The 71,994-nt window shown below is 43.9% G+C and overlaps 1 protein-coding gene across 2 annotated transcripts; it reads right to left on the bottom strand.

The window, feature by feature from the left end:
- Nucleotides 1-36,001: 36,001 nt before the first annotated feature.
- On the bottom strand, nucleotides 36,002-56,477 carry TNFRSF11B (TNF receptor superfamily member 11b). Of its 2 annotated transcripts, none has more exons than XM_073590261.1 (5): nucleotides 56,395-56,477; nucleotides 45,562-45,919; nucleotides 40,454-40,639; nucleotides 37,431-37,646; nucleotides 36,002-36,771 (listed from the first exon to the last, which is right to left on the bottom strand). In XM_073590261.1, the coding sequence occupies exons 1-5, from the start codon at nucleotides 56,425-56,427 to the stop codon at nucleotides 36,395-36,397; spliced, it is 1,170 nt and encodes a 389-aa protein (XP_073446362.1). In that variant the 5' UTR covers nucleotides 56,428-56,477; the 3' UTR covers nucleotides 36,002-36,394. The 2 variants fall into 2 exon arrangements, with proteins under 2 accessions (XP_073446362.1, XP_073446363.1); XM_073590262.1 differs by having other exon boundaries at nucleotides 45,649-45,919.
- Nucleotides 56,478-71,994: the final 15,517 nt, after the last annotated feature.

Raw genomic sequence — 71,994 nt, 5'->3', positions numbered from 1 at the left:
GGGTTTGGGGGGGGGGAGGTTACAGATGTTTTTATTTGATTCAATTGTGATTTTCTTTTTAACAAGTTGCAACGTTTTTGAGCGAATGTTTTCCAGTTTCCCCCAGAAGTGTTTTTATGAATTTTTTTTATTGAATTATGTAAAAAAATTTTAAGCAGAACGTGAAATCTTTCACTCTAAAAAGATGCAAAAAATAAAAACGAAAGAGAAAAATAAAGAGCGGCGCTCCACCTGTTAACCAGTTAAATGCCACTGTTAATCTGTGACAGCAGCATCTACACTGCGCCGGGCAGGGGGACGCGTCATTCCAGGTGTCCATCGAAGTCCCCCCAAGACGTGATCAAGGGGTGGCGATGGGGCGCCATGAAGGTAAAGGGTCCTCTGAAGACCCCATGACGGTCTCCTGTGAACGCCGGCTTCTGTTCATAGGAGACTGTGATATTTGCTATATACAGCAAAACTAATAGCACTGCTGCGAACAGAACAAGGGATCAGGCGATTACAAGTTCCAGTCCCCAAAGGGGACTTATTAAGTGCGGTGAAAAGTTAAAAAAATAAAAAAAAGTTGCAATCTTTCTTTTTTCCCACTTAAAAATAACAATAATAAAAAAACATATTTGTTATTGGTTCATTTGTAAAAGTGCGATCAAAATATAAAATTAATGAACCCGATCGGTAAACGGCGTAATGAGAAAAAAAATAAATAAATCCAGAATTATGTTTTTTTTGGTCGCCGCAACATTGAAATAAAATGCAATAACGGGCGATCAAGGCATTGCATCTACCCCAACATGTTTGGTGTCTGCATGAGCAGCATGGTGGCTCAGTGGTTAGCACTGCAGCCTTGCAATGCTGGGGTTCTGGGTTCAAACCCCACCAAGGACAACATCTGCAAGGAGTTTGTATGTTCTCCCCGTGTTTGTGCGGGTGATCTCCGGTTTCCTCCCACATTCCAAAGACATACGGATATTAGATTGTGAGCCCCAATGGGGACAGTGATGATAATATGTGCAAACTGTAGAATATGTTAGCGCTATATAAAGATTATTTATTTATCAGCTCAGTTTTATCATATAGTGAACATGAGAAATAAAAACAAACAAAAAAAAAAACTATGTCTTGCAATTTTGCCGCATTTAGAATTTTTTTTCCATCACATGATAAAATGAAGATTGTCTTTCACAAGTAGAACTCATCCCGAAAAGACAAGACCTCGTACGGCGACAGGGACGGAAAAAAGAAAAAAAAGTTACGGCCCTGGGAAGAAGGGGAGGAAACGACGAAAACGGAAAAAGCAGAAAATAACTGCGGAGTGAAGGGTTAAAAGCATTCATGGTAAGAAAAACAGGTAGTAAAGTCTCGAACCACCGCGATAAATCCTCCGGGAAGAGACAATACATATAATCAATAATTGTGTGAACCGAAAACTGACGCAATATGACAAAAAAAGAAATAAAAAAATAAAAATAAATAAAACACTTTCCCCCCATTGTAAAACACTTTATTACTTTATTATCCTCCGCAGCCTCATAAGTCTAATGACCATGTGACCGCTGCATGGAAAACTCTGCTCTGCTGCATGGCAAACTCAGCCCTGCTGCATGGCAAACTCTGCTCTGCTGCATGGAAAACTCAGCCCTGCTGCATGGAAAACTCAGCCCTGCTGCATGGCAAACTCAGCCCTGCTGCATGGCAAACTCAGCTCTGCTGCATGGAAAACTCTGCTCTGCTGCATGGCAAACTCTGCTCTGCTGCATGGCAAACTCAGCTCTGCTGCATGGAAAACTCTGCTCTGCTGCATGGAAAACTCTGCTCTGCTGCATGGCAGACTCAGCTCTGCTGCATGGCAGACTCAGCCCTGCTGCATGGCAAACTCTGCTCTGCTGCATGGCAAACTCAGCCCTGCTGCATGGCAAACTCAGCTCTGCTGCATGGAAAACTCTGCTCTGCTGCATGGAAAACTCTGCTCTGCTGCATGGAAAACTCTGCTCTGCTGCATGGCAAACTCAGCCCTGCTGCATGGAAAACTCAGCTCTGCTGCATGGAAAACTCTGCTCTGCTGCATGGGAAACTCAGCAATGCTGCATGGGAAACTCAGCAATGCTGCATGGCAAACTCTGCTCTGCTGCATGGAAAACTCTGCTCTGCTGCATGGAAAACTCTGCTCTGCTGCATGGAAAACTCAGCCCTGCTGCATGGAAAACTCTGCTCTGCTGCATGGGAAACTCAGCAATGCTGCATGGGAAACTCAGCAATGCTGCATGGCAAACTCTGCTCTGCTGCATGGAAAACTCTGCTCTGCTGCATGGCAAACTGCTCTGCTGCATGGGAAACTCTGCTCTGCTGCATGGAAAACTCTGCTCTGCTGCATGGCAAACTCTGCTCTGCTGCATGGGAAACTCTGCTCTGCTGCATGGGAAACTCTGCTCTGCTGCATGGGAAACTCTGCTCTGCTGCATGGCAAACTCAGCTCTGCTGCATGGAAAACTCAGCAATGCTGCATGGCAAACTCAGCTCTGCTGCATGGGAAACTGCTGCATGGAAAACTCTGCTCTGCTGCATGGAAAACTCTGCTCTGCTGCATGGAAAACTCTGCTCTGCTGCATGGAAAACTCAGCAATGCTGCATGGAAAACTCAGCAATGCTGCATGGGAAACTCAGCTCTGCTGCATGGAAAACTCTGCTCTGCTGCATGGAAAACTCAGCACTGCTACAACCGCTCAGTCACTTTATACATGTGCCAAACAGCAAACTCAGGCCTGCGGCGTCTACACACACTGTGACATCCGGCTCCAGCGCTCGCTCACACAACTTTATTTACACAATGTTTCTGCACCCCATCGGGAGCGGGAGAAGGAGCCCTGGCACCAGGAAGAGGAGCGCATGCGTACACTACTCACATGGGCATGACGCCATGGAAGGTCCTGCAGTACATGTTGTAAATATTATCTTCCAATTCGTCCTCCCACCACCAGGTGTCGCTGTATATCTCTCTATGCGACGCTCTGTCCACTGTTGGTATAAGGAGCGATGTGAAGGCTGTGGCACTGGCACCATTTTGATCACACGTGCGGTGCAGGGAGGACTCAGAGGAGGGAAGCTGAGCTGTGAGGGCAGGAAACCTGGCTGTGACGCCATTACACAGAAAAGCCAGGAAAGACTGCACTCCTTGCTTTAACCCTTAATGACCAGGGATGTTTTTGGTTTTGCATTTTCGTTTTTCGCTCCCCTTCTTCCCAGAGCCATAACTTTTTTATTTTTCCGTCTATATGGCCATGTGAGGGCTTATTTTTTGCGGGAGAAGTTGTACTTTTAAGTGACAACATTGGTTTTACCATGTCGTGTACTCGAAAATGGGAAAAAAATTCCAAGTGCAGTGAAATTGCAAAAAAATGTGCAATCCCACACTTGTTTTTTGCTTGGCTTTTTTGTTAGGTTCACTAGATGCTAAATCTGACCTGCCATTATGATTCTCCAGGTCATTACAAGTTCATAGACACCAAACAGGTCTATGTCCCCTTTTATCTAAGTGGTGGAAAAAAAATTCCAAAGTTTGCAAAAAAAAATAAAAATTTGCCCAATTTTCCGAGACCCGTAGCGTCTCCATTTTAAATGATCTGGGGACGGGTGAGGGCTTATTTTTTCTGTGCCGAGTTGTCGTTTTTAATGATACCACTTTTGTGCAGATACGTTCTTTTGATCGCCCGTTATTGCATTTTAATGCAATGTCTTGGCGACCAATAAAACGTAATTCTGGCGTTTTTAATTTTTTTTTCTCGCTACGCCGTTTAGCCATCGGGTTAATGCTTTGTTTTTATTGATTGGGCGATTCTGAACGCGGCGATACCAAATATGTGTATGTGGGAATTTTTTTTACCGTTTTATTTTGATTGGGGCGAAAGGGGGGTGATTTGAACTTTTAGGGTTTTTTTACATTTTTTTTATTTTTAAACTTTTTTCTTTTTTTACACTTTTGGCATGCTTCAATAGCCTCCATAGGAGGCTAGAAGCATGCGCAACCCGATCAGCTCTGCTACATATGGGCGATGAGCAGATCGCCCATATGTAGCAGATTTACTGCTGTGCTTTCAGCGCCGACCACCGGGTGGCGCTGAAAGCCATATGCCTGAAACAACCATATGTTTGTCCAGGCAACAGCGCCGGAGCCCTCATCAAAGCAGGGGAGATGTCTGATGACATACTGTGCACGTCATTGGACATTAAGGGGTTAGTGGGAATATGGTTTAGGGTGTTAGTGATGCCATGAGGTAAAATTACCTCACAAAAGATGGCTCCTGTGAAGAAAGTCAGTGAGAGCAGTGTCTGAAATCTATATACAGACACTTAAGCATGTCAGGAAGTGTGTGTTAGGCGTCAAGTTCCCGCCATTTCATAGGAGGAATCTCAAGCCATGTCTGCAGTCTCCCATTCTTCTGCGGCCGCAGAGGATCCTGCTCAGCAGAGACGTCGGTCCCAGCGTTTTGCCCAGACTACTGCTACGCGTCTGGTTGCTGCGATCAGGAAGGTCCCAGAAGGCTGCGGTTATAAAAGGATCGCACGGACGCGCGCTAGTATAGACCATGTGGAGTGAGTGTTGTATGAATGTCTCTGGTGACTGACTCATGATCCCCTACCCTTGGTACGCATGTGTTGCTCAGCCTTGCCAGGTAATGCCTAGGCTGATAGTGCAGGTAGGAGGCAGAGTCAGGGCCTAGCTTCAGCGCCAAGTAGTGGCTTTGCCTAGACGCCACTGTGTACTTGGTTAGCACTCCACAGTAGCCAGCGTCTATTAGGGGCGTTTGCAGGTGGGTCTAGAGAGGCTCTTACCCCGTGTTCTTGGGGCAGAGGCTTGTGACCGTACGCTAGCGCCGACTTAGCTGTACCCTAACGGTACGGTGACAGTTAACGGTACGGCATCTGTGTTATGCGGTACCGTGGCTCTGTGAAGCAACAGCCAGTCGCTACTACATACTGGGTGGTGTTTAACCCACGTGTGTCCAGTGCGAGACCGCCATCTAGTGTCCAACATTACCGAGCAGCAGTTAACCTCTCTGCACAGTGGACCCCAGGCTGCGAACGCATCTTACACCATCTTTATAATATTTGGTGCGTTCCGCCAGCACTAATAGTCTGTAGTGTTAGTGTAGGACTCCATAATAGCAGAAAAGCAAAGAATCCGAATTTTCCAAGATTTCCTCTAAGAAATATCAAATGTGCAGTTATAAATCAGGAAACAGCGGAGATTAGGGGGGAAAATGCCGCAGAGGACAAAGTAAACAATATCGACATCAAATGACGGCATGAAAGTGACAACATTGAAATAATGAGTAAATGATACAGAGATCGTCCAAGAGCAAAGGAGGCGATGAGAGAAAACACCGGAGCGCAAAAGATAGAAAATAGGCAAAAATCAGCGAATTATGTGTAAATTTCATCATAAAATACTGAAATAAAGCAACAAAAATTTTAAACTAAGTATAAATAAGTTTATAAATGACAAAAATAATGGGGACACGAGAGAACAAGCGGCACTCCATAAAGTATGTGAAAATCACATTCATACTAACATAGTTATTAAGGGTGAAGGAAGACTTTAAGTCCATCTAGTTCAACCCATATCCTATCCTAACATGTTGATCCAGAGGAAGGCAAAACAAAACCATGTGACAATCGGTAAGCTTCACATTGGGGAAAAAAATTCCTTCCCGACTCCACATACGGCAATCAGGCTAGCTCCCTGGATCAACGCAATATTAAGGAAACTAGTGTATATACCCTGTAATATTATACTTTTCAAGAAAGGCACCCAGTCCCTTCTTTAATTTTAGTAGGGAATCACTCATTACAACATCATATGGCAGAGAGTTCCATAGTCTTACTGCTCTTACAGTAAGGAATCCGTGTCTGTGAGTATGCTTAAACCTTCTTTCCTCCAGACGTAGAGGATGCCCCCTTGTCCCCGTCACAGGTCTAAGCATAAGGTTCAGCATAAATACTATCTAATTAAGAAACAGAGGAGTCAGAAAAATGATCTTATAGCGCCGTAATACAAAACATAAACTAAGAAAAACAATGTAATACTGACGGCAGGAAGAGGAGGAAAAAATTCACATTTTTAGTTTCAATAAATTTTTATTTAGAAACTTATTAAACAAAGTACAAGTTATGAACTCCCATGCAAGGGAGTGCAAACTAACAATTTAACATACATTCAATAAGCTTCAAATAATATAAGGGAAGACAGGACATAGACAGGGGTAGGGAAAGGCATAGGATTTAATTACCCGATATCCAATAATCTGTAATGGTATCATTAATAACCAATCCAGGGCGTTTAAAGCGGTTATGCAACCCACTATATAGGATCATATATGAATCCCGTCCCAGGCCGTGACCAACCCATTATTATAGGATCATATATGAATCCCGTCCCAGGCCGTGACCAACCCATTATTATAGGATCATATATGAATCCCGTCCCAGGCCGTGACCAACCCATTATTATAGGATCATATATGAATCCCGTCCCAGGCCGTGACCAACCCATTATTATAGGATCATATATGAATCCCGTCCCAGGCCGTGACCAACCCATTATTATAGGATCATATATGAATCCCGTCCCAGGCCGTGACCAGTGCTCAATTCGCTATGGAGAGAGCGTTAGTGCCTGATCCAGTCGAGTATCTGAGTGAAGCTCCATCCATGGATGCCAAACCCTGAAGAAAGAATCCCACGTGTCGGTTCTAGTTGCTTCTATTCTTTCATATAACATAATGTCGTTCATCTACTCTCACCATAGATATTGACAGTGAGGGCGACTTCCACTTTGCCGCAATGTGGATTTTAGTGGACATACATAAGTAGTTTACTAGCTTCTGAAAGCTTTTTGGAAGCTGGAAAGTCCTGGTTCCCAGTAAAATTGTAGAAGGTTCCTGAACAACCGGTCCACCATACATCTGTCCTATCAGACGCTTCACCTCCTAAAGCCCAGAAACCACCGTACAAGACCACCAAATATGCTTCATGTCACCAGATAATCCGCAGCCCCTAAAACAGTCTCCCGAGAAATTAGGAAAAATGCTATGAATTTTTTGCGCTACATAATAGACTCTGTGCAATAGTTTTAAGGAGGTCTCCACAAGAGAAGTCTGGTGACTACCTTTCTATAGCGTGGTCACAGCTACGATACCATTCATCAATTGACTGTTCAAACCCCAGATCCTCCTCCCATTGTAACATATACTTCAATTTTTTATCATCTTGTGGAGAATTTATAGCATAGTAGATCAATGAGATCGTTCTCCTGCCCAAAGGGTCATTTAGAAATTTGTTTTCAAAACTCGTTGCCCTGAGAGTAGTATCGCTCAGGAGGATCTGCTTTGCAAAGTGGAAGATCTGGTTTAATTGCATTACCTCCCTAACTGGAGGTTCAAATTTTTGAACAAATTCCTGTCTGTCAAGTAAGATATTAAATGGGGAACACAAATGTTTAAGTATACGAATACCTTTCAGCTCAAGACCTGGCGGGAACATGGGGTTTTGTAATATAGCTGTCTGGGGAGAAGGGCTTGATTGTAAGTTATATTTAAACCAGACTTTACTCCTAAGAAGCAACGAGTGGACTGTAAAATGAGCCACTTAACCCCCCCCCCGTGGAAGTCGGTCTGTGGTCCACATTAGGCCTGATAAAGAGAATGGTTTAGAGAGAAATGATTCCAGAATAACGCATCTCGGTCTATTGGGATATGAACACGCACTTATTGATTGAGCAATCTGTGTCGACTTGTAATAAAGTGTAAAATTAGGTAGGGATAAAACCCCCTTCTTTTCTGTGACGGAACATAAGTTTTTGCACAATTCTGGGTTGTTTTCCTAGCCAAAGAAACTTAGACATCATAGAGTGTAAATGAGTGAACGTTCTGGCTGGTACCATAATTGGGAGGGACCTAAATAGATATAAAAAGCGAGTCGGTGAGACCATTTTTAAAGCATGTATTCTGCCGAGCAAGGATAACTTTAAGGAAGCCCATCTATCCATGTCCCTCTGGAAGTTTTGGATCAGTGGAGTGTAATTCCACCTAAACAGAGTTGACCTGTTGGCTGTCAAGTTGATACCCAGATATGTTAGATGTCAGGCTCCTGTTGCTGCACAGCAGGAATCCCAAGCCTTGCATCTGGCAGTCTCCCATTCCTCTTTGGCCACAGAGGAACCTGCTCAGCAGACTTGTTGATCCTGGCACTCTGCTCAAGCCAGCTCTGTGGGTTTGGTTGCTGCTGCCACCTCTGGCCCAGCTATAGCAACGCATGCTGGTCAGCAGCGAGCTACTCCAGGGACTAAGTCTTCCTTTCGGTCCACTGAGCATGCCCGTGGGACGATTTCTCATTGGAGATCGGAGGTCACATGCTCAGGTCCTTCTCCAGCTTGGATTGGAGGTCAGGAAGGTTCCGGAAGGATGCGGCTATAAAAGGTTTGCATGGCCGCTCGGCCTTGCGCTAGTATAGACTGCATTATCAGACTATGAGGAGAGAGTGTCATATGCATGTATGAATGTCTCTGGTGAATGACTCATTAAGAAACCCCTACCCTTGGTACGCATGTGTTGTGCAGCCTAGCCTGTTAAGCATCCAGGCTTAGGTATAGGTAGGACAGAGTCTGAGACAGGCATCAGTGTCCACTGTGCACGTGCTCGACACTCCATAGTCAGCGTCTATAGTGGCACCCGCAGGTGCGACGCCGCGTGCTCAGAAGGTCTAGAGGGACTCTGACCCTGTGTCCTTGGGGCAGAGTTCTGTGACCGCTTTCTGTGCGCTCTGTGGCCAGGCTCTGTGAGCTAAACAGGCACCGGCATTTATGTTCTGCGGTTGCGTGGCTCTGTGAGTTAACAGAGTTCGCTTCTGTTCACACTGGGAGACGTTAACCCACATGTGACCTTTTGTACACCGCTTTATACCTCCGCCATTACTAAGCAGCAGTTTACCACCCCTGCACGGTGGAGCCTGGGCTGCAAACGCACTTTACTATTTTATTATTTGATCCGCTAGCCCTAACATTATACTAGCGCCAGGGTCTGGCTAGTAATGGTGGATGAACAGCGACTGCTGCAGTACATCCGGCAGCTGCAGGGCAGGTTGGCGGCTCTCGAGCGTTCACCCTCAGCTGCGGATGTTACTGCGGTCGCTGTTCAGGCAGCCACAGAGGCTGTCTCCCGTGTGACCACTGCCATCCCTGCCCCAACTTTGTCCCGCCTCCCGCCGCCCGAGAAGTTCTCGGGCGATGGTGCTTCTTGTAGGGTTTTCGTGAGCCAGTGCTCTATACAGCTGGCAGCACGATTTCCCTCCGAGCGGGCTAAGGTGGGATTTATTATTTCCCTCTTGTCGGGCAGGGCTTTGGAGTGGGCCACACCGCTGTGGGAGCGTGGTGATCATGTGGTGCAGAGTGCCTCGCAGTTTTTGTGCACTCTGAAGCAGGTCTTCCTGGGACCGCGAGTCACTGATAAAACCGCTCTCTGGCTGCTGGCATTGTCACGGGACTCGTCCATGGTCAGCCACTTTGCCATCCAGTTCCGGACGCTGGCCTCGGAGATAGAGTGGCCAGATAAGGTCCTCATCCCGGCATTCTGGAGAGGTTTGGCTGACCATGTGAAGGACACTCTGGCCACCCGTGAAATGCTAAATTTAAACGGATCCATCAAAAAACAGATGCAGAGGACAACCATCAGTCAAAATCCGCCACTACTGCAATTCTATGGGGAAAAAAAACGGATCCACAAAAAAAGGGGCGGATCCGTTTTTTTCTAAAACTGGCGGATTTTGACTGACATAAAAAAACGGAAGTGTAAAAAAGGCCTTAGCTGGGAGTTCACAAGCTGGGCTGAGGAAGCAGGAGCCCGCGTGAAGCGCGGCCTAGCGTGAGAACGGGACCCGTCAAGGCCTTCACCTCAGCATTGCAGTCAGACCCTGACAGAGCCAGGAGACTCACTGGAGAGCGGGCGGCATTCTGGAAGCGTCCAGCGGAGGCGACGACGGCCTGGGACCTTTAGAGGATACCCGCGGTGAGCTGCTGAACGCCCTTCCCCCCTTTCCTGACAGCAACGCGAGTGTCACACGCAGCGGCGCCTGCAGCGCCGAACCCGGCTCACTACTTGCTTCGGGGGGGGGGTGCAGTGAGCGAGGAGCGGTACCCAGAGTGAGGGTGAAGGAGGGAGAAGACCGGAGGTGATGGGCTGTCTTACAGGGGTATGGGCAGTTTAAGGCGTGGAGACTGGCATAAATAGGCCGAAGCCACTGACCTAAGTTCACAACTGTGTTGGGGTGAGGAGGAGACGAACTGAGCCTGGGGGAAATAGGGAGGTACAGCCACAAACAGTGCTGTGGACAGACCAGTACCCTGTTAAGAGATAACGATCATCCCCTACACGCACCAATGTCCTGAAGGCCTCAGAAGAACAGGATTAATACAGGGGAGAACCCCAAAGTGTTTAGAATCCCTGTGTGTAGTTGATCTGCTTGAAAGGAGGCTTTCACACTATTCCTATCTTGCTCACCATATGAAAAATTCAAGTATTGAGCCATCTGTAACTACATATTACATAAAGAAGCTCTACAGAGAATCTAAAGAGTACATATCCTCCTTATACATAAAATGATGTAAAAAGATATTCAACACCCATTAGGGGAAGATGTTTATCACAACCACAGAGCATTGAAGTTTGCAAAGATCCCCAAAATAAGCCACAAAATTGAGATCCGGAACCCGGTAATTTATGATATCAACAATTGATAAGATAATGAAGAGGACTGTGGATAGAAAATCCTACACAGATTAATAAATGCTAGTATCTGATCTGTTGGAACTTTAAAAGAAAATACAGCCTGCTGGAGACATCTAGTGGTGAGGAGACGTATTTCAATAAGGATCTCCCTGCAATAAGAGGGTCTAATTCAGGGGTCTCAAACTTGGCAGAGTAAATGGGTCGCACGTAAAAAAAAATTTAAGCTAGTGAGCCGCATTCCTACCAAACTTAATACAGTACAAAATTATTGTTAATTGTTTATTTGAACTACTATAACAATTACTGTACTATAATACTGCTAGGTTTAGGCTGGGTTCACACGTGGCGTTTTTTTCGCGTTTCCGCGGCGGTTTTTACCGTGCGATTTTGCTGTGAAAACACGAAAAATAAGCATCCCATGCATTCCTATGGGATTCCGCAATGCTGTGCTATGAATCACTTCGCGGTAAAAACGCAGCATGCTCATTAGTTTAGCGGAATCGCAGCGATCCTGCACCCATAGGAATGCATTGTGCTGCTTACTTTCCGCATGTGGCTGCGCACACCATGCGAAAAGTAAGCAGAACATTTGTGGATGGTACCCACGGTCCGGAGGAGAGGAGACTGTCCTCCGGGCTTTGGGTACCATAACTCTGTAAAAAATAGAATTTAAAATAAAAAATATTGTTATTCTCACCTTCCGACGTCCCGCGCAGCCTTCCTGCCTCTCTCCTCGCTCCTGGTCCCAGTAAGCCTTTGCGAGCGATGACGTCCGTTCTCGCGGGATTGCGAAGTCTCGCGGTCATTCGTGCGACGTCATTGTGAATGACCGCGAGACGTCGAGATCCCGCGAGAACAGACGTCATCGCGGTAATTGTCGCAAAGGATTACTGGGACCGGGAGCGTGGAGAGAGGCGAGAAGGCTGCGCGGGACGTCGGAAGGTAAGAATAACAATATTTTTTTTAAATTATTATTTACATTCTATCTTTTACTATTGATACCGCATAGGCGGCCTCAATAGTAAAAAGTTGGTCACGCTCATCAAACACTATGTTTGACGAGTGTGACCAACCTGTCAATCAGTTCTCCAAGCGATGCTACAGATCGCTTGGAAAACGCTAGCAATTCTGCAAGCTAATTACGCTTGCAAAATGCTAGTTTTTCCACGGGAAAATCGCAGGAATTTAAAATGCGATTTTCCCGCGGAATGGAATTCCGGAATTCTCGCGGTAATTTCCGCGAGAGTTCCGCTACGTGTGAGCCCAGCCTTAAACTTAACGGAAATTTGCAGGCTTACTCCACATGCTTATTTTAACAATCCAGTTTTCCAGTTCAAGTGTTGCAAAATTCAGTCTGGCTGCTCAGTTGGCAGCGCTTGCCAGATACGAGAATGTCAAGATTGGGCTTGAAAGAGCATTGGCCAATCGCAATGTTGCACGAAGATGTTCATCTGTAAGTCTTCACCGTAGTGTTGATTTGTTAAGGTTCATTGAAGAGAAAAACTGTTCGCATACGTATTTACTTCCAAACATGGCCATGATCCTGGCAGTGGCTTTAAGAAGTTTTGGAAATTTTTCTCGTGCGACAACCCTATAGAAATCTTTAACACCAATGTCCATATACTTCTGCATAAGAACAGTGTCGCATTGCAAGTCCACAATCTCCATCTGCAGATCTTCTGAAACACAAGCAATGTCTACCGCAAACGGGGTGGCGAAGAGTGCAAATTCAGTTTCAAGCTCCTGAAACTCATGAAAACGTCTATCAAACTCTTATAGTAACTGAAAAATTATATTGGATAGTAGTTCAAGCGTTCTGGTTCAGCTCGTACCAGCGACTGCATAGATGAGAAATGAGCCAGATTGCCAGACTGCAGCTGCTGGACCCACAAAGACAGCTTACAACTTTTATACTATCAAACATCACTGTCATCATCTGCTTTGGGCCCTGGAGCTTCAAGTTGAGTGCGTCGAGGTGTTCTGTGACATCTCTTAGAAACGCTAAGTCAGATAGAAAAGTTAGGTCAGAAAGTTGGAAAGCGTCATTATCTTTCAGTACCATAAAAAGCGCTATCTCCTGTCTCAAAGCAAAAAATCTTTTCAACACTCTTCTCCGACTCAACCATCTGACCTCGGCATGATGCAACAAGTCTCCATATTCACTGTCCATATCAGACAAGAAAGAAGTGAACTGCCTATGGTTAAGACCTCTTGCCCGTATAACGTTAACAGTCTTAACCACAAAGTCCATAACTTCTTTCATTTGTACACTTTTTCCGCACGGCGCTTCCTGATGCAGAATGCAGTGTATTGCACTAAAAGGACTTGACAATGAAAGCTGGTTTCGTTTTGCTTTTAATAATCCCACAACACCAATGTTTTCAGAACACATTGCTGGTGCACCGTCCATGACCACAGACACCGGTTTATCCCATGGCAGTCCTGCTGCGTTAATGCAGCCTTCAATTTCTTTAAAAATGTCACGACCGGTCGTTGTGCCTTTCATTGGTAATAAATCCAATAATTCCTCGGTTATGTTTAGGTTTTCATCAACCCCACGGATGAACGCAGCACAGTATGAAGTATCTGTTACCCCAATGCTCTCGTCAAGCGCTATGGAAAATGCTCCAAAACTTTGCGCTCCTGTAATCAGTTGCTGATGAACGTCACTAGAAGATTCATACTGTTCTCCGTGCTGCGTCATGTAAGGTCGATGCAGATTGTAGTCCTTAAGCACTGAGACAAACTGAAAACAAATAAGACACTGGGCTCTCTCTCCAACCTCCGTGACAAAATATAAGTTTTCCCATTTTTCCTGAAATATTCGTTTTTCATCAGCAATCTTGCGCTTTTTTGATGACGTTGCTAATTATGATTTTAAACAGGTCCTCTGTGTATTGAAAAATATGTCTGTTAGCAACTCCGTCCTGCTCCTATAGAAATGCATCATAGTCTGCGGGTGTATGCGCTTACAGGGCCATGGACTATAATGGGTCCGGCAGAGCGAACATGTACAAATACCGATCGTGGCCGTTAAAATAAGTTGTCAGCTGCATTGTACAGCTTACATCAGCGGATGATAGTGTCGTCTCTGCATGTAAGCCGGCGCTATCATCTCGCTGTACAAGCATAGCCACAGTCACCTGCAAAATCCAGCAATGGGGGGAAAGTCACGCCTCCGCTCTCTGTGCGCGGGCGTGATGTCATTACACAGCGCCAGAGGGATGTCATCACGCAGGGCCACAGCCACTACGGTGCGGCGCACTCCTCTCTTCTAGCGTGAGACATGTGGTGCACCGCGGGCCGCAGATGCCTGCCTCAGGGGCCGCCTGTTTGAGACCTCTGATCTAGAGTAATTAGATCAGCTCTACTAGATCTTTAGAAATAATGATCTAGAGTAATGTAAACTGTATTATGAACATTTCTTCTTGACCTACAGATAAGGATTTAGAATAATATGGAGGAATGGGATCAAAATAATATGGACAGATCTTCCAGATCTATAAAAATAGTTTTTCAACATTTACAAATAAGAATCTAAAGCCATATGAGATAATACGATCTAGAGTAACATGGAGCAATAGGATCAACAATAATATGAAGTCATAGGATCTGGAGTCATATGACACAATGGGATCAAGCGTAATATGAAGCTATAGGATCTAGAGTCACATGAAGTCCGTAAGATCTAGAGAAATATGGAGTAATTGGTTTGGAACACTATAGGCAGGTGCACACTGATTCCATAAGAACCAGAGAGTGCCGGCGCCGCCCCCCTATGCACACAGCCAGGAAGTATGCAGAGAGCAGGCATGAGGCAAGAGGCATAAAGCATAGAGTCGGCAGCAGACAAAACTCACAGCATGGCACGGAGTAGTGAGTAAGGTAGGTGGTGGATGGGACGCCATGTACTGATGCCGGCAGGGTTGTTACACTATGTTTCACTGTGGGGATGGTGTTCTTGGAGGTGAGGAGCTGTGTTGGTTTGGTGCCAGACATAGTGTTTACCTTGGTGGCAAAAAAAAAGTTAAATTTTAGCCTCCTCTGGCCACAGCATCATCCTCCACACATTTGGGGAGTCTCCCACATGAATTTTGACACGAGATTTACAATTTTTGTGTGTAAGTAAAGTCTTTTTGTGCCCACTCATCCATAAAGGCCACCTCTATGGAGTCTTGTTGTGGTCATATGGACAGATACTCCAGTCCCTTGGTCTCTGTGCTGCCTCTCTGATTAATGCCCTTCTTGACCGGGCTGAGAGTTTTGGTGGGCGTCCCTCTCTTGGCAGGTTTGTTGTGGTATCATGCTCTTTCCATTTGATGATAATGGATTTGATGGTGCTCCGGGGGATCATCAGAGATTGGGATATTTTTTTTTTATAACCCAACCCTAACTTATGCTTCTCAACAACTTTGTCCCTGACTTGTCTGGAGATCTCCTCGGTCTTCATGGTGGTGTTTGGAGATCTCCTTGGTCTTCGTGATGTTTGGTTAGTGGTGCCTCTTTTTAATGGTGTTGCAGCCTTTGTGGCCTTTCAGAAAAAGTTAAGTGTATATACTGACAGACGTCTGACACTTAGATTGCACACAGGGGGACGTCCAGTCACTAGGCTTCATAGTAAAAGGGGTGAATACATATGCACCTGCTAATTTTTAGTTATTTGATTCCATAAATGTAATTTCTGCCTATATTTTTCTCACTTCACCAACTTAGACTTTTTAGTGCTGATGTATCGCACATAAATCGGATTACAAAAATATTTACACCCAGGTTGTAATGTAATAAAATAGGTAAAAAGCCAAGGGGCTGAATACTTTCACAACCCACTGCAATGAATCCAGACCATCCAGCCTTAGAAACACAAGAAAAAAAGCCCCAGAGACTGGTTAGTGTGAAAAAGGCCTTAGCTGGGAGTTCACAAGCTGGGCTGAGGAAGCAGGTGCCCTCGAGAAGCGCGGCCTAGCGCGATAACGGGACCCAGCGAGGCCTGCACCTCAGCATTGCAGTCAGACCCTGACAGAGCTAAGAGACTCACTGTAGAGTTGTCGGCATACCGGATGGGTCCAGCGGAGGCGACGACAGCCCGGGACCTCGAGAGGATACCCGTGGTGAGCAGCTGAGTGCCCTTCCCCCTTTCCTGACAGCCATGCGAGTGTCACACGCAGCGGCGCATGCAGCGCCGAACTCGGCTCATCACTTGCTTCAGAGGGGGTGTGTGCGGGGAGCAGTTCCCAGAGTGAGGATGAAGGAGGGAGAAGACCTGAGGTGCCCCGTCATACTCACCAGACCGCGGCTTCCCGGTGCTTCCCCGTCCGTTCTCCTGCCCTGACAGCGGCGCTTGCTTCCTCCCGGGCGTGCGCTCTCTGCAGGCCTCTCTGCGCACACGCACTTCCTCCCTTGTGAGCCGGCTGCTCCTCCCGGTCCTCTCTATGATCAGGAGGACCCTGACCTGGAAGCCCCTCCTCACTCTCCCATATCAGGCCGCCTCTCCCTATTGACGCTGCCTGATCGTCACTTGCATTCCAAGTGATTCCGGCCCCACACTTGCTGGCTTCCTCCGCTTCCTTCAGCCCCGTATTACCCCCCATCCGTGTTACCTTCACCATCCAGTCTGTGTTTCTGTGTTCCAGCCGTGCCATCCTGTGTTACCATCCTGCCTGTGTTACTGCCTTGTCAGCCTGTGCCTTTGCCCTGCCTGTGCTCCTGTGTTCCTGCTGTGCCCTCCAGTGTCTCTGTCCTGCCTGTGCTCCTGTGTTCCAGCCGTGCCATCCTGTGTCTCCATCCTGCCTGTGTTCCTGCCATGCCAGTCTGTGCCCTTGCCCTGCCTGTGCTCCTGTGTTCCTGCCGTGCCATCCAGTGTCTCTGTCCAGCCTGTACTCCTGTGTTCCCGCCGTGCCTGCCCGTATCTCCGCATTTCCTGATTCTTGTCTCACCGCTCTATCCGGCTGCCTTGCCTACCACCAGTTTGGTCTCCCCCCGTCTGTCCTGGGTACCAGCTGCCGCGGTAATAGCTTCCCCTGGCCTGTCCCTAACACTCACTGTATAGGGGGTGGTCCACCTGGCCCGCTCGCCCAGGGGAGGTTTGTTGTCTCACCGCTCTATCCGGCTGCCTTGCCTACCACCAGTTTGGTCTCCCCCCGTCTGCCCTGGGTACCAGCTGCCGCGGTAATAGCTTCCCCTGGGCCTGTCCCTAACACTCACTGTATAGGGGGTGGTCCACCTGGCCCGCTCGCCCAGGGGAGGTTCGTTGCCGTGGTCCAGTGGGTTCACCCTTGGGGGATCCTCACAGTATGATCAGGCCATGGACCCTGCTGGTACTTCAGCAACCACCCAAAACGAACTAGCGATCCTACGGGAGAATCAGGCCCGGATCATGGCCTTCCTAAAGACCATGGAATCCCGGCTATCAGCACTGCAGGCCTCTGACCCCGGAAGTGCGTCCCAGCTGGCCAGTCTCCAGCAGGAGCTCGCCCAGCAACAAGATACTCAGGCCCATATTTTAAATTATATTGCTTTGGTGGATAACCGACTCCTCTCTCTCCAGTCTGCCACCGCTGCCCCTGTTCAGGCTGCGGCTCCACAGCCACCGCCCCGTTTAGCTAAGCCTCCGCGGTATGGCGGAGACCCCAGATTGTGCCGGGGGTTCCTTAATCAGTGCCAATTGCACTTTGAATTGCTGCCTCAGCAATACCCTACTGACCGTGCCAAGGTGGCCTTTATGGTATCCCACTTGGAGGGCAAAGCGTTGGCCTGGGTAAACCCCCTCTGGGAGCGAGACGATCCGTTGGTCTCCCAGCTCTCCACGTTCCTAGAGACCTTTCGCAAGGTTTTTGATGAACCGGGACGCCTGGCCTCTACCACTGAGTCCCTTTTTAATCTCCGCCAGGGTACTCTTTCAGTGGGCCAATATGCCATTCAGTTTCGCACCATGTCCTCTGAGCTTGGGTGGAACAATGAGGCCTTGGTGGGAGCATTTTGGCAGGGTTTGTCCGCTCGTATCAAGGACGAGCTGGCGGGTCGTGATACACCAACGTCCCTGGAGGATCTCATTTCTCTGGCGACTCGCATTGATTTGCACTTCCAGGAGCGCTCCCGCGAGTCCGCCAGGGAGAGAAGACTCTCCCGCGTTTCTCTAGCAACACGCAGTCCCTCCAGCTCGCGATTCAGCTCTACCTCCGCTGCCCCGGCTTCTGAACCTATGCAGGTAGATCGTCTCAAACCGGCAGAGCAGCGCTGCCAGGAGAGGCTCGACAAGGGTCTCTGTCTTTACTGCGGCAGTTCCTCCCATTTTCTGCGCTCGTGTCCGGTGAGGCCGGGAAATGCCTCCGCCTAGGACAGGTATGAGAGGCCTCCCTAGGTGTTAGCGATACCTCTCTACCCTTGACCCTCTCTGTCCTGTTAAATCTTGGTTCCACCCGCGTCTCTGAGTGGGCCTATATTGATTCTGGAGCCGCCGGGAACTTCATCCAGCTCGAGGCGGTCAAAAAGTTGCAGATACCTGTCAGATCCTTGGAGTCTCCTCAGCAGTTAGCTTCTGTCGACGGCGCTCCCCTGCGGGAGGTCGATACCTTGGTCACCGAAGAGATGGAGTTACAAGTCGGAGCTCTGCATCGGGAGAAGATAGCCTTCTTTGTACTGCCCTCGCTATCCCATACGCTTCTCTTAGGCCTTCTGTGGTTAAGGACTCATGAGCCCGTCCTCGATTGGCGATCTGGGGACATTCTTCGATGGGGTCAATCGTGCCACTCTACGTGTCTACTTCCCGTTCAGCCAATCAAGCCTCCTAGGACTCATGCGGTGCCTGCGGGCTTGCCTTCGGCCTATTGGTCCTTCGCGGACGTTTTCAACAAGAAAAAGGCAGAGAGCCTGCCCCTGCATCGTCCATATGACTGCCCTATCGATCTCGTTCCAGGCTCTACTCCACCCCGGGGCCGAATTTATCCTTTGAATCCTCTCGAATCCCAAGCCATGTCCGAGTACGTCCAGGAAAATTTGACTAGAGGCTTTATCCAGAAGTCTTCCTCACCCGCAGGCGCAGGCTTCTTTTTCGTGAAGAAGAACGGGGCTCTTCGCCCTTGCATCGACTACCGGGGCCTCAATGATATCCCTATCAAGAACAAGTACCTGCTCCCTCTCATTCCGGAGCTGTTTGATCAGTTGCAGGGGGCACGAATTTTCACCAAACAGGATCTTCGTGGGGCCTACAATCTCATCCGTATTCGACACCAGAGACGGCCACTATGAATATTTGGTCATGCCCTTCGGCTCGTGCAATGCCCCCACAGTATTCCAAGAATTCGTGAATGACATTTTCCGAGACCTCCTGTACTCTTGTGTGGTAGTGTATCTGGACGATATTCTTGTCTTTTCCCCGGATTTGTCTGTCCATAGAGCGTCCGTCTAGTCCTGTCGCGCCTGAGGGAGAATCGCCTGTATGCTAAACTGGAGAAATGCTCCTTCGGACAAACCTCTCTTCCGTTCCTGGGATACATTGTTTCTGATTCCGGCTTATGCATGGATCAAGAGAAAGTGTCAGCCATACTCAACTGGCCACAACCTCATGGAGTCAAGGCAATTCAACGATTCCTGGGTTTCGCCAATTACTACCGGCAGTTCATCCCTCATTTTTCTTCCTTGACCGCTCCAATCTGCTCTCTGATTCGTAAGGGGGGCCAACCCTCACGTTTGGTCCTCAGAGGCCGAAGGATCCTTCCTTGCCCTGAAACAAGCCTTTGCTTCCGCTCCCGTCCTTCATCGCCCAGAGACGAACAAACCTTTTATTTTGGAGGTGGATGCCTCTGCCATCCGGGCCGGAGCCGTACTCTCTCAGAGATCTCCTTCCGGACGACTGGTCACCTGCGGCTTCTTCTCAAAGACGTTCTCACTTCCAGAACGGAATTATTCTATTGGTGACCGGGAGCTCTTGGCCATCAAAATGGCATTGGAAGAATGGCGGTACCTATTGGAGGGAGCTGTGCATCCTTTTAAGATCTTAACGGAACATAAGAATTTGGCATACATCCGATCGGCACAGAGACTTAATCCACTACAAGCGAGATGGTCCTTATTTTTCGCCCGTTTCGATTTTGAATTGCACTTTTGCCCGGGTAGTAAGAACCTCAAGGCTGATGCGTTGTCCAGATCCTTTCTTGCTGTCAATACTGAGGAGGACCCTATGCACATCCTGGACCCCTCCAAGATCATCACGGTGGCACCCCTCAGTTTGTCTACTCTACTACCGGGTAAGACCTTCATCCCAGAGACCAACAGGAGGCGAGTCTTGCGTTGGGGACATGCCTCCAAAATTGCAGGCCATGTTGGGTTCAAAAAGACCCTTCTTCTCGTGTCCCGCTACTATTGGTGGCCTCTTCTTCCTCAAGATGTTCGAAGTTTCTTATCCTCGTGTCTGTCCTGTGCCAAGAACAAAGTCCCCAGCCAATTACCTTCTGGTCTCTTGCACCCGCTTCCAGTCCCTTCGGCTCCCTGGTAGCACATTGCTATGGACTTTATCACAGACCTGCCTTGTTCTTCTGGATGCACTGTCATCTTTGTCGTTGTGGATAGATTCTCCAAGATAGCTCATTTCATCCCTCTGCATGGATTACCCTCGGTCCCTGAATTGGCGAAGATTTTTATCCATCATATTTTTCGTGCCCTTGGCTTCCCTCAACATATTGTCTCTGATAGGGGAGTCCAGTTCACCTCCCGATTTTGGAGAGTGCTCTGCAAGTTTATGAACATCACGCTGGATTTTTCCTCCGCATATCACCCTCAGACCAACGGTCAAGCAGAGCGTACTAACCAAATTTTGGTTCATTACCTCCGACACTTCTCTAGCGCTCACCAGAACGACTGGTCAGACTTACTCCCATGAGCCGAATTTGCGTATAACAATCACGCCAGCGAATCTTCTGCCAAGTCTCCCTTCTTTATCGTCTACGGGCTACATCCAGGCGTGCCTCTACCCGTCCCTCCTGTCTCGGGTATGCCGGCCGCTGATCTTCTGTCTGGGGAGTTCTCCAGGATCTGGCAGGAGACCAAGACAGCTCTCGAACAAGCGCGTGTTAAGATGAAGAAACACGTAGACAAGAGGCGCTTGGACCCACTTCTCTACCACCCTGGCGACAGTGTGTGGTTATCCTCCAAGTTCATCCGCCTTAAGGTCCCTTCACACAAATTGGGTCCCCGGTATATTGGACCCTTCGAGGTCTTGGCTCGCATCAACGATGTCTCTTACAAGTTGAAGCTCCCTGTGTTATGAATGGGTTACCGAGGAGGAAAAAACCTAAACATGCTAAGCCCAGAAAAACCAGAGAGGTTGGTAACTATGCAGATTGCAGATCCCTGATCCTAACCACACAACTAGCAGCAGCCGTGAAGCGTACCTACGATGAACCTAGACGCCTCGTCACAGCTGGAGGACTAAATAAGCCTAAAGCAAGAACAGGGGAAAACTAACTGCCCCAGAGCAGACCCCAAAGGAATAGACAGCCCCCACACATGTATTAACAGTGACACAAGATGAAAACACAAACACAGGCAGGAAAATAGGCTGAGCAAACAATGGGGCCCAAACTAACTAGAAAGGAGAGGAAAGGAAAGACACTGTCTGCAATCTGCCCAAAACCCTACAAAATAATGTCCAACACTTCTGATAACAAAATTAACCCTGAAGTCACTAGACTTCTCCCACTATATCAGCACTCTGAAATATTCTGAGACAGAGCAAAAAGAGGCCAATCTAATAAGGGACAAAAAGCAAATTGGCAAATACAGATAAATAAGAGTGGAAATTCAGCACAGCCCCAGCCGGGGCTGGCTGACCACACAAAAAACTGAATAGAACAGCAAAATCAAGTGTGAACATTAGCAGAGAAACTTAGCTTGAGCTGACTGGAACAGAGCTGAGAACCAAGACCTGACAAGCAGAAGGAATCACCAGCACCAGAGTAGGGCGTCGGCTGTCTTAAATCCAATCTGAGATTCCTGAGGTCCAATCGTCATCCTCATTATCAGGTGGCAGATCTCTACTGATTAAATCAGCCTCACTACCTCCTGTTACCACCAGAGGGAGCCTGGAAGGAGAACTCACAACTGGTAGACCAGAAAATGAACTCACAACATCCCTGCCTCGCTTCGCATCCCCAATTTGTTCCATGTTTCTCTTCTGAAACCAGTGGTTCTTAACTAATTCCATGCCACTACTACCCGCACTCCACTGCCTGTTTCCGCCGATGATGTCTTTGAGGTTAAAGACATTCTCGCTATGAAAAAGCTAAGGGGAAACACCTTTTTCTAGTGGATTGGAAGGGTTTTGGCCCAGAGGAGAGATCTTGGGAGCCTCGGGAGAACATTCAAGCCTCTCGGATTCTGGCAAGATTTCTTAGCAGCCTTGGGAGGGGGGCACGTAAGGAGGAGGGTACTGTCACGCCGCCGCACGCGCCGCCGCCCCCGTGCCCCGTCATACTCACCAGACCGCAACTTCCCGACGCGTCCCCGTCCGTTCTCCTGCCCTGATAGCGGCGCTTGCTTCCTCCCGGGCGTGCGCTCTCTGCCGGCCTCTCCGCGCACTTCCTCCCTTGTGAGCCGGCTGCTCCTCCCGGTCCTCTCTATGATCAGGAGGACCCTGACCCGGAAGCTCCTCCTCACTCTCCCTTATCAGGCCGCCTCTCCCTATTGACGCTGCCTGATCGTCACTTGCATTCCTAGTGATTCCGGCCCCACACTTGCTGGCGTCCTCCGCTCCTTCCTCCGCTTCCTTTAGCCCCGTATTACCCCCCATCCATGTTACCTTCACCATCCTGTCTGTTTCTGTGTTCCAGCCGTGCCATCCTGTGTTACCATCCTGCCTGTGTTCCTGTCGTGTCAGCCTGTGCCTTTGCCCTGCCTGTGCTCCTGTGTTCCTGCCGTGCCATCCAGTGTCTCTGTCCTGCCTGTGCTCCTGTGTTCCAGCCGTGCCATCCTGTGTCTCCATCCTGCCCGTGTTCCTGCCGTGCCAGCCTGTGCCCTTGCCCTGCCTGTGCTTCTGTGTTCCTGCCGTGCCATCCAGTGTCTCTGTCCAGCCTGTACTCCTGTGTTCCCGCCGTGCCTGCCAGTATCTCCGCATTTCCTGATTCTAGTCTCACCGCTCTATCCAGCTGCCTTGCCTACCACCAGTTTGGTCTCCCCCGTCTGCCCTGGGTACCAGCTGCCGTGGTAATAGTTTCCCCTGGGCCTGCCCCTAACGCTCCCTGTATAGGGGGTGGTCCACCTGGCCCGCTCGCCCAGGGGAGGTTCGTTGCCGTGGTCCAGTGGGTTCACCCTTGGGGGATCCTCACAGATAACTATCATGCCCTACACGCACCATTGTCCTGAAGGCCTCAAAAGAACAGGATTAATACGGGGAGAACCCCAAAGTGTTTAGAATCCCTGTGTAGTTGATCTGCTTGAAAGGAGGCTTTCACACTATTCATATCTTGCTCACCATATGAAAAATTCAAGTATTGAGCCATCTGCAACTACATATTAATATAAAGAAGCTCTACAGAGTACATATCCTCCTTATACATAAAATGATGTAAAAAGATATTCAACACCCATTAGGGGAAGATGTTTATCACAACCACAGAGCATTGAAGTTTGCAAAGATCCCCAAAATTAGCCACAAAATTGAGATCCGGAACCCGGTAATTTATGATATCAACAATTGATAAGATAATGAAGGGGACTGTGGATAGAAAATCTTACATAGATTAATAAATGCTAGTATCTGATCTGTTGGAACTCAAAGAAAATACAGCGTGCTGGAGACATCTAGTGGTGAGGAGACGTATTTCAATCAGGATCTCCCTGCATAAGAGGGTCTAATTGAGCCTTAAGAAGCTACTTGATGAAAGCATTAAGAATCAGCTCTTCACCATAATAAAAGAAATCAGAGCAGCCTTTATAAGATACACAAGAAAGAACATGGTCTGAACAATAATAGTGACACAATAACGAATAAAAAGATGGAAAAATTTGTCACAAAACAAAGTAGCTTCAAACAAGGAATACAACATTCCAAAGAAATCTCTGAAGGGCCAGGTTTGGGGGAACCAGAAATGGAATCTACCGACTCAGTAGATTCGGCGGACACGCCTGTCTCCAGAGGCTTCATCAAAAACATCCTGTCTTCTGCCTTATCTCCTCTAGCAAAAGACCTTTCTGCAATTAAAAAGGGACATTCAACACATAGGTAACAGAGTAGAAGGAACACAGGCCAACTAACCACCTGCACAGTTGAGATAAAGCTAGGCCTGCAAATTCATGAAGATCATATCAACACTCTGTATACGACACTGGAATACATGGAAAATAGAAATAGGAGGAATAACCTCAGAGTCAGGGGGTTTCCGGAGGCGGAGGGGCAGGAAGATGTGACAGCCATCTTGACAGAACTCTTTTCACCTATGCTAGACCCGAATGAAGGTCAAATGTTGATCCTGGAGAGAGCCCATCGGGCATTGAAACCCAAACCAAAGCCAACGGAGCGTCCAAGAGACATAATCTGTAGGATTCTTGATTTCCGCATAAAGAAGATTTTCAAAAAAGCAAGGGAAATGGAGACCCTGACATATAGAGACTCCACAATCTACATATACCAAGATCTGGCCCCTTCAGCTCTGGCCAAACGACGTATACTCAAACCTTTCACAGATATTCTAAAAGAAAGACACTTCTTGTTCCGCTGGCTCTTTCCATTTGGATTGCTTATTACAGCAGAGGGCAAGAGATTCACGGTCAGATCAACCCCAGACATAGTAAAGACTTGTGAGGAACTTGAGATTCAGCTCGACCCGATCCCGGATCTGAGATCGTTACATACAAATTTCCAGGCTTTGGAGCTGCCAGTACAGGAAAGATGGAAGAAAGTGAGCAACTCCAAGAGCCAAAGGAATAGGAATAGGTGAGTGGAGGTTCAAAGATCTGAAGAAAAGTGAACTCTGGGAGAAGAAAAGGGGGGTTATGTAGTTTTTTAGTCCTCCCCCCATCTCTGTCTCCCTTTATACATAGAAGAATATTATATAGGCTAACTCTCATAAAACTGCTTGTAGGTGGTTAAAAATGCATTATGTTTACCCAAATTTAGCAATTTCCCTTTTTGGTTATTATCTAGGTAGTTAAATGGTTGCATCACTAGAGTCAGGTCAGTTCTTTTGTTGTCTTGTATATGTTTTATCTGCTCATTTTCATGTCTTTTCTTTATTCCCCCCACTTCCCCACATACTTCAATGGTACTGCGTACTATGTTATGAGAGACTTGGCACTACAGTGAATAGTTATGGATGACCAATTACAAGAAACGACCATAGCATTGTATAATGTGAGAGGACTGAATGCACCGATCAAAAGAACACAGGTACTGGCACACATTAAAAAACTAGGGATAGACATTGTGCTGCTGCAGGAGACACATTTCATGCAAGAAAAAAACCCAAATTTAGAAAAAAATTATTATAATACTTGGTATCATTCATACTCATCCTCCAGGAAATCGAGAGGAGTCACAATTACGATTTCCAAATGCACACCATTTCAGCGTTTGGAAGTACTCAGAGATGGCAAAGGCAGATATATTTTCATTAAGGGGAAAATTGCCCACAAACTAGTAACAATAGGCAACTTATACGCTCCCAATACCAAACAAGATATCTGGCTTTCAAGAACGTTGAAGGAGGCTAGTCATTTTATAGAGGTCACTCTGATTCTTGGTGGGGACCTCAACACACCTCTTGAACCAGCCGTAGACACCTCCACAGGGAAATCAAACATAACCAAAAAAGCACTCGAGCGCATTTCCGCGATCTTACATTCAAATCAACTAATAGATACATGGAAATTTCTATACCCTACGACAAAAGGCTTCACCCATTTTTCACAGACACAGATGTCGTATAGTCAGATAGACTATCTCCTTTTACCATTTCAGATGATCTCAAATCTAAAAGGTGCGAAAATAATTTTGAATGTTCATTCTGATCACTCGATAATAATAATAAACAAAATAGTATTAGGTCCACAGTCCAAAACACAAAACATGGAGACTTAATGAGATCCCTTTATCCGAACAATCTGCCAAAGAAAAAATACAAAAAACGTTGAAAGAATATTTTGAATTGAACAGACAATTCCGTACCGTATGGAAGGCCCACAAGGCAGTAGTAAGAGGAGAATGGATCTCGGTAGCCTCGCACAGAAACAAAACTCGACAAACCAAAATGGACTCTCTTTATAGAGAGATCCAAGCACTTGAAAAAGAACACAAACAATTGCTTAAATCAGACACCCTTACTCTTCTATCACAAAAGAGAAAAGAATTAAGAGATATGATGAACAGGGACTCAATAAAAATATTCACAAAATGGAAACATAAAATATATGCACATGGGGATAAAGAATCAAAACTCATGACGTCAATGATTAAAAAGAAGAAGGCGAAGTCACTAATAATATACACAACCAAAAATTCGAGAGGAAATAAGATTAATGAATCAGATGGTATTGCCACAGCCTTTAGAGATTATTACCCTTCCCTATATAATTTGCGCCCCTGCGAAAGCGCGGACCAATTAGAAAAAAGAAGAGTTAATATAAAAGAATTCCTCAGTGGCATCAATCTACCAAGACTTTCTGAGGAACAGCAGCTTGAGTTAAACAGTCCTTTTACTCTACCGGAACTCCAGTCAGCTCTGTCAAACTTGCCCTGCTGGTAAGAGCCCAGGCCCGGATGGACTCCCTGCCTCTTATTATAAAGCCTTTAAGGAGATTTTGAACCCGTATCTTCTAAGATTATGTAATGAAGTATTGGCAGGGTAAGTTTTTCCGAAACAGGCCTTGGAGGCGCACATCTCGTTAATTCATAAGGAGGGCAAAGACCCAGAGATATGCAGCAATTATAGACCAGTTTCTTTATTAAATAATGATCTCAAACTTTTTGCAAAAATGATTGCTAAAAGAATAGGTTGGACACATTGATCTCGCCTGAACAAGTGGGATTTGTTGGGGGCAGGGAGAGTAGAGACAACTCCTTGAGAGTCCTTTACCTGATGTAGCATGCAATTGTCCATCATGAACCATTAGTATTGAGGGTATGGATGCGGGGAAAGCATTTGATAGGGTTGAGTGGACTTTTATGCAAGAAACCCTCGAGAAATTTGGCTTTCCTTCATTGCTAATCAAAGCTATATTCCAAATGTATACATTCCCGATGGCAAAAATAAGAGTGAATGGAGATCTATTCGATCCCTTTGACATTCGATATGGCACCTGTCAGGGATGCACGCTTTCGCCGACTTTGTTTATACTATCCATTGAAACTCTAATCCAAAGTATTAGACAACATCCTGAAATAGAAGGCGTCCGATCAGCTGGAATATCGCACGTTGTAGCAGCATTTACGGACGACCTACTTTTATTATTGATCAATCCTAGAAAGGAAATCCCAGCAGTTTTGGGATTGTTCGAAAAACTTGGAGACTTGTCAAACTTCAAAATAAATCTTGATAAATCGGAGGCTATGAGTATGAATGTACGAAGCTCGACTCTCCATGATAATAAATCTAAACTACCAATTAAATGGACCTCAAGCTATAGTAAATACCTAAGAATTAAATAAAGCCCACACTGGCATTCACTATTTACACTTAATTACGACTCGCTACTTAGCACCACGTTGGAACAGATTAGGTCGTGGAAGACGCCTTTCATCTCCTGGATGGGATGAAAAAATTTACTAAAAAGTTACATTTTACCAAAGTTTAGTTACATATCGAGAATGCTACCTATCAAAATACCTGACACATTTTTTCAAAGAGCAAGATCTATTTTTGGAAAGTACATTTTGGGAGGCTTGAGGTCCAGGCTTACTTATAAAATACTCTCGCTGCCTAGAACAAAAGGGGGTATGGGAGCTCCTGACCCACAAAAATATCATACAGCAGCGACCAGGCTGGTAATATGCCCAACTGGGCATTTTCCCGCTGGGTCGCTGTCATGTGGGCCGCGGGCGGCAGCGCCCGCTCATCTGGCCGCTTGCCAGCTGATGCGGCCACTGGCCTGGCTGTTGTTCCTGCCACCGGCCCTCTGCACGCACTGCAGGGAGATAAGCCGCCACGCACCCCATCCTCGCCCTGGCTTGAGACCCCCCCTGCAGCCACTCACATCGTCGCTTGCCTGCTCTCTTCTCTGTACAAAGGACCTCTGATGAGGTCACAGGAGGGGAGGAGTCAGGGGGTCACATGATCAGGAGCCTTTGTCCAGACCCCTGATCATGTGACCCCTGACTCCGCCCCTCCTGTGACCTCATCACAGGTCCTGTGCAGATAGCCCTGCCTCTTGGTGTCTGCCGGACTCTGCTGTGCTGGTTGTCATGGTGCTGGATGAGGTAAGTATGTGTGGGGTCAGGAGGGGTTTACAGGGTAGATGTAGCAGAGCTGTGTGTGTATGAGGTGTACGGAGCGGAGTCGTGTGTGTACGAGGTGTACGGAGCGGAGCCGTGTGTGTACGAGGTGTACGGAGCGGAGCTGGATGTGTACGAGGTGTACGGAGAGGTGCCGTGTGTGTATGAGGTGTACAGAATGGAGCCGCGTGTACGGAGAGGAGCCGTGTGTGTACGAGGTGTACGGAGAGGAGCCACGTGTGTACGAGGTGTACGGAGTGGAGCCGTGTATGTACGGGGTGTACGTAGAGGAGCCGCGCGGGTATGAGGTGTACGGAGCGGAGCCACGTGTGTACGAGGTGTGCGGAGCGGAGCCGTGTGTGTACGGAGTGGAGCCATATGTGTACGGTATGTACGGAGCATACAAAGCGGGCTTTTCCCACGGACACAGGAGTACACGGCGGAGCCCCGAGGAGCATTTTAAAACTCACACATGACGTTCCACCGGAAATGATATGCTGGAAGCTGACCGGAAATTAGATCATTTCATGAGGAGATTGTGAGGGAACTAGGAATGCTTCAGTTCCATCACCATGTCCTCCTCCCACAGCGCAGACAGCAGGATCGCTTTGGAATCGGGGATGCCGGCCATGTGAGCTGATCATGATATGTCCTGCATCGGGAGGCTCAGGTGGGCACTACAATGGGAGCCGGGCTGCTATAGTATCTTTATAGAATCTTTCTTTATTTCTTTCTCTCTTTTTCTTTCTTTCTCTGTTCTTTCTTTCTCATTCTCTGTTCTGTCTTTCCCTCATTTTCTTTCTCTCTCTCTGTTCTTTCTTTCTCTCTCTAATCTTTCTTTTTTCTTTCTCTCTGTTCTTTCTTTCCCCTCTTTCTTTCTTTTTCTTTCCTCTCTTTCTTTCTCTCTGTTCTTTCTTTTCTTTACTTCTTTCTTTCTCTGTCTCTCTCTGTTCTTTCTTTCTTTCCCCTCTTTCTCTCTCTGTTCTTTCTTCTTTCTCTCTCTGTTCTTTCTTCTTTCTCTCTCTGTTCTTTCTTTCTCTCTCTGTTTTCTTTTTTCTCTCTCTCTCTCTGTTTTCTCTCTTCCTTAGTGCCAGTCAGCGTGCCCTCAGTACCAGTCAGTGTGATCAGCAGTGCTAAATGGGTGCGGTTGGGTGTGGACATGGGTGTGACTAGTTGCGAAATTGATGTGGCCGGGGCGTGGCCTAAAATTTGCAGCGGCGCGTTGCGCGCGCTGCTGTCTTTCTCCCTCTTTCCCTTCTTCAAATCTTGGGAGGTATGACAGGAGCGGCTGTGACCAGGGGGTCTGGTTGCCTAATGGATAGCAGTTCTGCCAGGAATTCTGTCACCGTGCATACAAAAGGGGACAGAGCTTTGGGAGGAGTACTGTACCTAAAAGCAATAAATAGGACTGAGCTGAAATCCTGGGCACAGCTGTGACTACATGTTATATAGTTGTGTTAATCTCCTCTCACTTCTTGTAACCTACAAGTGTACAAAGATAATATATAGTCACCATGTGATTAGTGGGCCTGTGTAACTTCAAATGCCAGGGCTGAATTTTAGTCCCAATCCGGCCCTGGCAGCGACATTGTCTTTGATGGTTGAATGGGCGAGAAATCACAAACACAAGCTATGCACAAAAATAGCAGATGACTCAAACCTGTCCCGATCTCTACCATTCTCCATGCGCCCAAATAACTTATTTGCAGATTAGAAATCCCTAATGCTGTCTCTAGCAATATAGTACATACTTGGATGAGGAATTCCACTCTATTAATGCCACTCCCATCACCTCTAGTTAGAGTAATGGATTTACCAGATCTATATTTACTGTAGACCAAACTAAAATTAAATCCAAGGACACGTTACACTCGTTTAACGAAAGCATAGATAATATCCTAACAGAGGGCACACTTCTCCCATATCCCCTCCGATATCAGAGTGTCTCCCACTGGGGATGTCTCTGTTGCGGAGATCTCTATTGCTTCACTGGGGCTATGTAACCCCAGCATGTTCAAGCCTCCACAGACTTCTCACGCTACAGAGACGTTTATTTCTTTTGTTGATCGTGAGGTTAAGGCCTTATCACACCCACAACGTTTAGGCTTCTTCCCTAATCACAATAACCTGACACAGATAGAGAAGCAGAAGGAAAAACACAGTGAGCACAACTTAAGTAATGGTGCTAAAGGTTAGGTTCTCAAACCAAGTAGTTATAAGTTAGAAACCTAGCACTCAGCTTTAGGATATTCAGAAGAATATTTATTGTAGTACGTAAAAAAAGTTTCGGTCAAATATTGACCTTCTTTGACCGCATGATGCAGTGGATACTGTGTCTGGAGGCACGTCCTGCCCTATCTACTGGCTGCCACAAGGCTGTGGGACGGATATCCCTAGTAAACAGCATACGTGCATATGTTGCCTCATCTACTGGCTTCTATAAGCTTACTACAACAGGCAGTGGGATGGGCCACCCCAATTAAGAGCACATGAATCTTCACAATAGGTTTAATACCTATTACCATGTATTTGGTACAGTACGTAACTGAAGAAGGTCAAAATTTGACCGAAACTTTTTTTACGTGCTACAATAAATATTCTTCTGAATATCCTAAAGCTGAGTGCTAGGTTTATAACATATAACTGATAGAGAAGCAGGCACTGACACCACTAACAACAGGACCATTGTCATAAAGCCAGATTTATCCCCTGGATTTACAATTTTAACAGTATGTTTTTATAGGCATTGCAATAAAGATGAAGTTTTAATGTCTATTCAACAATCTGATTTGGATGTTTGTTGCTGGAACTTTTTTGTTTGATTACCACAGCTGCTTTTTCCAAGCACCATCCTGGAGTCCACTCCCAAAGCACAGGAATTCATCTAGTGGTGAGCTGAATACCTTTTTTTTTTCTTCTATATTGATGTACTCAGCGTCGGACTGGAGCACCTTGGGCCCACCAGAAAAAATCATTCTTGGGGCCCACTATGTAGCTACACAGAGATAAATACAAGACCACCAATTGTGTGGTAAAACACACTAATATCAGGGTATAATATAAAGTAGTACAAATCTTAATTATGTAGCAGGAGTTGGGGTAGCCTCCCTCATAGAATATAAAGCAGCCCCCTCATATAGTATAATGCAGCCCCCTCATAGAATATAATGCAGCCCCCTCATAGAATATAAAGCAGCCCCCTCATATAGTATAATGCAGCCCCCTCATAGAATATAATGCAGCACCCTCATAGAATATAATGCAGCCATCTCATAGAAAATAGCCCTCTCATAGGGTATAATGCTGCCCCCTCATAGGGTATAATGCTATATAGATATAGAGTTAGATAGATATAGATAGAAAGATAGATGTAGAAATAGATAGATAAAGAGATAGATAGTAGATAATGGATAGATAGAGATAGATAATAGATAGAGATCGATAGAGATAGATATAAAGATAGATAGAGATGGAAATATAGATATAGAGATAGACTGATAGATATAGAGATGGATAGAAAATAGATAATGGATAGATAGATAAACGATAGATAGATAGAGAGATAGATAGCTATAGATATAGAGATATAGAGATAGATAGATAGATAATAGATAGAGATAGATAATAGATAGAAATATAGAGATATAGTAATAATAATAATAATATAGAGATATATAGATAGATATAGAGATAGATAGCTACAGATATAGATAGATAGATAGATATAGAGATAATAGATATAGAGATAGATATAGAGATAGATATAGAGATAGAAATAGAGTTAGATAGATATAGATAGAGCGATAGATAGAGATAGAGATATAGAGATAATAGATAGATATAAAGATAGATATAGAGATAGATATAGAGATAGATAGATATAGTGATAATAGATAGGTATAGAGATATAGAGAGAGATAGATAGATATAGAGATAGATAGAGATAGATATAGATAGATAGAGAGATAAATATAGAGATAAATAATGGATAGATAGATAGAGATAGATAGATATAGAGACAGATAGATAGTTAGATAAATAATAGAGATAGATAGAGAAAGATAGATAGATATAGATAATAGAGAAAGAGATATATATAGAGATATATAGAGATAGATAGATATAGAGATAGATATCTAGATAGATAGAGAGAGAGACAGATAGAGAGAGAGATAGAGATATAAAAAAACAAACCACGATACTCACCTCTCCTCCTCGCTCCCACGCTGATCCCGGCGTCAGTGTCAGGAGCTACCCCTCTGCCAGACACACAGCAGGTGCGTGATGTAGTGACGTCATCGCGCACTGGCTGTGAGCCAGGAGCAGAGAGGACTGAGGGCGGCGCCGGCCCTGATTTACAGCTGTAGTCTGCAGAGCGGCTTACTGGGCTGGGGGCGGGGCCTCTGGGGGTGGAGACCTGAAATGAGATTCACTGCTTCGCAGTGAATATTCATTTCTCTTTAGCAGCGGGGACAGGGACTTCTGCCTCCTGTCACCCGCTGCTGCTCCGCTGGCAGGGGCCCCCATAGCAGCTGCATGGTGTGCGACACACCACTGGCTGGGGGCCCCTGGAGCAGCGGGGGCCCTAGGCAACTGCTCGCCCTGTATGCCTGCAGGTGCCAGAGCCCACCAGATGCCAGGGCCCACCGGAGAATCCACCGGTTCTCCGGTGGGCCAGTCCAACGCTGGATGTACTTCACACCAGGTCTATTCCATTTCTTGATACCCTAGTACAAAAAGGTTCTCAGGGGAACCTCACAACAGACTTATACACCAAGCCAACCGCCTGCAACAGTCTCTAGTAGTCATCCCAAAGCCACTAAGAACAGTCTTCCCAGATCTCAATTTACAAAGATCTCCAGGGTCGTCACCAACCCAGATCTACTTCCAACTCGTCTAAATGATATGTCACTTAAATTCAGGGAAAGGATTTACCCCCATAGACTTCTCGAACAGGAGAGAACATGCATTTTGAATCCGCCGGCTTCACCTCCTATTTCTAGTAAAGACAGGGTCCCATGTGGTCTTCTATACGTGGGTGAGACTACGCAGCACATTAAAGACAGAATTGCAAGCCATAAATCCACCATACGGTGCATACGGTGTGGTAAAGCTTGGTTACCCTTACCGGATCACTTTATTAAGCACAAACATATGGTAGCGCAATTAAAGTACCAAGAACAAGATATTCTACCTCCGGAGAGACTCTAGTATTTGTGTTATTTTTTTTTAGTTATGAAGAAATGTTAAGTCTTCCTATTACAGTGAAACCAAGACTTCAGTTAGTTTATTGTTGCACTAAAATGCATGTGTATCGGTTGTCACGATACTTTCATGATTATTTAGTGCCCCCAAGTTTGTACAGGGGGCAGGGAGAATATTACTCTATTTCTGGTACCTCAACATCTACCTTGGTTCATATTTTGCAGTCATTCGGGTTTCCACCGATATATTTACAGGTCTGCCAATTAACCTTTAACGGAACTCTATCTCGGAGTTCCGATGTGACCTATGGGGGAAGTATTGTATGGACCCCATAGATTTGCTATAGACATGGGGTTCTGCCCTCACTTAGCGCCCCACTGCAACTCACATGTTGCTCAGTTACCAGTCTACACCCCGTACCAGGGAGATGTAGACGCTGGTGTCACACCCTGCTGTTTGGGAATTGTGACTATAAAAGCACTTTGGTTCAAACTAGACGTTAACCTGTATTATTTTATAAAATATACAGTATATGATGGCAAACGCCGGGACGGCTCTGTTCAAACTAGGGGGGTATATGTAGTGACCAGAAAAACCATTACTAATGTATGTTATATGTCATATGGTAAATGTGTTCTTTATTCCCTTCATGATTACATTTTTTACAGACTCCCCGTCTTGCCTTGGGAGGAGGTAAATTATTTAATACTATGCTGCCCTATCCTGCCCTGCCTTAGTTTGGCATTGCAACTTGCTTTTCTGAATTGAAAATAAGTGGCAGTTGGAGATGGTACGTGGGGGACTGAAATAGTCAGGTTATGGGCGTTTTTGGTGGTGAGAGGAGGTAGAAAATTGGGGGCTTCTCGATTGGGACAAGCGGGGAGTACAAATAGCACCCTATTCGGAGTTTCCTGCGTTTACAGCAACAGAGTGCTGAGACAAGAGAAAGAACTGCGCAGCAGATTTCCCAGATACTCTGATCTGAGTAGGGTCGGCTGATCCTCCCCCATCACGCAGCACAGTTAGTCAAATGAAAAGTTACCACCATCCTCCCAAGGCCGGGACCTAGAAAAGGCTTTGACCGTCGAAAAACAAATTTTATCTGCTACCCATGACTGTTATATTGAAAAATATAAGAATTGTTACAAGTCTTCAGAAAAGTTCATCTTTCAAGTTTGCACGGGACCCCGGGTGTATGCTTCTTTCGTCCGCGACCTCATACCTTGCGGGCATCAACATAACTCTCAGTCTCATATATCCGTCATCTCCCCCTTTATAATTGCCACCTAACATAGGGATTGTTAGAGTCATCTGAGTCACCACGACTGAACCATCCTCCGAGATACTAGGCCCTACATCCCAGAAGGCGGTGTGTCACAGTCATCATCTTATGCAACGCCCAATACATGAAACTTGGTGCTGGATTTCATTGGTGATCCTGTATATATTAATAATTGTAGAAAGTAAGTTAGAAAGTGTGAGCTCAATTCATTCCATATCAATAATTTTGTAGCTGGCAACTGTCTTTGATTTCCTTGGAAGCACGGGCGACATAAAAAACCGGAATATTAGTGGGACAGGTGTAGGTGACACTTATGAGGGGCTTTGAACATCTCCAGAAAATGTTGGTATCTATGAAATCTCTTTCTTCTCCTCTTATCTTTCTTCACAACCACCAGTCATTTTGGATTGGAAGATGGGAGTCAATAGACCCTTATTCCTCCAGAAACAGATTTATAATTATAAAGAAATGTTGTATAAGCAATTATTACAGTGGAATTAGCCTTCAATTATCGTCAAAGGGGACCTGTCAGTTGCTGGAAACATCTATTTTTTTTACTTGGTGAAATGCCACTGTTCTTCCAAATCTGAAGTTGTTTTTCTTTTATTCTTGCTGCAAGAATCATAGAACCATAGAATGTTAGATTTGGAAGGGACCTCCAGGGTCATCGTGTCCAACCTCCAGCTCAATGCAGGATTCACTAAACCATCTCAGACAGATGTCTGTCCCACCTCTGTTTGAAAACTTCCACTGTTTGAAACCTCTTCCACTCATTGATCTCCCTCACTGTCAAAAAGTTTTTTTTCTAATATCTAATGTGTATCTTCTCCCTTTCAGTTTCATTCCATTGCTTCTCGTATTTCCATGTGTAAATTAGAATAAGGATGATCCCTCTATACTGTGACACCCCTTCAGATTTTTGTAGACAGCTATTAAGTCTCCTCATAGCCTTCTTTTTTGCAAGCTAAACATTCCCAGATCCTTTAACCGTTCCTCGTAGGACGTAGTTTGCAGTCCGCTCACCATCCTGGTAGCTCTTCTTTGAATTTCCTCCAGTTTTCCGATGTAAAAACTTTCTGACATTTGGACCCTTTTTCTCTTTCCTGACATTTGGACCCCTGTTGCTTCTATGTAAATCTAGTCATTTTAGCCAAGAGGAAGGGGTTCTTTGTGTGCGTCTTCTTGAAGATGACACTCACACTTGACTAACAAGACTAGATTTACATACTGGGAAGAAGGGGCCATATCTCAGGAATGGAGAGCAACAGGAGCAAAAGAAAAACATCAACAGATTGAAGAGAATAGCGGAATTTACACAAGGTATAAAAGTACATATTTATAATATATTCCAAGATTATTTTTTTAAAAGTAGAAAATATATTACACATCTCTCTAAAAATAGAACATTTTAGGATTAAATTAGCATAAATAGAATATTTCTACCATTTACAGCATCTTGATAACTACAACATAGAGGCATATTAAATACATATAAAGACACCTATAGACCAGATGATAGCGAAAGAACACGGCATGAAGTGGTGGTTTTCTTCTATACCGCTCATGTCTCCATCAATATTTCTTTACAAAAAAATATAATAAAAATACTTCCATAAATAAAGCTTATACAGCAGGTACCAGAATAGGACTCCAGTCTGAGGTGTTGTACAAGACGGGATGAGACGGTCAGACAATACAAAATCACTTCTTCACCACTCATAGCAATGTCTCCAGCTTTACAGCTTGTGTTTGGTTCCCATTAATCTCCAGAATCATTTTCTGATACAGACTGTACATGGAGTCTCCCATCAGAAATTGTCCCAGTTTCTTCATCCTCTTGCGTAACACTCTGGGGAGTTGGGCCATTTTGAGCTCTTTGAGACCCTCAATTGTGTTCCCTTTGTTTTTATTCCTCCAAAGACTCAAAAGTTTGATTAGATGCTTTGGTCGCTCACATGTCTTTAAGGTTCTTTCAATATCTTCTTGCTTTACGCGCTTTCCGGGTAAACTCCGCATTAAGGTCAATATGTTTTTGCTTGTCAGATTTAGGGATCCTAGAAGGTTAAATACTCCCTTTTCACACTCTTTTAAATCTGAAAGAAAAGAAAGAAGAACATAAGTTTTATGTCTATTTGTATGGGTACTATTTTCTGCTATCTTTTGGGGACACCGGATTTCGATTATTTGTTAGTGTTTCTTCATTGCTGTGTATACAGTGATCGAGAAGACAGAGATGGTAGTCAACCATCTCTGCCTTCTCTATGGGGAGCTCAGCTGTGCCTGACCTCCGATTCCTCGTTCCTGCACTTACGTACTATATACAGTACAGTGATATTTTAGAAAATGACTGTAAAGTAGAAGGAGGACCTCAATGTTTGCCATCTATGGGCATTCTGAAGATAGCCCAAGAGAAAGTCAATTAATCCATTCAGTTTAAGGAGCCCGAAAGAATCATTTAGGCCTCCATTCCTGATTTTACTACACAGTGAAAGTTTATTTTTCAAGCTTGCCAGAAAGAGATTTCTGTTGTCAGCTCCTTTTAAATTAGAGTAGATATGCCCACAAAATAATGTCTGTTCGTCCAGAGCCCATCTACAATTCATCTGTAATTTAAACCATATAAATAAGGATAATGGTTGTTGACATGAACAATCATATACATATTTTTCTGTGGCCATCGATGATATTCTGAGTCTGTGAAATATTTGGCATTATTAAAAACATGTTTCTTTTTAATCATTAATACTACTACCTTTGATAAAATTGCTGAAGGTGTCATCTGCTTGGCTGTGACTCTTGTATAATTTATACAAGTAGAAAGGCTGTTCCTTTGGGTTATGAATTTCCCGTATTTTATTTATTTGCTGTGATATCATCGCTGTGCTAGAAAATCTCTGAATGAGAGTCATTATCCAGTTCTCTGGCGGTGTTGGAAACCGAAATAAGGCCTCTTCACAAAGTGTGACATCTAGAGAGAGCATTGCAAGAAAGGTGATATTCCAAGTAATAAATAAACATGAATTTCTACTTTAATATTACCTACCATGTGCTAGATTATTGTGCTAGATTATACCAACACCACTGCTTCCTCTGACTTAGTTCAGGATATAAGACATATTCTATGTACAAGAGAATAACTACAATGCCAACATTATGATTAACATTAAGATATCTACTACAATACTGCCTCCTATGTACAAGAATATAGCTACTATAATACTGCCCCCTATGTACAAGAATATCACTACTATAATACTGCCCCTATGTACAAGAATATCACTACTATAATACTGCCCCCATGTACAAGAATATCACTACTATAATACTGTCCCTATGTACAAGAATATCACTACTATAATACTGCTCCTATGTACAAGAATATAACTATTATAATACTGTCCCTATGTACAAGAATATAGCTACTATAATACTGCTCCTATGTACAAGAATATAACTACTATAATACTGCTCCTATGTACAAGAATATAACTACTATAATACTGCCCCTATATACAAGAATATAACTACTATAATACTGCTCCTATGTACAAGAATATAACTACTATAATACTGCCCCTATGTACAAGAATATAACTACTAAAATACTGCCCCCTATGTACAAGAATATAACTACTATAATACTGCCCCTATGTACAAGAATATAACTACTATAATACTGCTCCTATGTACAAGAATATAACTACTATAATACTGCTCCTATGTACAAGAATATAACTACTATAATACTGCCCCATATGTGCAATAATATAACTACTATAATACTGCTCCTATGTACAAGAATACAACTACTATAATATTGCTCCTATGTATAAGAATATAACTACTATAATACTGCTCCTATGTACAAGAATATAACTACTATAATACTGCCCCTATGTACAAGAATATAACTACTATAATACTGCTCCTATGTACAAGAATATAACTACTATAATACTGCCCCTATGTACAAGAATACAACTACTATAATATTGCTCCTATGTATAAGAATATAACTGCTATAATACTGCTCCTATGTACAAGAATATAACTACTATAATACTGCCCCTATGTACAAGAATATAACTACTATAATACTGCTCCTATGTACAAGAATATAACTACTATAATACTGCCCCTATGTACAAGAATATAACTACTATAATATTGCCCCTATGTACAAGAATATAACTACTATAATACTGCTCCTATGTACAAGAATATAACTACTATAATACTGCCCCTATGTACAAGAATATAACTACTATAATATTGCCCCTATGTACAAGAATATAACTACTATAATACTGCTCCTATGTACAAGAATATAACTACTATAATACTGCTCCTATGTACAGGAATATAACTACTGTAATACTGCCCCTATGTACAAGAATATAACTACTATAATACTGCTCCTATATACAAGAATATAACTACTATAATATTGCTCCTATGTATAAGAATATAACTACTATAATACTGCTCCTATGTACAAGAATATAGCTACTATAATACTGCCCCTATGTACAAGAAAATAACTGCTATAATACTGCCCCTATGTACAAGAATATAACTACTATAATACTGCTCCTATGTACAGGAATATAACTACTATAATACTGCTCCTATGTACAAGAATATAACTACTATAATACTGCTCCTATGTACAGGAATATAACTACTATAATACTGCTCCTATGTACAAGAATATAACTACTATAATACTGCTCCTATGTACAAGAATATAGCTACTATAATACTGCCCCTATGTACAAGAATATAACTACTATAATACTGCCCCTATGTACAAGAATATAACTACTATAATACTGCCCCTATGTACAAGAATATAACTACTATAATACTGCCCCTATGTACAAGAATATAACTACTATAATACTGCTCCTACGTACAAGAATATAACTACTATAATACTGCCCCTATGTACAAGAATATAACTACTATAATACTGCCCCTATGTACAAGAATATAACTGCTATAGCACTGCTCCTATGTAAAGGAATACAACTATTATAATACCATACAGTATAGCAAGAGCCTGAAGGCAGTTTACGGCCCTCAATTACTTTTTCTCCAGTACCAGGGCAGAATCTTGGAGACCTCAGTGTCAGCATCTCCTTCTGATGTCTATACTGCAGCTCCAAAGTGTCTATGGTGATTAATTTGCCACAGCTCCATGTCTCCAGTGATGCATATACTGCAGCCCCATATCTCATGTTATGTATATACCTCAGCCTCATGTTTTCTATTACATATATACAGCAGTCTTGGTGTCTCCTTTGTGATGTATATGGCAGTCCCAGTGTCTCCTATGTGATGTATATAACCTCCCACTGCTGGAGTTGTATGAATCTGAGCAGTGATGAATTTCGCACTTGGAGGAGACCATCAGTGCAGTATACATCTGTATTTAGTACAACTTACTGCTATGCTTTCTTTATAAAACTCATCAGTGCACAGAGTCGCCTGCGCTCCAGTCCAACACAAATTTGGAAAAGCAGGTACCAGTAGCAACATCATCCAAACCACCTAACATCACAGCTGCACCAAAGAGAAGTAGTTCCAGACGTCACATTATGGTGAATTAACTTTTGACCAAATATAGTAGGGTAATTTTTAAGTTGATAATTTTGTACGGCCTCCCCCAGTGATGGTCTACGTATCCCAATGGTCCGTGGCAGAAAAAAAGGTTCCCATCCCTGCTCTATCGACAAAAATTTATATCAGTGCAGGAATTTACTTCTATTTCACCTATTTCACATGAAAAGGCAGATTCTTCTTTACACACGGCGTCATGTGCAGAGCTTCCTTTGTGCAGCACTTTGCGGCCCAGCTTTCTGCAGTTTGTTCGTGTCTGACATGGAGCTGTGGATGAAGTTACATTTGAAAACATCCCCTTTGGACATTCAGAGCAAATGGTGTCACTGTCAGGAGTCCCTGAAAACACAGAAATGTGGGAATTAGAAACTACAATTGAAAATCTTTAATGAAATGAGGTAGTGCTTAGTTTGTAAGATTATTAAAAAAAAGTGTCCAATAATTGTGTATATCCTTTGATCACTTGGAAGAGCAATCACCCATAGACAGTTCCTGCAGGAGAAATTACGATATAATACATATTTGCAAATATCTGAATATTTTATTAGGGACAGCTGAACTTTGCAGAAAGTGGTTCCTGCCTTAGACGGGTTGTCCAGGTTTGGGGTTCAAGTCTGCAGTCACTCCATGTTACTGCAGATTTCTGAAACCACATAGCCCGTACAATGCTCACTGTCAAGATACTCGAGTGCCGGCAGCGAGTGAGCATTTGACCGTAATTATGCGATTTGCATACATGCGGTCACGGGCCAACTAGACATACGCAGCCTCTCTCAATACAAGTGAACGGGCACATCTATTTGTAATGTTGCCGGAAGTGTGCAAATTCCATGGCTGCTTGCTCCCTGCAAAAGAGAATCACAAGTTTGCAATCGTATAGATGACTGCAGACTTAAACCCCAAGTCTATATAACTCCTTTTAAAGAGGACCTGCCACTATGTCAAAAGTAACCAGTTTTTGCTCTTATTTAATTTCTACTGCTCCCCTGAGTATTCCACTTTTTTTTGTAGGACCACCATATGGTTTTAAAGATAATGTGCCTCTTTATTTGGTGCCGATTTGTATAGCCTTTTCCAAGGGGACATGTCTCACATGATAGTAATGCAGAAAAGCTAAAGACATGCCCCCTAGAGAATCCTATGAGCTATGACTCCTTGGTAAAGACCATAAAATATAACATTAAGTAAAAATTATTTTTTTAAAATGGCACTTTCTAAGTAGTCATTTTTTACGTGGTCAAAGGTGCTTTTTAAGCTGCCTTGATCCTGGATTGTTCCCTGGTCTTTGTGTCCATGGTCCCTCAGTTTCCCTACAGATAATTGAATTTTGCTTTCGTTCCAGTTCCTCTCTTGTCTCAGCTTAAAGTCATGAGGTACCTGGCTTGGTCTCCATGTTCCTGGTTGCATCGCTGCAATGAATTGCTCTTTCTTTCTGTTCTAGACTGTTTATGCTCCGGTCCTGTGATCCTGACCATATTGAAACCTTTACTGTCACCATAGTCCAGTTTGTTCTGTTTCAGTCCTGTGATCACATTCCAGCATGTCATAGCTAAAAGTTCCAGTCCTGTAACAATGGTTACTGCTCCATAACCTCATTCTAGTCCTATGACCATATTTCAATTCTGTCTCCATGCTTTAGTCTACCATTTGATCATGCTCCGGGCCTATGACTATATGTCAATTCTACCTCCGTGCTCTAGACTACCCTATGACCATTTTCCAGTGATCTGACCATGCTCCATCCTGTGTCCATGCTCTACTCTACCCTTTGACCATGTTCATATCTTCTCATCATGCTATCTTCTGTCCTCATGCTCTAGTCTACCATTTGAGCATTTTCCAGTCGTCTGACCATGCACCAATCCTGTTTCCATGCTCTAATCTACCCTGCGACTATGTTCCAGTCTTCTGACCATGATACCTTCTGTCTCAATGCTGTAGTCGGCTCTATGACCATGTTCCAATCCTCTGACTATGCTCCAGTCTTGTCCCCATGCTCTTGTCTACTCTGTGACCATGTACCAGTCCTCTGATTATGCTCCATTCTCTACAGTCAAGTCTCCACACTCTATTCTTTCCTTTGACCCTGTTACAGTCCTGTTTCCAAGATGTAGTCTACCCTTTGACCATGTTCCAATTCTATCCTACCAAGTGACCTTTTTCCGGGAACTTTAACCACGCTCCAGTTCTTCCACTATGCTTTAGTATGCCCTGTGAACCTATTCCAGTCTCTGGCCATGCAACAATCAAGTTTCCATTATGAATTCTTCTCTGCAACCATGTCCCAGTCCTCTAACCATGTTCCAGTCTACTCTCCACAATCCAGTTTACTTTGTGACTACATTTCAGTCATCTGACCATCCTCAAGATCTGTCCCACACTCTGATATGCCTTGTGACTGTAGTAGGGGCCCAGATTGGGGGGTGGTCCACTGCTTACCGCACAGAGCTGACACAGAGACGAGACGGAGGCAGATTTCAGTTGCAACAGGTCCGGGTTTTATTGGCCGTCCTCCTGACAACCATAGCCATATACCGCAGTTCCTTTACAGCTCTCCGTACTCAGGTCCGGATACCTTCACCTTTCCTTCAGTCGTAGTGACGTTCCTCGCGGATCTTTTGCTGGCGCTGTCCTAGACCTATCTACCACCAGCGCTTCACCTGCCCGAGGTCGTCGTTCAATCGGTACCCCCGGGGCATCGTCTGTCCTGCGGTTCTTGATGTCAGGGCCACCCTCTTGACTGTCTCTCCCTGTCAGTCCCCTGGTCGAACTCTCCACCGTTGTCAGTCTTCTGCTCCAGAGCTCCTCCCGGGACTAGACTCTCCTGGAACACTGTCCTGTCCTATTTATCCCCTCCCTCGGGAATTTCCCTCCTGGGTTCCTATCTCCCCGCCCCCCATGACTAAGGGTTTCTATAGCCGTAAGCTGCTGTCAAGTCTTAAACTACACTCCCCCTGCCATCTTGTGGTCAAATCTAGGTATTGCACTCCCTTTTCTATCTTCCCCAGCTGTTACCATTCTGTCAATGACAATATCCGTCTATAGTGCACAAACTGTCCCTTCTTCCTCCAGTCAAGTCTGTCCGTCAAGTCACCTTCCCCACATGACCACGATCCTGTCTCTACACACAAGACTGTTTTGTGACCATAATGCAGTCCTCTGTTTCTGTTGGTTAAGTTGTCATTGTCCAACCTGTGTCCATTTTCTAGTCCTGTGACCATGCTCTGTCTCCATCTTTCAGTCTGCCTTGTGGCCAAGTTTTTCTGGCTCAGTTCCTGTACTTTCTATCATCTTGTCCTGTTTGTGACGTCCTGACGTTCATGGTCAGGCATTGACTTTAAAGGGAATCTGTCATCTATTTTTAAGACTATCAGCTGCCGGCACCGCCATCAGGGGCTTATCTACAGCATTCAGTAATGCTGTAGATAAGCCCCCCGATGTAAACTGAAAGAGAAGAAAACAAGTTATATTATACTCACCCAGGGGTGGTCCGGGTCCGGTCTTGGTCCGATGGGTGCCGCGGTCCGGCGCCTCCCATCTTCTAGCGGTGACGACCTCTTCTTTGCTTCCTGTCATGGCTCCGGCGCAGGTGCACTGCTCTGCCCTGTTGAGTGCGCAGGCGCCGGGAAAGGTCAGAGAGGTCCGGCGCCTGCGCACTACAGGACTCTGCTCTGCCCTCAACAGGGCAGAGCAGTGAGCCTGCGCAGGAGCCGCGATGGGAAGAAGATGGGAGGCGCCGGACTGCGACACCCATCGGACCAAGACCGGACCCGGACCGCCCCTGGGTGAGTATAATATAACTCGTTTTTCTTCTCTTTCAGATTACATTGGGGGCTTATCTACAGCATTACAGAATGCTGTAGATAAGCCCCTGATGGCGGTGCCGGCAGCTGATAGTCGAAAAAATAGGTGACAGATTCCCTTTAATGAGGAGGCAACCTCTTTATCAGTAGAACTGGTGGTCTTGTTTATAACTTGCATGTTATAATGTAGTCTCTGCACTCATCTGTTTTCCTGGTAAATGTTCTGCAATGTTCTGTAAGTGCTGAAACATTTCCCTCTGTTATACCCAGGTTCACAGCATACAATTATATTCAGCCCAAACCCCCAAACTACACGACAAATAGAAAACACATTTTTTCGCACCAAAGGAGACACTGTTAAATGTTGAGTTCTGCGTCTGCATAAATATGGAGCATTTTGTTTCTGGTTTGGCTGATTAAATATGTAACCACTTTTAAGCAACCACCCTGTTAGCTTCCCATCTCAGTGGTTTTTGCCAAGCTATGGTATCCCACTGTGGCATTGGTGAAGATGGCATTCCACAGGCTCAGCACACCCTGCCTTTTTATTTTACCATTACTTCAAATTTAAGCTTAATTTAATGCACAAAAATAAAAAAAGAGCCCTTTATTTGAGCCATTCTGTGTAGGGACGTCATCACTGTAGCAGGAGGTAAACATCGTCAACGAACCTTCCAGTAAATGGGTTGCTGGTGGGAAGTATTTTTCAAAATGCTCAGTATGGGTTAAAAGTAATAGAAGAGTTAAAAAGAATAAAAGAAGCAATATTTATCTCACCAATCCCCACATTTCATGTATTGCTGTTGTCTGGTCCACCCTCTGGGATCTCTACTTTCTGCTACCGATGAATGGTCATCATAGAAAGAAAAGGACGCTCATCACTGCATCAGAAGAAATGCTTGTCAAGTACGGATTGCAGGGGCTTGGATTATTTGAGGACAGTATCCTCAAGTAAGGCAATAGAAAAATGGAAAACTTGAAATCCATCAACAAGGGATATATTAAAAGTTCCAAACTGATTCAAGAAAATCCATTAAAAAGTACATATGATAAAAAAGGCATCCAAAACATTCCGAAACCTTATGAGTTTCGAACTATATCAAGTCCGTACTCATAGTCTTAGTCCGAAATGCATAAAGTTTCAGGATGTTTTGGATCCCCTTTTTTATCGCAAGTACTTTTTAATGGATTTTCTTTAATAAATGTAGAACTTTTAATATATCCCTTGGTTCTAGATTACTATTTTTCCATTTCTGTGTAGCTGATCATCACTGCAGCCAGTGATTGGTTGCAGCAGCCACATGAAACGGTATATCTTCATCACTGTAGCAGAAGGTGAAGATCGTCAGGCAGCATCGGGCAAAAAAAAAATGCAAGGAGATCTGTGAGAAAACTCTCAAACTCAACCGAGGTTGATAAGGTTTGACCAAGTAATGATTAAAAAAAATGAACACACACCTTGTTGAACTACTCCGTAACCAGGTGGGCACTCCTTGTGAGGTGAGCAGAACTCTACATCCAAAAAATAGCCATCAATGCACTCACATATCCTGTTGCTAGTGCTACTGCACTCTTGTGTGGCAATCTGCAGCTCCTTACAGATGGTACTGCAGTACTGACAGTCCTTGAAGGAGTTCCATTCGTTGGTAAAATATTTGGAAGGACAAGGTGCGCACTCCGTCCTCTTCGCAGCTGTGCAGTCGTGTCTAACACAAGTTCCCGGTGGGCACTGGTCACATTGCAACTCAAGATGTGTGTAAGGGTCATAATGGGTGTACTTTGGAGAATTCCCTACTGTGATACTGACATGGAACACCTAAAACATAAGAACAAAAATGATAACATTAATGGATTAGTACATCGATGTAACACATATGTTATAGTCAGAAATAATTTCCTTTGACTGGTGGACATTAAACCTGTCTATGGAATTGTATGTACAAGAAAAACTGTCTAAAAAAGCTAGTAGGGAAATCCCACCTTTCTTGTTGCCCAGACCCCAATTTTTATAGTATTATCTCTGAGTGGGTGATAAAACAATCTGAGTGAACCCAGAGTGTCCACCTTGATTTAATGTTATGGATGAGTCACCGAAGGAGGAAAAAACAAAAATAATAGCTAAGTCCAGAACACCAGAGAAGTTGGCAGCTATTGGATTGCAGATCCCTGAACCTATCAACAACAACTAGCAGTAGCCGTGGGGGGTTCCTACGGTGCCCTAGACCCCTCGATCACAGCCGGAGAACTGCATAGCCTAAAGACAGAAAGGGAAATCTAAACTGCCCCAGAGCAGACCCCAAAGCAATAGGCAGCCCCCAACATATAATGACGGTGAAGCAAGATGAAAACACTCACACAGATAGAAAGATAGGTTGAGCAAATGATGGGGCCCAAGCTAACTAAATAGGACAGGATAGAAAAGCTGCTGTCTGCAATCCGCAAAAACCCTATCCAAAAATGTACCAACAGACTGATAGGAAAAACAGGCCCTGAAGTCGCTAGGCTTCAAAAAGACTATATCAGCACTCAGGTATATTCTGAAGACAGAGTCAGAGATCAACAGATCAGAGACAAAAATGGAATTCAGCTCACCCCTGGCCGGGGATGGCTGAACTCCAAAAAACAAGGCAAACAAAACCAGAACTAAAGTGTACAAAAGGCAGAGCAAAACTTCGCTTTGAGAAGCAGAAATCAGACTGGTCTCCAAGAATCCAGCAGGAAAATCACCAGCAAAGCAGCAGGGCGTTGGCTGCCTTATATTGAGTCATCAGTTCCTGTGACCCAGTCATCATCTGCCTGCTCAGCTGTTTGGTAATCAGCCTCACTACCTTCCTTCGCCAGAAGAGGGAGTTCATCAGACCTCACTGGTGAAGGGAAAAATGAACTCACAACATTTAATTTCTAACTCCTATGGATTATTTGCTTACACCTCCTCTTGATTGGCTTACCTTCAACCTTTGCTTTTTTGGCAAAATTTTGGTACTCATTGGCGTATCTTATTGTACAAATTGTTGCAAAACTATAATAATAATAATAATTTTTATTTCTATAGCGCCAGCATATTCCGCAGCACTTTACATTTTAAAGGGGGCTTGTACAGATAATAAAGACATTACCGAATAACACATGACTCAGATACAAAAAGGAGTGGGGGTCCTGCTGCTTGCAAGCTAGCAATCTATGAAGAAATGGGGAGGACCCGAAAGGTGAATGGTAAAGAATGCCCCTATTGTATGATCCAGCCATCAATATAATATATAGGCTATTCATATAATGCTGTCTAAACCGGCCATCAGCCAGAGTGTGTACAGCACAGACACAGAATACTGCTTTAAAGGGAATCTGTCACCCCTTTTTCGACTATGAGCTGCCAGCACCGACATCAGAGGCTTATCTACAGCATTCTGTAATGCTGTAGATAAGCCCCCAATGTAACCTGAAAGAGAAGAAAAAGGAGTTAGATAATACTCACCCGGGGGGGCGGTCCGGTCTGCTGGGTGTCGCTGTCCGGTTCGGCGCCTCCCATCTTCATACGATGCCATCCTCTTCTTTGCTGCCTGTTGTGGCTCTGGCGCAGGCGCACTGCTCTGCCCTGTTGAGGGCAGAGCAGAATACTGCAGTGCGCAGGTGGCGGACCTTTCCTGGTGCCTGCGTATTGCAGGACTCTGCCCTTAACAGGACAGAGCATTGCGCCGGAGCCACGACACGCAGCAAAGAAGAGGATGGCATCGTATGAAGATGGGAGGCGCCGAACGAGACCGCGACACCCATCGGACCGGACAGCCCCAAAGGGTGAGTATAAAATAACGTGTTTTTCTTATCTTTCAGGTTACATTGGGGGCTTATCTACAGCATTACAGAATGCTGTAGATAAGCCCCTGATGTCGGTGCCGGCAGCTCATAGTCAAAAAAAGGGGTGACAGATTCCCTTTAACATATGGTCTTTACAATATGAATCCCACATTTCTTAATTAAGTTTTATAGGCTGTGAACTCAGCTGTCATCCAGATTGTTCTTTAGTTCTGGCGGTGAGTCTTTTACTAGTTATTGTTAACCCCCTTAAGACTGGACTTGTGTTGCAGTACAACAATTTTATGAGAAGTCGTGCAACCAAAAACATTTGTGGAACTTGTCTGTGATTTTCCTTGCGTGACTTTTTTAGACTTGCGATGGGGGGGGGGGGGTGTCAAAGGAATAATAAAAAAAAAAAAAATCACAGACAAGTTAAATGCAAGTCACAATCCCTTGTGATTTACATTTATATCAACGGCAAATGAGTCTAACGCAACTTGTGACCAATGACAAAAAATCAAGCGCTTCTGTAAACATTTGCAATTCTGTGTTGCAGTCCCGGTAAACCTCAGGTCCTAATGTGATACCATAGGAAATCATTATATGTGACACTACAACATGCAACCCAACCATAGAGTGGAGTGATTTGCCAACCATACACATCATGACATGTGGTCTATCTTTTTCCTGAAGAACTTGTAACTTCGAAACTCGTAGCTTAAAACCACAATATATTTATTAACCTCTATCTCGGCCTCTATCTCGGATTGACGTCTTTCAACAATTCAGCAGCGCAGAGGATCTCCATGAAAATTTCTTCTGACACAGATTTTACGATAATGTGTTATATTATATATGTTTGATAAATAATTTTGCATTTTTCCTTATGGCCGGTTGGTGTCCTCCTGGAGTCTCTGCCTCAGGGCCATCCCTGGGAACGGGGGAAGGTCTGTCTACTAGGTGGACCATTACCAGCATAGGGATGTAGTTTACATCACATAGGGTAACACACAGATAACATAAGTGAATAGCCCACTAGTTGGGAAGGGTTACATCAGTTTATAGGGAAAGCACTTACTGCTCTATTTAATGAGCGTTAATGAGAGTAGAGTAGAGTTTGGAGTCTAGTCAAGTTCATTGTAAGGTGTCTGGAGTTCGGAGGAAGGCTATACACCACAGTGCTGAGTCTCCATACTGTGTGAGGATACATTTGAAGGTTTGTGAAGATACTGGGGAAGTCATAGAATCATAGAGTTGGAAGGGACCTCCTGTGCCATCTGGTCCAACCCCCTGCTCAAAGCAGGATTCGCTAAATCATCCCAGTCAGATGTCTGTCCAGCCTCTGTTTGAAGACTTCCATTGAAGGAGAACTCACCACTTCTCGTGGCAGCCTGTTCCACTCAATGATGACTAACTGTCAAAAAGTTTTTTCTAATATCTAGTCTGTGTCTCCTCCCAGTCTTGGGCCTAAGGCCCAGAAGAGGCATTGAGTGTCATGTCTCTGTCTCCCTTGAGAGGAAGATGTCGACTGGGTCACTGTGATAAGGAAGAATGGCAGGCCTCAGGGAAGATGTACTGCCTGATAGAAGGTCCCTGGTACCGACAGTGACGGTTGAGGAGGGGGCAGGTTGGGCAGAACGGAGACGAGAACTTATAGTACACAGGACAAAGGGAACATCACCAGAAAGAGTCTCCATGTGTATGCTTAGCCGTGTGTAACCAAATTGGACAGTAAAGCAGTGAATTGTTAACCCCTACCGAAGGTCTCCTGTATTGTCTGTAGCTGGATCTGGTCCCATGGACGGGGACGTGGCAAGGACTCCCAAACAAAAAGTAAGCAAAGCACAAACTCCAAAGTCCAACACCCACCAGTCAGACTCCTGTGTAGAAGAGGGGCTTCCGGGGATAAAGAGAACTCGGTCTCGGCCCACAGCAAATCGGCTCTGTACCCCCTTCACCCCCGTATGTTCAAAGTACAAGGAACTAAAGTATAGTAGTAACAGTATGTGTAAATAACATGCGGTACTTAGTTGACACTATTCTTTATCAAAAGAGGGCGGCACGGTGGCTCAGTGGTTAGCAGCGCTGGGGTCCTGGGTTCGAATACCACCAAGGACAACATCTGCAAGGAGTTTGTATGTTCTCCCCGTGTTTGCGTGGGTTTCCTCCGGGTACTCCGGTTTCCTCCCACATTCTAAAGACAAACTAATATAGGGAATTTAGATTGTGAGCCCCATCGGGGACAGTGATGATCATGTGTGCAAACTGTAAAGCGCTGCGGAATATGTTAGCGCTATATAAAAATAAAGATTATTAAAAAATAAAGATTAAAAGAGCATGAAAACCTACTACTATTATTTATTTACTGCAGGATATTTGCTCATAGTTTTTATTCTATGTTTTGTTTGCTAATAGCCATAGCACTTATTCCAACAGGTATCGAGGCCCATTTTTCCCTTTTTGCTTTAGTTTCTTGTGCTTTGCATGTATGTTGGCATGGCTCCCCATTTTTGGGTTGAGCATCTTGCCATATGGGCTGGTGTGAACAATCCGGTCTGGGTCCTGCTCTGCCTCCTGGCTATTTCGATGCATAGATAAATTAGCTCAGCGTGTTGCAATTTTTCCCTGGTAAAATTACAGAATTTATGGTGGAATCTCAGTTAATACAGTTACCCTAACTAGGGAAATGTATAGTACATGTTATTAAACTATTTTACAAAAAAAATAAAAAATTACCGTACATTTTTATGGCACGTGACTGGTCCTCTTTAAATATGCAGTTTTATTATTTAGTGTAATGATTATGGCTAATTGTCTAATGAATTAAAAATATGGGCCCCGGTTACGTATTTATCAAAGTAGTGTCCAAGAACACCTGGCTTTGGCTTTGTTGCCCATAGTCACCAATGAGATTTCAGCTTTCATTTTCTAAACTGCTTTGGTCAAATGAAAGCTGTGTTGTCATTGGTTGCCCTGGGCGACAAGTCTATTTTTTTTGTTGTTTTAGGCAGTTTAGATAAATCTCCAACCTAGAAATGTGATGTTTTTCTTTTACATTTTCTTTTGTTTTATAAGACATGTCATTATTATTAACACTATTATAGTATATCCAAGCTCATCTAAGCACTTAATAACAGTTGCCATCATGTTAGATGATAGGCTTTGTCCGTGATGTGAAGTAGGGTGTCCTCTTGATGTATATTGTGGTCAGTACTGACCCCAATATCAACGTAAGGAAACATCCGTGATCAGAGGTCTCTCAGAGGGTTAACTGGAGGGCATCAGGGGCACTTGGATGTCCAGTATAGAACCTATGTACAGTACCTCCCTACTACAACTCTTCTCCACGCATGTTGACCTCTTGTAGACAGAACCTTAGATGGTGTTCATACGAACATATTTCATAGTGAGGACCACAGTTCATGGTCTCACCAAAGGGCCTCCCGACCCGAGGTTACAGCCTCATATGTGTCTATGAGGCTACAAGTTTGGGCCGGGAGGCCCTTTGGTCAGTCCAGGCATTGACCATGAAATATGCTTGTGTTAACACGGCTGCTAAGGGTGATTACTTTGACCGCCTTGGTTTTACTCTTAATTTTGCCACGAGAGATTTCACGTCAAACAGAAACTGTGAATAAACTAGAATTTTAAATAAGACGGGAACAACAAACTCAAGATTGTTTCATCCCTTCCACTGACTCTACAGGACCTAGAAATAGCTCCTCTGATCCGTCACCCAGGCTTTCCACGCCATGGTTTTCATTGCCGGTTAATTTAGACCGTCTGCCCTGTCTCTAATAAGTTCTCAGTGTAGATCTTTCTGGACCACAGACATCAAACAGAAATACACAAGGAACAGTCTGAACTTATATTTTTCCAGAAAGATTCTTGTCTGAGCCTGATGCATAAATTAGGACGTTGCAGACGTTTGTGGGCAGAGACGGTTCATCAAGATGTGTCGCCCAGGGCGTAATGTCTTCCATGTAGATACAGTTTACATACCCATCATGGCCTTTTATTTCAGGATTAAAGGGTTTTTCGGGGGAACAAATATGCCTATATCAGCTGTAAATCATAAGTTATATAACTTGCTAATATAATTGATGTGACTTTATTCGCACGTCGTATTCTACAGGCTTTCGACATTGGTCTGTGGCTGCTGGACGGGAGAAGGAGTACCGCCTCTTACCTGCTGGAATTGGTGCCTCCTCTTTTGATTAACCGGCATGGGGTAACGTCACATAAGGCGCTGTGCCAGGACAGTTTATTAAACAATGAAGAGTCGTGGATTTTGGCACGTAAGATGCTGAACGGGAGAAAGAGTACCACCTCTTACCTGCCGGGATCCATGAGTCCTCTTTTCATTAACCAGCCTGGTGTGACGTAACATGGATGTCATGCTGCAATGATGGTGTCTCACCAGGCCAGCTGATTAAAAAAAGAAGAGTAGTGGACTTTAGCAGTGGACTTTGTGCTGTCCAGTGGCTACAGACCCCTGTCGTGGCTGATAGAACGGGACACGTAAATTGATTTGCACCAACTCTACTTCCGAATATAGTTCTGTTAGGCCGGGTGCCCCGATCCTATGGCAGTCACTCAATCTAAGGTCACGGCTGTCTTTTAGCATTCATAGTATAGACATGGAATGGGGGCTGGCTGAGCTATTGGGCTAGAACTGATAGATCAGTGGAGGTCCAACAACTGGTACCTAACAGATCACTAGAATGTGTAAGTCCAGTCCCTCATTACTCTCACCAGCACATCCATTATGAAAGGTAGACCCGCAACTCAAAGAAGCTCCTACTCTTTGTCCCGATGCAACATCTGCAGCAGGTTCCTCTCCCTATCAATTATAACATTGGGGGCTTCCCTGCTTTCTGTCCCTCTGCTTGTTGGCTTCATATCCAGGTGCTGTGCAGACATCTGCAACTCGGTTACATTTTGGTAAATGTACAGCTCCTAAATGTCCCTGCTATACAGGGAAAAATTAAGGAGGATCCATATTGCTTCACAAAATTACCAAAACAAATATGGGACACTGACACTAGCATAATGTAGGGGCAAAGATGCAGGTTTCAGCAATATGTCACTTGCTCATCATCTTGCTGTAGTTTCAGTTCAATCAGTGTTTTATCAGCAGGAGATTATCACTATAGGACTAAGTGTTGCGTGCAGACCAGTCAGGCTAATCTGTGTAGCCCTGCCCCAACACTGATTGGCAGCTTGCTGACAATGTACACAGTAAGCTGCCAATCAGGTGGTGTGGGCGGGATTATACACAGCTCAATATTCCAAGCTTTGCTACATCTACAGCAGAGAAAACAAGGATTTTATTAAAACTGCACCAAGCATTCCAGTAAGTGACACATTGCTGTAATCAGGGTCTCTGCTCCTACATTATGCTGCTCTCAGATTCCTTAGGTGCTGACAGATTCTGTAACAGTGTCCACCCCTACCATATGGTGGTTGATGATACTGCTTATGTGGCAGATGGGCTTTGAGGTCACCATAAGCTTATGATGTAGGAGCAGAGACCCTGATTATAGCAATGTGTCACTTACTAGACTGCTGCGGCAGGAGATTGTATTGATAAGGCCACGTTCACACGTTTAGTATTTTGTCAGTATTTTGCATCAGTAAAAGCCAAAACCAGGAGTGGAACAATTAGAGGAAAAGTATCATAGAAACACGTCACCACTTCTGTATGTATCACCCACTCCTGGTTTTCACTTACAAACACTGAGACAAAATACTGACCAAATACTGAATGTGTGAACGTGCCCTTATTAGTACAATCTCCTGCCGCAGCTTATGCCCTTATGTAATGAGCCCTCACTGCCATCATCTGTACTCCAAATGAGTACGTACTGATAGCAGTGATTCTGAAGGTAAAAAGACCTGGGAGAAGCATTTTTTGATTGGAATTAAGACAATCATAATAGAATGATTTGCAGAGTTTAATAACTTTTCCTTCTTGACAAAAGTATTTAAAAAACATAAAAGTTTAATTCTTCTTTAAGCATCAAAAAAACTAAAAAGAAGACGGTTGAGGGCAGGGGAGGGAGGTGCAGCTTTTCACACAAAACTTACATGAGGGTGGGCTTATTTTTTTTCTTTAATCTCCTCTTTTGATCATGAACTGTGACTGGAATTGCAGACCATATGCATTGACTTAAATTTTGCCATGAGGAGACATCCAGAATTCATTTGACATCATTTATGAGAATAATAGACGAATTGATTTTTCTCCTGCATAGACTGCTAAATTTGCGAACCAAGTGAAATAATTCTCTATCTTTGCCTTCCAGGTACTTAAAAAAATTACATTTATTTGGTCACCAGGCATCCTCACTGACTTACAAGTATTGCCTTGATTACAATAGAGGTATATCGTGCAAATTCTATTTTACAGACACGTTATACAGATGTAGCAGTGCTGAAGCTGTTACTGAACAGACTCTGTTCCGGACTGTGCTAACCCATTATATTACCACACTAGCTATGCTTACAGTCCTATATAACTAATCTCATCCTAGGTAAATTGATCATAAGGCATATCTCTATGGGGAGTTAAACTTTCTTTACACTGGGGGCTTAGAGAGAACCTGTCAGCGGGTCTATGCTCTGTAATCTGAGAGCAGCATGATATAGGGGCAGAAACCCTGATTCCAGTGATGTGTCACTTACTAGGCTGTTTCAATAAAATCAGTGTTTTATCAGCAGGAGATTATCACTACAGGACTAGGTGTTTTGTGCCTCCTATCCAACTCTCACCCCACCAACTGGCAGCTTTCTATTTACAGACAAAAAGTCTGCCAATCAGTGGCGTGGGCGTGGTTATACAAAGCTCAGCATTCAAGAGCTCTGCTAGATCGGCAGCAGATTGCTTCCCTTTGTATATACTATGAGTAGAGAAATGCTATCTGCATGTTGACAACAATATTAAATAGGAAATTCATTATCATTCTCATCTACGGAGTAATGGTTCTCCTAGTGTGAAGAGACTTAAAGGCCAGGCAGTGCTTCCTGGGAAATGCTCCGCTTGTGACTGGTAACCTGTTAAATGCCTCAGTCAATCTCTGACAGCAGCATTTAGCATGTGCCGGCAGGGGGCACATCATTCCACACACACACATTGTGACGTGATCACAGGGTTGCAATGACATCTGGAGGTCTGCTGAAGACCTCCATGCTTGTCATGACGATTCTGCTGCGAAAGCCAGCCCGTTGCCGGCATTCATAGGAGACCGTGATTTTCACTATACATAACGGTGCTGATACACTGCTGTGTAACAACTACAGTTAAAAGTGAAAAAAAAAATGTTTTAGAAAACTAAAAAAAAAATACAAAACTTTAAATCACCCCCCTTTTGCCCCATTAAAAATAAAACAATTTTTTAAAAATACTTGTGTGTGGTGAAAATATAAATAAATTAATCTGATTGGTAAAAAATCTAAACACCAGAATTACATTTTTTTTTTTTGGCTGCCACAACATGTACAAAACATTGTATCTTCCCCAAAAATAATATCATAAAAACAGCTCAGGGCACAAAAAAAAACCCATCACCCAGCCCCAGATCCCGAAAAATGAAAACGTTACGGGTCTCGGAAAATGGCGACACAATCATTTTTTTTTTCTTTTTTAACATGTTTCCGTTTTTGTTTTTTTTTTTTTACAGCTAAAAATAAAAATTAAAAGCTATACATGTTTGGTATCTGCGCGCTCGTAATGACCTGGAGAATCATACTGGCAAGTCAGATTTACCGTGCAGTGAACGTGGTACATATAAAACCCCAAAAAGTAATTGTGGAATTGCACTTTTTTTTTGCAATTTCGGTGCACTTGGAATTTTTTTTTTCTGTTTTCCAGTGCATCGTGTGATAAAATGAACGACGTCATTCGAATGGGCGACTCGTTCTGCGAAAAACAAACCCTCATATGGCTGTATTGATAGAAAGATTAAAAAGAAATATGGTTCTTGGAAGAAGGGGGAAGATAAAAGGGGTATTCCGGCCGTAGGAAATAAACGTTATCCTCTGTGTTATGAAGTTCTACAGCTTTCTAAAGACTTTCCAAGAACTCCGCTCGCTGTCATTCAGTAGGTTTATTCATTGGAAAATAAAAATCCCTCATGACATGAAAAAGTGAAATTGTATAGGAAAACTGTGTAACATTTCAATCTACAAAGAATTTACCATATTTGTTAAACCCGTATTCCGTCCTCTAACAAAGTCAGCTCTGCTACCTCCAAGGAAAGTTCTTGCTACTCCACATGCATTCCCCATTATTCACCATCCTCTGCCCTCTCGCTATCCTCTTTTCAGGCTTCACAGTCAGCGATTGTATCATTATATCAACTACTGAGGACTCTCAATCCTGAATATTTTTGTATCATTATAAGAAGTTTGCAGTTTGCGCCTTTTCTCCGAAGCTGCATTTGAGTAAATCCCCGCCGTCAGCCGCAGAGCCGTGTGGATGGGACCGTGTGTACTCACCGCCAGAAGCGTGCAGCTAATGAGCTTGTACATTGTGGTCTGTGTCCAAACCTCAGCTTCTGGGAGCGCAGCTCTCCTCTGACTCCTGGAAGGTTCCACCTCTAAGTTTTATAGCTTTATATCATCGTCCACAAAACAGGAAGTTACTGTTTTTTTTTCCCTTCTTTTGATCGAAAACAAACAATTTCCTTATAATAAGCTCCTCTCTGAGGTCGAGAGCTGTTACGTCCCACGGCTCATAATGACGCATCATTGTGAATGGCGACCGACAGTGTATAAACCACCAGAGTGACTTTAGTTGGAATGTGACTTCATTAGTGATTAACACCTTTATGGAATTTTCCAGGTATATATGTGTGAACCTTTATAGTGCTATGGCTATAGAAGGGCACACTAACATAAAATTTATAAAATTTAAACTAACCCAAAACTACAATTGGTCACTGTACATTACTAAACATGTTGATGTATTCCTGTACTGACAGTGGATCTGACACTTCTTTCTTGTACTGATGGTGGTTCTGGCACTTCTTTTTTGTACTGATGGTGGTTCTGGCACTTCTTTCATGTTCTGATGGTGGTTCTGACACTTCTTTCATGTACTGATGGTGGTTCTGGCACTTCTTTCTTGTACTGATGGTGGTTCTGATACTTCTTTCATGTACTGACAGTGGTTCTGGCATTGCTTCCATGTACTGATGGTGGTTCTGGCACTGCTTTCATGTATTGATGGTGGTTCTGGCACTGCTTCCATGTACTGATGGTGGTTCTGGCACTGCTTCCATGTACTGATGGTGGTTCTGGCACTGCTTTCATGTATTGATGGTGGTTCTGACACCACTTTCATGTACTGATGGTGGTTCTGCCACTTTCTTATACTGATGGTGGTTCTGACACTTCTTTCATGTACTGACGGTGGTTCTGGCACTGCTTTCATGTATTGATGGTGGTTCTGGCATTGCTTCCATGTACTGATGGTGGTTCTGACACTTCTTTCATGTACTGACGGTGGTTCTGGTACTGCTTTCATGTATTTATGGCGGTTCTGGCATTGCTTCCATGTACTGATGGTGGTTCTGGCACTGCTTTCATGTACTGATGGTGGTTCTGGCACTGCTTTCATGTACTGATGGTGGTTCTGGCACTCCTTTCATGTACTGATGGTGGTTCTGGCACTGCTTTCATGTATTGATGGTGGTTCTGACACCACTTTCATGTACTGATGGTGGTTCTGCCACTTTCTTATACTGATGGTGGTTCTGACACTTCTTTCATGTACTGACGGTGGTTCTGGCACTGCTTTCATGTATTGATGGTGGTTCTGGCATTGCTTCCATGTACTGATGGTGGTTCTGACACTTCTTTCATGTACTGATGGTTGTTCTGGCACTGCTTTCATGTATTGATGGCGGTTCTGGCATTGCTTCCATGTACTGATGGTGGTTCTGGCACTGCTTTCATGTACTGATGGTGGTTCTGGCACTGCTTTCATGTACTGATGGTGGTTCTGGCACTCCTTTCATGTACTGATGGTGGTTCTGGCCCTGCTTTCATGTACTGATGGTGGTTCTGGCACTCCTTTCATGTACTGATGGTGGTTCTGGCACTCCTTTCATGTACTGATGGTGGTTCTGGCACTCCTTTCATGTACTGATGGTGGTTCTGGCACTCCTTTCATGTACTGATGGTGGTTCTGGCACTGCTTTCATGTACTGATGGTGGTTCTGGCATTGCTTTCATGTACTGATGGTGGTTCTGGCACTCCTTTCATGTACTGATGGTGGTTCTGGCCCTGCTTTCATGTACTGATTGTAGTTCTGCTGCTGCTTTCATGTTCTGATCATGTAGCAATCCACAATGTTCTTCATATTAAAACTGAAAAATCCTCAAAACTTAGTTTGAGATTATAAGGAGGATTTGGTTGAATTTCTGCTCCAAAAACTCAGTGTAGCAGAAACTCTCCAAATTCTTCTCAAATGCTCAACACTTGGTTATGATGATGTATTAATATATTGACAGTGGTTCTGCTGATGTTTTCATGTAAATACCCCTTTAAAAAATGTTGTGGCCCTTTGGATTGGTTCAATATGACAATGTGGCCCTTGGACCAAAAAATGTTGTGCTATAAATAATTTAAATTTAAAATTTACAAGACAAAATACAATTTCCAATGGTAAAGAATTGTAATGAATCTGTAAAATTGGATGCAATATGTATGATCCAATATTTCTTTTGCTCACTGAGATTTTTTTTCCCATAAAAACAAGCACAAAAAAACCTCTCATTAGGGTATGTGCACACGCTGCGGATTCTGCTGCGTTTCCGCAGCGGTTTTGGCCGCTGCGGACCCGCAGCAGCTTTAGCTGCGGTGTACAGTACCATTCAAATGAATGGCAAAAAAACCCGCTGTGCTGACGTTGCGGAAAAATCCACGCGGATTTGCTGCGGTTTTGAAACCGCAGAAAGAATTGAGATGGTGAATCCGCAGGACCAAACCGCAGGCAAAACCGCAGATAATCCGCAGGTCTTTTGACCTGCGGTTTATCTGCGGTTTTTGCAAAATCCGTGCGGACTAATCCGCAGCGGATTCCGCAGCGTCTGCGCACACCCTAACAGCCTAATTAATTACCATTTGTCTTGATGCTGTCCATGTAAGGTCACTTTTTTCACAGACAGGACAAGGACCGAAAATACAATCGTATAATTTTTTTTTTTTTTTAATTAGCTTATTAATACAATCATATAATCTTTTTTTTTTTTTTTTAAATTCGTTTATTAAACAGCAACAAACAAACATATTTGGTACATAACCAATGTAATGTATACAGGTTCATTATGGAAAAACAACAAGCTTGCATAATGAGCTCTTTGTACAGACATAATCTTGACCTATAATTTAATGCCATGTTTTATTCCTGACCGTACCCAAGATATGTATTTATTTCTGTGAATGAGAATATTCGATTGCATTTTTTTTTTTAAAGAGCCTGAACTTGTGCTCTCCATCTGAGTACAGAATGATGTCTATGGGGCCAATTGCAAACAGAAAAGGGACCACAATAAACCTTTGCTCATGCTTCTGTAGGAGTGATGGACTGTTCTTCTGCGTTCCTGCCCCTGAAGTCAACAAACGCGCCATGTGCCCAGTGTCGTGTGGATTTACATGTAATGTGAATAGCGATGTGTGCCTCTTATATTGTGTGATGGTAATGTACAGCATATAAGTAATGTAAAGTCTTAGTGTACAATGTGAACCGTGCATAGTGCAGGGTAAGCACAGGGTTAGACTTGGGAGAGTATAAGTACTGTTCATATAGTAAGTGGCTTAGCCATGGTATAAGACATTAGGACAACAGGTTAAGTCTATAGGATAGGATAGAATTAATGTGTAGAACTAGCCCAGTGGGGGGGGGGAACTAGTGCTAGTGGAAAGCAGACATTTCCTGGTAGTGACTCAGATAGGGAAGTGCAGTGATACTGTCATGTTCAAGAACAGTGGGCTGCTATGGCCAGCATGTACTAGTCGTTTGGAGCAGTGGGGAGCCCTACTGGAATCCTGAGTGGACGATCCAGGCACGTCTGGAGCCCAAGGTCTGGCATAGGGGCTGCCGGGCACATTGTGTCCTCTGGCGTACAGTGGAAAATGGACAGGGACCCGTGTAGACGGAAGGTAGTGGATCCCAGGCGCACTGCTGAATTGGACAGGAAATCCCTGAGGCTGAAGGAGTCAGTGGGCGTAGGGATAGTCCAGGGTGAATGAGTGGTAGGGCTGAAGATATGTTGTACTAAGGAAGTAAGGAGTATGAAGCATTGTGCCCTATCCCACATGTAACACCCTGATAAACTTGAACTGACCAGTAAATGTTTGCTTGTTGTGATGAACTTGTGTGTGGCAGCTGCGAGCAATGGAGGCCTGGAGACAACAGAGGCCTGCGCCCTGCAAGTGCATGCTGCACCCCACACCTTACAGCACACTGGAAATGGGACACTATTTTCCTGTAAAGTGCCAGAGCGAAACCAGACATCAGCTCGGTTATGACTACCGCTCTTGGCAACGTTACATTTCCAAATAAAAATGCTGCAACAAAGGATAAGGGATTAGTAATCGCTGCTCACCGAAGCTTGGTGAGATATAATTCAGTGGCAGACGTACTATTGGTGCAACCTGTACAGCCTCACAAAGGCCCAAGAGGTAAGAGGGCCACTGTCTCCCCCAAAACAGGTAGAATTGTGCTTTATGATGAACTATTGGACTGCAAAGGGCCCAGATATTTTTCTTGCACAGGGGCCTCTTCTGTCTGTGTCCACTCTTGCTATAACTTACTATAATTTCATTCAGTTTGGGCAATGCTTTAAGTCTGGACCCCAGACCGATAAATTGTAGCAAGAGATCCCTTGCCATTTCTGTTTTGATACTTCCCCAGTTCCTCACCGGTCTCTGGTTTTTGCCAATCACTGGCGAGAGCAGTGCTCCGCCTTCTTTAATGATTGGTTGAGTTTAATTTTCTGTATTTTAAGATGAACCAGAAAACAGAGACAGCAGGGGAATCTGAAAGTGATGGAATGAGACTACAGGAAAATCAGTGAAGTACAGTATATTTTTTTTCGATCTTTAAAGGTTTCTATTTTTTTTGTATGCCATTGTGACGATCCCACTGGGGGGTTGGTCAGCGGACGGCACAGCGCACACTCAACAAGATGGTAAAGGGGAGAGGAAGGTTCTAACAATAGGGAATGAGGGATGGGACACCTACTGAGCTCCAACCTTAGCCTGTCCCTGCACTCCCTTAACGCCCTAAGCGGGTCCTTCCCCCCGCCACCATCATGAACTTCGTCCCTCACTGTCACCTCACACTGCCCTGGCTAGTGCACTGGCCGGCTGGCCGGCAAGGGCGCTAGTCTCACCACTGCAGATGGAACAACACAGGGGATAGTGACAAACACGAGATAGACAAGGTAAAAACACAAGCTCCACTCACAGCTGCCAAGCTCCACACCGCAGAAGATATGGAAACAGGACCCTGAACTCCAGAAGTAGCTGATACAGCGTTGACACCGCTGACACCAGAGAGCTGCAACTTCAAATCTGGTCTACATAGAATAACTCTATCATCAACAGTTAGCTGATGCATCAGGTGACTATTTAAAGGATGGTGGGAGTGATCACTACCCTCATCAGCTGACTTAGCAACTCAGCAGCTGCAGCATGCTGCCAGCAAGGAAAACTGATATTAACCCCTTGCTGGTCTGAAAGGAAAAAAGCTACATTTAAATTATAGTGGAACCAGAGCTGCCACGAATCCATAAATGGATCGTGACAGCCATTTTCTGTGACACTGGTTGTGCAACCTTCTGTACAGCGAACTGCACATCCTCAAATTCTCCTTCCAAATATAAATTAATGGGAAAAAAATATTTTTTTCAGCCTTTTTTGTAAGTATTTGCTTTAAAAAAAATTGCATAAATGTAGAATGAAGTGCGCAACTGATGGGTAGACTCAAATTTCAGCAGACTTTATTCCAGAGACAAGGAAGAAGCATTTGTCAGGTGGGAAACAGCTGTTGTCCGCATACTATAAAGTATTCCACATGCCATAATACGCTACTTTTATGTGTTTGGAATAAAGTCTGCAGAAATTTTAGCATTCTTTACGCATTTTTGCTGTGCACCACTCAGGGGTTAATGCTTTCTGTATAAAGTTCACTTTTTATTTTTATCTTAAGGAAAACAACAAAAAAAAGTCTAAATATGCACTAATGGAAAGTGAATGGAAAGTACAAGTATTGTGAAGTTGAAGCATCAAGGACTAACGGCAAATTGGTGCCATCACATGATGAAGTATGTGTTGTACAAAAAAATCACCTATCCTCCATTGTATCATTCACTAAGCTCCGAATGTGACATCAGCCGATCAGCTGCGGTCTAACCCCCTTGTTTTCTGCAGAATTTCAACATGTTTTATTATTGCAGAATACTGGACAATTGGTCGCCAGTGAGGAAATATTAATTACATTATGGTTATTGAGCAATAACCACAATAATTATTTATTTATAAAATTTGGCTAAAAAACACTCCTGTGCATGCAGCCATAACAGCTTTCAGATTCACATACTTTGACCTCCTTTCTTTTAGGTATTAGACAATGGTCGTATTACAATTTTCAACACAATTATAATTGGTTTGGTCATATAGCGGTTGGATAGCGTAGTTGTCAGGGAATGCAGGGGTTAACATTTCAATTTATCAGTGTGATAGAGAATTGGATTGGACAAGTACATGTAGTGCAGGTAGCAATGAGTATAATACGTGTAAGACGGTTAAATAATAGTACAGTACATGTGATACAGGTAAGGAGCAGTACAGTACATGTAGTGCAGGCAGCAATGAGTATAGCACATGTAACACAGTTAAGTAGTAGTACAGTAAATGTATGCAGAACAGAATCACACAATACCTATAGTACAAATGTTTTACAGTACAAATAGTACAGGTAGGGAGCAGTACAGTACATGCAGCGCCTGTAGCGATGAGTGCATATCTAGCACAGGTAGGTGCAGTACCATACATGTAGTATAAATAGGTGGCAGTATAGTTCATGTTGTACAGGTAAAGAGAAGTAAAGTATATTCAGTACATGTAAGAAGTAGTACGGTACATGTGGTGCAGGTAGGGATCAGTATAGCCTCCTGACGAAACTGAGGACGGTGAAACGCGCGTCGGGGCTTTAGCGCGTCCCACGGGTACTCCTACACACTACCGGGATCATGTCGCAAGGTATTTACTCTGCTATTTATAGTCTCTATTAACTATTCACTTGCGCTTATCGGTATAGGGCCTCATTATAAATTTGATGTTATGCTGCATTAACTATTTATACACAGACTATCGTCTGTTTCTGGATACTGCTATTTTATGGCTTAGGATTTTTTGCTATCATAACTCTGAACTATTATCTAGACCTATCCTGTGATTATTACATTTTTTGATACTATTTGCCCAGTAAAGTGTATCTTTGACCTGTGAGATGCTTTTTTTTTTTCCTGTCTGGCACCCTTATCAACCTTCATTGTGCCATTATCTCTTAGCTGCTACATGTTTTTCATCTACCTCACTATTAATACTTATGTATTGTCTAAATTATCTGTGTAATAAAATTATTTTTGGTAATGTACCTTTCTAATTATGTGGCTTATTTTAAGCATATTAATCAATCATAACTGATTGGTATTATCTTATATGATATTAATTATCTCATTAAAATATATGTGTCTCTAGTGGTTCGGTGTAAAAAGGGATCAGTATAGAACCTGTAGGACAAATAGATAACAGTACAGTACATGTAGTATAGTTAGAGGGTGTACAGTACATGTAATACAGGTAAGGAGTAGTAAAGTATATGTAGCATACGTAAGGATTAGTACGGTACGTATAGTGCAGGTAGGGATCAGTATGTTACCTGTATTACAAATAGATAGCAATGCAGTACATCTACTATAGATAGGGGGCAGTACAGTACATGTAATACAGGTAGGGGGTAGTACAAGTAAGGAGTAATCCGGTACATGTGGAGCAGGTAGGGATCAGTGCGGTACCTGTAGTACAAATAGATAACAGTACAGCACAGGTAGGGAAAAGTAGAGTCCAAGTAGTATAGGTGGGGGACAGTATAGTACATGTAGTACCGGTAAGGAGCAGTACAGTACTTGTAACACAGGTAAGAGGCAGGAAAGTGCATGCAGTACTGGTTAGTAGTAGTACAGTATATGTGGTGAAGGTAGGGATCAGTATGACATCTGTAGCACAAATAAGTAACAGTGCAGTACATGTGTTACCAGTAGGGAGCAGTACAGGTAGTACAAGCAGAGAGGCCATCAGGAAAAGGAAGGACTGAGGCGGTGGATCTCATGAATACTGCAATCTCATTATCTTTCAATACTGCTACAATAAATGGTCAAGAAAGTAAAAAAAAGTAAAGAAACCAAACATTTATGCTTGTAGTTATTGTTTTTTTTAGTTCACTTTGTATTTTCAGCGACGCTGTATTAGGTCTCGTTGCTCCTTTTTATGTGCGGTTTTCATAATGGGTCCAGTCACTATAGTATGCTTTAACCTTTATATAAACCCTGAAAACATATATAAATAACGATCAAACAAAATACAAATCTTTAAACTAGAATTGCTGGGGTTTTTTATATATTTTTTCTAGCTACCCACTTAACCCTAAACTCCCTTGAATTTCTTGTGAATTTTTCGTTTTCCTGTGTGGTCGATAATGTTATTAAAACACATCAGCTGGAAATTCCGGTGTGACGATCCGTGCCGGATTGTACCAATGTATGCCTAAGCTTATACTGTACATCTGTTTTCCCTATTACTCCTCCTTATTCACCAACTCCTTAACTGACTTCCAATAGAAATTCCAAAAAACAACATCATTTAAAGACATAAAGGAGACAAAAATGGTTAGATATAAGTTAATAAAAAATAAAATGAAATGGAAAAATAAGTGGTTCTAAAATTAAGTAGTGTCGAAAAGCATCAAAAACGATCCAGAAACCATTCGTAGTATCCCCCAAAATGAGATACCAGTACTGAGTATACATCGACCAAGAAGCAACAGTCCAAACGGAACATGGCGACACGGCGCGGTTCAAAGTAGAGCGAGGCATCTGACCGTCCTGTCACCATGTCTCTTCCTTTAATTTCCAGAAGCTATTTTCAAGAAGGCTGCACTTGCCCTAAAAGAAGAAAGAAGCAAAATTCCTGGATGAATCATCACTAATCTTAAATATGCAGACGATACAACATTGATGGCATGAAAGACTTATTACGGAATTTCAAGATGTAAAGCTCAAACATGGGACTGCTACTCAACACTAAGAATACAAAGATGTTGACTACTGCTAGATCCGAGAGGGACACATTTGAGGTCGAAGGCGATGAACTGGGAGTTGTAAAGAACTTCAACCTTCTTAGATCAATGATCTCTCAAGTAAAATCATAGAATCATAGAATGGGAGAGTTGGAAGGGACCTCCTGGGCCATCTGGTCCAACCCTCTGCTCAAAGCAGGATTCGCTAAATCATCCCAGACAGATGTCTGTCCAGCCTCTGTTTGAAGACTTCCATTGAAGGAGAACTCATCACGTATCATGGCAGCCTGTTCCACTCATTGATCACTCTGTCAAAAAGTTTTTTCTAATATCTAATCTGTGTCTCCTCCCATTCAGTTTCATCCCATTGCTTCTAGACTTTCCTTGTGCAAATGAGAATAAAGTTGATCCTTCTACAATGTGACAGCCCTTTCGATATTTGTAGACAGCTATTAAGTCTCCTCTCAGTCTTCTCTTTTGCAAACTAAACATTCCCAAATCCTGCAACCTTTCCTCATAGTAATAGTTAACTTATTTGTCTCCGAAAATGATGATGTTAAAAAGTAGACAGAGAAAAGATGAAAAAGATGTTCTGGAACTGTAAGTCCAAAAATTCACCGCAAACTTAGCCAACATGTTTTTTACGCATCAAACCTTTCCAAAACTGTCGCCACAAAGTTGGAAACCTAAAATTCTCCACAAGTCCTTTGTAATAAAATGACCGTGATTAATAGCTAAGGTTCAAAGCCCAAACCATTGAAAACAACCCTAACCCATGGATCTGCCACAAGACTAGCTGGACAACACAGTTCTGCAATCATCCGCCAAATCCCATGGACCGTACAGTTTTCTAAGTGAAGCCACAATTAAAAGCATCAATGTGTAAATTCACATTTCTAATGTAAAATAAAAAAAAATCCAGGATTTAAAAAAAAGTCCACAAAACCTAGAATGAGATCGAATAACAAAATAACTTTACCTGGGAAGTCCCCCAAGCCCACCACTCCAGCGCCACCCATCTGTTGGTCCCGACCTTTGCTGCAGCCAATCAGAGTTCTCAGGTTGACTCAATCGGTCAGTTACACGTCGTCGATGCATCATTACTGCTACAGACCGGAGAGACCGATATGTCATGGAGAAATTAGGTAGTGGTTCCTTTATCCTATTCCTTGCTTTTGTGGCCATTTTATTAAACCTCAGGACACCCCCTTTAAGAAACGAGTACCCAACAATTTAAAGGGAATCAGTCACCAGGTTTCTTTTTTCTTTTCAAATTTTAGAGCACAGTGATGTGCTGGAAGAGAACCTGGAATCAAGGCATGTGGCATTACTGGGCTGTGTTTTGCTGTTTTAATACAATTAGTGATTTATCAGCAGTAGATTATCACTAGAGGACTAGTTGTCTCGTGATTCCTAGTCCAGCCACGCCTCCACCATTGATTAGCAACATTCTGTCACTATACAACGTACATAGAAAACTGCCAATCAGTGGAGTGGGAGGGGTTATACAGAGCTCAGCATTCCGAGGTCTGCTAGATCTGCAACAGATAAAATTGTGATTGTATCACAACTGTTGCACCCAGTAAATTATGTGATACATGGCTGGAATCAGGGTCTCTGTCCTTACATCATACTGCTGTCAGATTACATAGAAAAACCCCGCTGGTCTGACTAAAGTAGCCAGTTTCTCCTTCCTTCTCTCTCTCTCTTTCTGAAAACATCAGAGAGAGGAGAAAGTGTACTGTACTGTAGATAACGTGATCGTGACTCGTCTGCACCTTCACTGTGTCTGTAACATGGCAGACAGCAATAACGACTTCTAATAGTGGCAGATACAGGTGCAAAGCATCAGATTGCACTCAGACCAATGTTATTCTATGGGACCATGGACATGTCTGATTTTTTCCTCATACCGAGTCTGTCCGAGGAAAGAACTCGCAACATGCACGATTTGCATCCAATATTCCCCTAACCTACTGTCTCCTTCCCCACCATCCTGTAGAATGTAAGCCCGAAAGGGCAGGGTCCTCTCTCCCCTCTGTATCAGTCTGTTATTGTTAGATTGCTTACTGTAAGTGATATCTATAATTTGTATGTAACCCCTACTCATGTACAGCACCGTGGAATCAATGGCGCTATATAAATAAATAAGAAATATTTGTATCGCCCTCAGCCAAGCAAGTCAATGAGTCTGTGAAAAACATCAGACTGCACTCGGATGACGTCTGAGTGCAGTCTGATTTTCAAGGACTGACATAATGGAGAAGATGGAGACATTTTATTTTTCTATCTTCTCATCCTAGAAAATTGGATCACTCTCTGGTCACACTCTGGTCGGAGTGTGATTTCCATGATCGGACCAATTTTCTCGGTCCTCACACACACATCCGGGTCAATTTTTACATCCATGAAAAATGGGAAATCTTGATCCACGTGGTCAAATCCGTTTGTTTCTCTTGCAGTGTTGAAAAATGATGAGACTCTTAACAATGGATCAGAGAAAAACAGATAAAATCCGGATGGAACTCTGAAGTCCAAAGTCTTTCAGTGCATGCTTATCAGATCCCCATAGAGTTTAATGGATGTTTTATTATCATCATTATTATTAATGATTATTATTATATTTTGCTTATATTTTATTTATCATGATTGGATGATTTATAATTATGGATGATTCTGATTCACAAAACGGATGATTATAAGACCGGCTGTGGGAGACAAAAATTCTTTTATAAGACGGATGTGTGTGGATCAATGAAACTTTACGGGTCAGTGCGGCGTCGGTGAAAAAAAACGGACAGATCATGGATGTGTCCATCGGATGTGTGAACGCAGCCTTAGTCAAATAGGAAGAAGGAAATATCGGGACTACAAACGGCTGAACTTTGAAGGTAAATTTCTGGTTACTTTTCCCGATTATTTCGGGTCTGATCTTTTGTAGATCTACGCAGCAATGTTGTGCGAAATGTTTACGCAGAACAGGATTGCAACATCGACTGTTTCCTGCCATTATATTACGTACGGAGACAAGATCTGGTCAGTATTTAGTCTTATAACAAAAATCTGATGTCATCAAGTAGATAGGAAATGACTGGGAAAAAAATCATGTTTTATGCATTAACCATTGGTTAAACATGGGTTTTCATTTTTACAAACTAAAGAAAATCAGTTTTGCTTTTGACTTAATAGACTGATTGTGAAGAAGCAGATAGCGAGATATCATAAACGGGATAGAATAGAACATTTAAAAAAAACGCAAAAAAATTAAATGTATATATATATATATATATATATATATATTTCAGCTTGAAAATAATTATTGTAATTCAGTTTCAGGAAAAAAGTTGGCTTTCAGGCTCTTTGTTTTTCTGCTCGTTCGACTTTGATGTGGTGTGTGATCATAATGTTAAAAGGGTTATCCACAAGATAAGTCATAAATGTATCATCGCTGGGGGAGTAGAATGGGGTGTCAAACCCCCTTGTTTTGGAGAACATCAAATGGAGCTGTGGTCACGCGTGTGCGCCTGCCATTCTATTCCAAGCTGTTAAAGGCCCCCCTATCAATATCCCCTATGAATAACTGAGGGTCTGAAAAGCCCCAGGTGAATGGAGTGAAAGTCAATCATGCCCATTGCCATTTCATTTATTCTTGATGGGAGCGCCAGGGATGCAGTCGGCTGGTGTTCGGCACTCCCGTAAGAATGAACGGAGCGGCAATGGGCATGATTGACCATCGTTCCATTCAGCTGGGGCTCTTCAGATCCCTGATCTCATTTTTTCACATGTGGAAGCTAAAAAGTTGCTGATAGTTTCATCCATAGGAGCAGGATGCACTTCGATCATTGCAAGATCCTTCAAACAAAATATTAGCCAAAGTTGACAGCCCCTTTAACACTAATAATTGTTAGGAGTCAGGTTCCTGCCACTGCACAGCAGGAATCCAGAGCCTTGCACTCAGCGGTCTCCCATTCTCCTTTGGCCGCAGTGGATCCTGCTCAGCAGACTTGTCAGTGATGGTGCTCGGCCCAGACCAGCAGTGTATGATCGGTTACTGCTGCCACCTCTGGTTCAGGTATGACAATGCAACCTGGCCAGCAGCAAAAGACTCCAGAATCTAAGTCCCTCCGTCGCTCCACTGAGCATGCTCATGGGACGATTCCCCATTGGGGATCGGGAGTCACATGCTCAGGTCCTTCTCCAGTTCTGATTGGTCCATCAGGGGGATCTGGAAGGTTCCGGAAGGTCTCGGCTATAAAAGACTCGCATGGCTGCTTGGCCATGCACTAGTATAGACTCTAGTTGCTATATGTGTGGATGATGACGGATGCATGTACCTGGTGAATGACTTATTAAGATTCCCCTCAAGATTCCCCTCCCTTGGATATTACGCATGTGGTTAGTGTATCAGTATAAGGCTATGCGCACATGTTGCGGATTTTGCTGCGGATCCGCAGCTTTTCTGGCCCTGCGGATCCGCAGCAGAATCTGCTGCGTTGTACAGTACCATTTTACTCTATGTAAAATGGAAACCGTTGTGCACATGCTGCGGATTTTTCCGCAGTTTCTAATCCGCAGAAAGAATTGACATGTCAATTCTTTCTGCGGATTCCGCTGCGGTTTACCATCTCCTCCATTGTAGAGGTGATAAACCGCAGGGTAAAACCGCAGGCCAATCCGCAGATAAACCGCAGGTCTTTTGACCTGAAATTTACCTGCGGATTTTTACAAATTCGCACGGAAAAATCTGCACCTACGAAAACTACGTGTGCACACAGCCTTAGAGTCAGCGCCAGTCAGTGGCTCAGCTATAGGCCACAGTGCACATCAGTCTACAGCACTAGCGTCCGATGGTGTCGCCTACTACAGGGCACTATCGTACTGTGGCAGTCACTGTCGCTCCACGGCAGTCAGCCTCAGTTAGCGGCATTCGCGGTTGCATCGCCGCACGCTCAGTAGGTCTAGAAGGTCGCCGGCCCGTGTCCTCGGGTCCAAGTCCTATGACCATATACTGAGTGTTCATTTCCCCGAGCTCTGTGAGTCTGAACAGGCTCGGTATTTGTGTTTTGCGGTTCGGCGGCTCTGTGAAGCAACAGAGTTTGCTCTGTGCACGCCGGGTGACGTTTAACCCGCGTGTGTTCCACCTTTATACCGCCATATTGAGCGTCCGCCATTGTCTAGCAGCAGTGTACCACCTCTGCACGGTGGACCCCGGGCTGTGAACGCATCTACTATTATTTTATAATGGGGTGCGTTCCGCCAGCCCTAACAAATAATCATGGTAATAATGTTAGAGAATTAAAGTTTAAGTAGATTTGTTCATTGACCTGTCAAACTCCTATAACCCCTTCATGACCGGGTGATTTTTCACTTTTCAGCTTTAATGTTTTTCCTCCCCTTCTCCCTTTATTTACAGTGGGTACGGAAAGTATTCAGACCCCTTTAAAATTTTCACACTTTGATTCATTGCAGCCATTTGGTAAATTCAAAAAAGTTATTTTTTTCTCACTAATGTACACTCTGCACCCCATCTTGACTGAAAAAACAGAAATGTAGACATTTTGGCAAATTTATTAAAAAAGAGAAACTGAAATATCACATGGCCATAAGTATTCAGACGCTTTTCTCAGGCACTCATATTTAAGTCACATGCTGTCCATTTCCTTGTGATCCTCCTTGAGATGGTTCTACTTCTTCATTGGAGTCCAGCTGTGTTTAATTAAACTGATAGGACTTGATTTGTAAAGGCGCACACCTGTCTATATAAGACCTCACAGCTCACAGTGCATGTCAGGCCAAATGAGAATCATGAGGTCAAAGGAACTGGCCAAGGAGCTCAGAGACAGAATTGTGATAAGGCACAGATGTGGCCAAGGTTACAAAAGAATTTCTGCAGTACTCAAGGTTCCTAAGAGCACAGTGGCCTCCATAATCCTTAAATGGAAGAAGTTTGGGACCACCAGATGTCTTCCTAGACCTGGCCATCCAGCCAAACTGAGCAATCATGGGAGAAGAGCCTTGGTGAGAGAGGTAAAGAAGAACCCCAAGATCACTGTGGCTGAGCTCCACAGATGCAGTAGGGAGATGGGAGAAAGTTCCACAAAGTCAACTATCACTGCAGCCCTCCACCAGTCGGGCCTTTATGGCAGAGTGGCCCAACAGAAGCCTCTCCTCAGTGCAAGAGATATGAAAGCCCACATAGAGTTTGCTAAAAAAAAAAATGTGAAGGACTCCCAGACTATGAGAAATAAGATTCTCTGGTCTGATGAGATGAAGATAGAACTTTTTGGTGATAATTCTAAGCATTATGTGTGGAGAAAACCAGGCACTGCTCATCACCTGCCCAATACAATCCCAACAGTGAAACATGGTGGTGGCAGCATCAGGCTATTGGGGTGTTTTTCAGCTGCAGGGACAGGATGACTGGTTGCAACTGAATGAAACATGAATGCGGCCAAGTACAGAGATATCCTGGATGAAAACCTCTTCCAGAGTGCTCTGGACCCCAGACTTGGCCAAAGGTTCACCTTCCAACAAGACAATGGCCCTAAGCACACAGCTAAAATAAAGGAGTGGCTTCAGAACAACTCTGTGACCATTCTTGACTGGCCCAGCCAGAGCCCTGACCTAAGCCCAATTGAACATCTCTGGAGAGACCTGAAAATGGCTGTCCACCAACGTTCACCATCCAACCTGACGGAACTAGAGAGGATCTGCAAGGGAGAATGGC

Source organism: Dendrobates tinctorius, unplaced genomic scaffold (genome assembly GCF_039654945.1).
Source record: "Dendrobates tinctorius isolate UK_male_01 unplaced genomic scaffold, ASM3965494v1 ptg000116l, whole genome shotgun sequence".
Taxonomy (NCBI): Eukaryota; Metazoa; Chordata; class Amphibia; order Anura; family Dendrobatidae; genus Dendrobates; species Dendrobates tinctorius.
This window is presented reverse-complemented; position numbering and strand designations above follow the sequence as displayed.

Coding starts and splice junctions, on each gene's coding strand:
- TNFRSF11B (XM_073590261.1), bottom strand. CDS start 56,427: ATGTACAAGCTCATTAGCTGCACGCTTCTGGCG. Junction 45,920..56,394: donor TTAGCTGCACGCTTCTGGCG/GTGAGTACACAC, acceptor CTTATGTTTTAG/GTGTTCCATGTCAGTATCAC. Junction 37,647..40,453: donor TGCCTTTTCATGTGAAATAG/GTGAAATAGAAG, acceptor TGCTCTCTCTAG/ATGTCACACTTTGTGAAGAG.